The 72,089-nt window shown below is 33.2% G+C and overlaps 4 protein-coding genes across 8 annotated transcripts in view; 2 read left to right on the top strand and 2 right to left on the bottom strand.

Moving 5' to 3' along the window:
* LOC148624610 (amine oxidase [flavin-containing]-like) overlaps positions 1-11,022 on the top strand; it is a 17,358-nt gene extending 6,336 nt beyond the window's left edge. The window contains exons 6-15 of one of the 2 annotated variants that reach the window (XR_015919714.1): positions 132-273; positions 3,991-4,054; positions 4,286-4,374; positions 4,724-4,883; positions 6,847-6,943; positions 7,721-7,832; positions 8,298-8,395; positions 8,635-8,746; positions 8,961-9,033; positions 9,227-9,273. Coding sequence is in view for 1 of the 2 variants with exons in the window: in XM_088567352.1 (XP_088423478.1) it covers positions 132-273; positions 3,991-4,054; positions 4,286-4,374; positions 4,724-4,883; positions 6,847-6,943; positions 7,721-7,832; positions 8,298-8,395; positions 8,635-8,746; positions 9,227-9,289; positions 9,542-9,685 (1,081 nt within the window). In the remaining variant the exon portion in view is untranslated. Of the gene's footprint in view, positions 1-131; positions 274-3,990; positions 4,055-4,285; positions 4,375-4,723; positions 4,884-6,846; positions 6,944-7,720; positions 7,833-8,297; positions 8,396-8,634; positions 8,747-8,960; positions 9,034-9,226; positions 9,290-9,541 lie in introns of those variants that run through there. The other variant, XM_088567352.1, reaches the window with a different exon arrangement.
* Positions 11,023-21,138: 10,116 nt separating this feature from the next.
* On the bottom strand, positions 21,139-29,760 carry LOC148624609 (uncharacterized). The gene is made up of 2 exons (XM_088571166.1): positions 29,684-29,760; positions 21,139-22,835 (listed from the first exon to the last, which is right to left on the bottom strand). Exons 1-2 carry the CDS (start codon positions 29,718-29,720, stop codon positions 21,754-21,756), a joined length of 1,119 nt encoding a protein of 372 aa, XP_088427292.1. The 5' UTR covers positions 29,721-29,760; the 3' UTR covers positions 21,139-21,753.
* An 8,195-nt stretch (positions 29,761-37,955) lies between these two features.
* On the top strand, positions 37,956-54,916 carry LOC148624608 (uncharacterized). Of its 2 annotated transcripts, none has more exons than XM_088567350.1 (13): positions 37,956-38,047; positions 41,897-41,969; positions 42,251-42,342; positions 44,686-44,738; positions 45,041-45,099; positions 45,880-46,002; positions 47,223-47,322; positions 47,578-47,685; positions 48,418-48,524; positions 49,120-49,241; positions 50,497-50,669; positions 52,169-52,331; positions 52,728-54,916. In XM_088567350.1, the coding sequence occupies exons 1-13, from the start codon at positions 38,008-38,010 to the stop codon at positions 52,760-52,762; spliced, it is 1,248 nt and encodes a 415-aa protein (XP_088423476.1). In that variant the 5' UTR covers positions 37,956-38,007; the 3' UTR covers positions 52,763-54,916. The 2 variants fall into 2 exon arrangements, with proteins under 2 accessions (XP_088423476.1, XP_088423477.1); XM_088567351.1 differs by having other exon boundaries at positions 52,622-54,916.
* On the bottom strand, positions 54,388-64,613 carry LOC148624607 (uncharacterized). 3 transcript variants are annotated; one of them, XM_088567348.1, is made up of 5 exons: positions 64,487-64,565; positions 61,816-61,884; positions 57,619-58,607; positions 57,217-57,367; positions 55,176-56,794 (listed from the first exon to the last, which is right to left on the bottom strand). In XM_088567348.1, exons 3-5 carry the CDS (start codon positions 58,603-58,605, stop codon positions 55,404-55,406), a joined length of 2,529 nt encoding a protein of 842 aa, XP_088423474.1. In that variant the 5' UTR covers positions 58,606-58,607; positions 61,816-61,884; positions 64,487-64,565; the 3' UTR covers positions 55,176-55,403. The 3 variants fall into 3 exon arrangements, with proteins under 3 accessions (XP_088423473.1, XP_088423474.1, XP_088423475.1); XM_088567347.1 differs by lacking the exon at positions 61,816-61,884 and having other exon boundaries at positions 54,388-56,794; positions 64,487-64,613; XM_088567349.1 differs by lacking the exons at positions 61,816-61,884; positions 64,487-64,565 and adding an exon at positions 63,595-63,621.
* Positions 64,614-72,089: the final 7,476 nt, after the last annotated feature.

The raw sequence follows: 72,089 nt of genomic DNA, 5'->3' as shown, positions 1-72,089 counted from the left end.
GCCATATAAATATCTGCATGACCATGCTTAACACCGTTGAACGAGTCATATCAACCTGCATGACCAGTCTTCGTTGTGTCCTTTTGTAATATTCTGAACCTTCCACATATCAAACTTTATCTTACTTTCAGAGCGGCCAAGACGTTTGCTTCATGCTTCGTTCAAGTAAATGTAACCTCAGAACCATACGAGGTTAGTTTGTTGTGGCTACTGTGGTACATAAAATGTGCTGGTGGAACAATGCGAATCTACTCCACTACAAATGGCGGACAGGTAAAGTAGTGGTCGTCTATTATTTTACATCATTTTGTATGATAGGGTATTATAAAGTCATGCCCGTATTCTTAAAAGTAATATTTTTATAGGCTTTTTTTTTTTTTTTTTGGTGGGGGAAACGATTGAAGTTTATTATTGTCTAGTTTTGATATACAGTGCTTGATAATTGAATTAAGAACATGTAAAGCCTTTTTCTCACGGACGATCACATTCTCCCAAGTCAGGGTGTCAGGGTTTCGAGTCCACCTTCGCTCCCTTAAAACCCTGACATCACTCATTCCTATTTAGCTAGCCAATTCCGATTGCTTACTTCTCTGGGTAGGAAGCACCAATGAAAATTGATTTACCACATAACGCCAGTGGAAAGATAAACGATAACACGAGGTAATAGACGATCCGATAGTAGCTGATAGTTGTAAGATGTCACAAATGATTCAATATGAGCAAAAATGATAACTGTAGATTATGTTTAGAGTCTTTACCGAAAGTTATATCGAAGAGTTTCTAAGAGTTGGGAAATGCTCTCGGACTCATGTGGCCGTCGTGGGGTCTGGTAGTAGACTAGAGCGTCAACAGAGCAGCCAAGCCGTTAGTAGGACATACTGGGAATGCAGACCATGTCATTGTATTTACTAAAAGCTTTATAACTTTGAAAAGATTAAAGAAACCTTCAAGAACATACGTCAATTTCATAAAGTTAACTGGGATAACATCATAAAAGACATCCTAGAAATAAATTGGCATTCTAATGTCAAATAACCTTAGATATCAATTTTCATTGAAATCCCACAATGTTGACATTTTGCCTATTTTGGTGGTCATTTTGAAAAAAATGGCTGCTTTTTGACAAATTCTGAAGCCGCCATTGAATTCAGGATGTAATGTTTACCCTAGAAATCAAATTTCATTGAAATCCAACAATGTTGAAATTTTGCCGATTTTGGCGGCTATTTGGAAAATAAAATGGCGGCTTTCTGAAAAAAAAATTTTCCGCCTATGATGTCGACAAGTCAGAAACAGCATTTTGAGTTATTTTCGTACATCTAATGAGTTCCACTAATTTTATAGATTTTTTTCTTCATTTTTTCGAGTTTTGTTTTGGCGGCCATTTTGAAATCGGCATTGAAGCCGCCATTGAATTTAGAATGCAATGCTTACCCTAGAAATCAATTTTCATTGATATCCAACTATGTTGACATTTTGCCGATTTGGCGGCCATTTTGAAAACAATGGCGGCTTTTAGACAGAATCTGAAGCCGCTATTGAATTTAGAATGTCATGTTTACCTCTAAATATCAATTTTCATTGAAATCGAACAATGTTGAAATTTTGCGATATTGGCGGCCATTTTGAAAAAAAATGGCGGCATTCTAGAAAATTTCTTTTACGCCTATAATGTCAGCAAGTCTTGAACAGCGTTCTGAGTTATTTTCATACATCTAATAATTTTATATATATTTGTTTTTCATTTTTACGGGTTTTGTTTTGGCGGCCATTTTGAAATCGGCAGCCATTTTGAAATTCCAGAAGTAGCATGCACACCCCTGAGTATGCTTGAGTTTTTAGCAAAGTTTGGTATGAATCGAATGAGCGGTCTCCGAGAAATCACCAGGACATTTTGACGTGCAGAAGAAGAAGCATAATAATAATTAAAATTTACGTTTGCACGAAACGTGTAGAAGTCGCCTCCCGTTTCCTGATCAGTCTTTTGAAAAACATATCGACAATGGAACTGCTTATAGTTAATCAAAGCAGCGTAAAGGGCCTGGATATCAAATTTTATCGAATTCGAACAACTTTGAATTTTTTGTCGCGGTGGGGGCCATTTTTGAAAATGGCGGTCGACACTTAGTTTGAATTATCGATTGAGTCGCAGATTCTTAATCAGGGCGTCTTAAAGAACGTAGATATCAATTTTCATCAAAATCAGGCAACTTTGATTTTTCGAGCGCGGTGGCGGCCATTTGTTAGAGTTCTAGCGCGATACAAAAAGTCTGTGTAGTTTCGGCAAGCTCTGGCATAACGTATGAGTGGTGAGTCAATGTACTGGATTCGGTACAAGAATCCATACAAACAACGTTTCATTGCTAGATCTGCAAAATGTACCACCAAACTGTCAAAGAGGGTCTGCAGTCCTACAACTACAATTGTAACTCCAGTAGTGGTATTAATTCAATGTGGATCCTGACAAATTCGAAAGATCTTTTGGAGACAATCAGTTCAAGACTATTTTCTGAATATAATAGCATTAAAACCTATGATTTTTCAACACTCTATACTTGTATTCCCAATACTTAATCCCAAAAATCCCGACTTAAAAACATTATACATCGTTGTTTTTCCAAAAAAAGATGGTACACCTAGATGCAAATATATAGTTCTTGGTAGAGTTTCCTCATTTGCTTTTGTTACTTTGTATGTATGATTTTCGTTACTTTATGTTCTTTGTTGTGAATGTTTGTTTTCCAAATCTGGTCTTTGTCCCAGGATTACATTCTTTTGATTACCGCTATAACATTTGTTCCCTTCATTACTCTCCCATACTTTGTAAGAAATAATTCCAAATCATCTTCCAAATATGCAGAGGAAGATGTTTACGAAATGCTGGAATTTTCAATCAACAACATATTTGTCCAGTGACGTGGATGTGTTTTTCAACAAACGGTCGGCATTCCAGTAGGAACAAATTGTGCTCCTTTACTCGCTGACCTATTCCTTCACTTTTATGAGACTTTGTAGCTGAGCTGATCCGAAAGAAAAAGATATCTTATGGCTAGATCCTTTAATCTCAGTTTCCGCTATATAGATGACATGTTATCTTTAAACAATCCTAATTTCGGGGATTTGATACATCGCATCTACCCCCAAAGAACTTGAGATAAAGGATACTACAGACAGTGTGAAGTCAGCCTCATATCTTCACCTACACTTAGAAATCGATGGTAAAGGAAAACTATTGACCACACTTTTCAACAAACGTGATGACTTTTCATTCAGAATTGTCAACTTTTCTTTCATCTGTGGCAACATCCCTTCAGCACCTGCGTATGGAGTGTTTATATCACAACTCATACGGTATGCCAGAGCTTGCCGAAACTACGCAGACTTTTTGTATCGCGCTAGAACTCTGACAAATAGGCTTCTGGAACAGGGTTATGTTGTTATAAGATTGAAGTCATCACTTTAGAAGTTTTATGGTCGTCATCATGAACTCGTGGATCGTTATTGTGTATCCATCTGCACCATGAAAACTGATTTGTTCAACGGGTCATGGTTTTCCTTTCCTCGTTTGTCTACCCCAGACTTGACTTTTTATGAGCAACTCGGCGGGTGTCTCTAGAAAAGCAGAGGACACTTACTCTACCGGTGCACCTGGTCCATGCTCCCTGTTTTTAGTGAAGTCCGAGTTGCTCATTTGCTTTTGTTACTTTGTATGTATGATTTAAATTACTTTATGTTCTTGCATGTCTATTTTCCATGTCTGGTCTTTGTCCCTGGATTACATTCTTTTGATTACCGCTATAACCTTGATTACTATTATTATTAACGTTGATGAGTATATTTTTTCGTATTCAACTGGAAAAACCAAATTGTTCATCCGTGTAAAACCCCCTTTTTACGGCTTTGTACAATAATTTTTCTGCGATAAATTCATCAATACTAGATATTCAAATTCAATATAATTTATGTGTTGAGAATTTCCATGCATTTTAGGAGAGAAAGTTTGTTGGTGGATCACAGCAAATCAGTAAAAGAATGGCAGATAAAATAGGCAAAGGTAAGTTACATGTATTAAACTAATGTTAATTGCAATATACATATCAGTCCTGTGGTAGTTCCACTCATAAGGTACTCCTATAAGGAGAAACAAATCAATTTATACTCACATAATGTGCCAGTTTTTTTATGGTATTAGTAGTTCCTGTATTCAAATTTATTATTTGATTACAATTATGATAGAAAATTCCTAAGGTATATAAGATGCAGTACATTGTATCGACCATTGCAGAGAGAGTGCGATTAGGATGTCCTGTGTGTCAAATCAAACAAAATGGAAGTGATGTTACCGTCAGGGATATTCATGGAAATACATACATGGTAAGGAGACTAATCATGTGTGTTAGAATATGTATTTTTAAGCAGTAACGGTACACATCATTTGATCTGTGTTTTAAGTATCCATTTACCTCTCACGATACATTGCATTTCATTTAATGTTTGTTTATAAAGTTATTCGAGATCTTCCTCTTTATCGGGAGGACACGTCATTTTTTTTCTTGATTCTATAATGAATACGATCACACACTAACGAGCACTCAAAAATCAGAACTTGTATTGTTTTACGTTCAGATATAAATATTTTCTCAGTTGTGTTCATTAAAATGTAGATAAAAAATGAAACTTTGTGTTGAAATACATTTAATGAAGAAGTACTTTTTTTTCTAAGTCGAAGTATGTTATTATGGCTGCCCCAGTTCCACTACAAAATAGAATAGTATACGAACCTCCATTGCCAAGTCTTCGGAATCAGCTGAACCAACGTATACCCATGGGTTCTGTAATCAAAACATTTATGTATTACGATTCTCCGTTTTGGAGAAAGGATGGTAAGTAAACCACATGAAGCTACTTAAATTTTAAACAAAATTGTTTTTTGTTTGTTTTGTTTTTTGTTTTAACCCTTACAATAGAAAAGGATCAGACCTAAAGTACACATTTTCAAGTAAAATTTCAACGAAGACTTAGCGGTATGAAAAAAATAAACATTGCCACCAACATAAAAAATACAATTATTTTAAGTAATCAGGACCCATCTTAACAGAGGAAACAACCAGATGCACTGGAAGGGTAAGGGTTCCCTGCCTTTGCTGAACGAACTACTCATGTCATATTCTTGTATTAACGGCAGAAGGAATGTTTGACTAGAGAAGAACACATATCTGACAGATATACATCATATCAGTTGATTAGGTCCAAAATATTGAAAGTGGTCCATATCCAGAAACATGCAATTAAGACATGTAAATAAAATGTAAAAGTAACCAAGGGAACCAAGAATCTAGTTAAATTAAAAGAATGTAATCCAGGGACAAAGACCAGACACACACAACAAAGAGCATAAAATATCAAGAATAATACATACAAAGTAATAAAACCAAAAGTAATGAGCAACTCAGACTCCACTGAAAACTTGGAGCATGGACCAGGCACACCAGTGGGGTAAGCGTCCTTTGCGTTTCTAGAAACACCCACCGAGTTGCACACAACAAAGTCCAGGGTAGATGAAAAAGGAAAGGAAAACCATGACACGTTGAACAAACAAGCTTTTAGGTACAGATGAATACACCATAACGATCCACGAATTCATGATGACGACCATAACACTTCTGTAGCGATGACTTCAATATTGAATAGCAACATAACACTGTTATGAAGCAGAATTGTAAGAAGTAGCGCGATAAAAAAAGTCTGCGTAGTTATGGCAAGCTCTGGTATAACGTTAAAGTTGTGATATAAAAACTCAATACGCAGGTGCTGAAGGGATGTTTCCACATATGAAAGGAAAGTTGACAATACGGATTGAAAGGTAATAGCGTTGGTCGTATAGTTTGGTCAATAGTTTTCCTTTACCATCGATTTCTAAGTGTAGGTCAAGATATGAGGTTGCCTTCACAGTGTCTGTAGTATCATTTATCTCAAGTTCTTTAGGGTAGATGCGATGTATCAAATCCCCAAATCTAGGATTTTTTAACGGTAATACGTCATTTATATGTCGGAAACTGTGATTAAATGCCAACGCCAACATTAGATCCCTTTACGATTGTAGACTTACAACGGTTAACTTTATTTTTTATTAAGTATTTGTGGCATTCAATACTCGACTTCACTTAATCCTCACAATTAATTGTGGCCTCGTAACTCTGTTCTAAATTAACTATTTCATGCGTTCTAACTTTTTTGCGTAAATGGCGAATTGTTCAATCATGTGACATCGAATTTCATCTTTAACAGTGTCAAATCAGTCATAAATCTTGAACCAAGGGAATCGTTGGTTATCAGTGATGTGTGTACTGGTTTACCACCAGACATCTTTTCTGAAAAACATGTCTGCAGGTATTATTACTACCAATTGTTTGCTTATATCCAAATCCGCAAGATTTTTTCCCGTCAGACAAAGAACTGCAAAAAGATCAACGAATCTCATTTGTCAACAAATGTATCGGCTTGAAACAAATAAGGTGGAATTTTGGTAGTGATTTGTTTTTTTTTTAAATAAAGGTGAAGGTTGATTGTGTTTTCAATCAGGAAACACAGAACTATTGATAAGAACGACGTTTCTGGTGCGATAACAGAAAATCTCTGGTCATATCAATGAGTTCACACCGACGCCGGATATAGGTACATATCCACTTTTATGTACTTACTTTCATCAGAACTGTGGATGAAATATGTCATTTGCAGTTTTTGTTATTATAACTAAAACTTGTTTTAAAAGACTATCTAAAACAAGGTACAATAAATTTTCAGACGAAGCTAAGATAATCTTATATATACATTTTGTGCACTTAGGATATTGTGGGTCTTCTGCCATCGATGATGAAAACGCAATTATCGGTTTCACAATGGACAATGTTAATCCAGATGGATCCAGTCCTGCTTTAATGGGGTATACTTAATTTTAGAATCAGAATATTTTAAATACAATTTGTAACTAGAGTTGTTTGTAGAAGTACATTGGTGTCAAGTTTTCAAAAAGCAGTAAAAACATTCGCAAATCTTCCAGGTATACTTGTATTATGTCTCAAACTTCTTTCAGCAGGACGACTTGAATCTAGGAAACGTTTTCTATTCTTCATTGTTAGATACTGTAACTCTCAATTATGCTTTTGATATCCTTTCTGACAAGGTTTGTACTTAATTGCCAGTATATATAAAATTCAGACACTGTCAATGGTTAAATGATTCATGGCCTAGAAAAACCCGCCGAAAAAACAATGCTTTCTCAGTTTATGCTATAGTTTTACTTTACAATAATCCTTTCTGTTTTCAGATCTGCATTTTAAAAAATTATGCATTCATCTCCCACTGACATCAATAAAATCAAATCAAGAACAATAACTCTTGCAAAGTTCTTATTTCTTGTACATTTCTCAGAAACGTACCACCCAAACTAAGACTGGTAATGTGATCTGTGTTTTTTTTCTAAACAAGAAATAAAAGTGAGCTTGGTGGGTTTTTGACATGCATGAATCGCCAACAGTCTGGTTTTTATGAAGACTGATACTTAATTTAGAGGCAACGTTATCATCATATTTCAAAATATGGCACAAACGCTTGAACTTTAATGACAGAAATTCGATTATTGTGTTTTGTATTAAACTCTCTGGGAATATCATAGGAAATGAAAAGTTACATATTTATGATATTGACATATTCTTTTTAGCTTTATCTTGGCCGACAAAGCTAAAAAACTGTCAGTTTTAACAAAGGAAGAAAGAAAACGTCGAATAGGAGAGTTGTATGCCAAAGTGTTCAATTCGGAGAAAGCCAAACATGTAAGCATTCTAAACAATTAATTCAGTTGAGTTTGTCTTTTTGTCAGTTGTGTAGGTAGTTTGTTAGCTGTTTTCTTATGTAATGTGTTACTTGAGATAATCGTTGCATCAACGTCACTACTATGAGACATTGCCATTTTCCCGTCTTAATAAAAGAAATAGGTTCATAGGAGTAATCGAGGGAACCACGATCATAGCAACAATAAAAAAATGTAACCCAGGTACAAAGACCAAAACAGGAAAACAAACCACACAATAAAGAACATGAAATAACCAAATTATTACGTACAAAGCAACAAAAGTAAATGAGCATTTCGGACTCCACTAAAAAGGGAGGCAGTGGACCAGGTGCACCGGTAGGGTAAGCGTTCTCAAATAAATGGAATAGACTTAGTACCTCAATAACAGAATAATTACACAGATAAACGTTTTTTCTTTATTTACAAATTTGGTTCTTTTGTGAAGCCAACTCATTATGAGGAGTTAAATTGGCCAGCTGAACAGTGGTCGGGAGGATGTTACACAACCATGATGCCACCAGGGTTCTTAACCAAGTTCGGACAGTAAGTTATAGATTTTTCTACTTTGATTCACAGTAGGCTTTTTTAGGGTTAACTCTATACTTTTTGTTTTTTTCATGTGTTCAAAACCGAAACAAAAATGGACAAAATTACAAGATGTGCCACTCAAAATTAGTAGATGTGAAAATCCTATAGCCTTCTGAATGGTGTAAGTGTATAAATGACATGTTTAAGCTTTATGAAACAGACACACATACAGACTATTAAATCTGAATTTTCAGAGAATTAAGGAGACCAATTGGAAAAATGTTCTTTGCCGGTACAGAAACTGCCTCCGAATGGACTGGTTATATGGAAGGTGCTGTTCAGGCGGGAGAAAGAAGTGCAAGGGAGGTAATGCATTTATTAACATGTCTTGTACTGGCCCGATTATAAGAAAGAGAAAAAATGGATTATTTCACTTTTAAGTGAGTTACTATGAAATTATCAAAACGTTTATCATGATAACGAAACAGTAGTTTTGTGGAAGAGTTAGTTTTCTAACTCCTGTTGTGGAGGATGTAATGTCAACGGAGTGGAATTAATTTTATTTAAATATTTATTTTAGTAACTTTGATCCCACCTCCAACGAACTTGAATTGCGTAACAGTCATGATACCGCCCATACTTACAGCCTTCTGGTAATATTTTAATAGATATCTAGAATCGACGCCGTCATATTCTATAAAATTTTGTAGACGCAGTTGTAATATTTTCTAAATTGAAAGTTCAGTGAATCAACTTGTGCAAATGGGGGGGGGGGAGGGTGCCCGACTTGACATTACCCCGTGTTTCGTGATTAATAAATTAATCTACCCTATATTTAATATACAGGTACTGTGTTCCATGGAAAAAATATCTTCTTCGGAGATTTGGAAAGAGGAACTTGAAAATAAGGTAAATTTATGTGTGTGTCACATATAAATGTTATACCCTTTGGCAAAAAACTTCTTCCTTTTGTTACATGCAAAATTATGCTTCGAAAAAATATGTAAAATATTTACAAATGTATTTACAATGATATTTTAATTGGTGGTAGCAAATGTGTTATTAGCGCAAGTCCACTTTTTTTAAAACTTATTTTGCAAACGAATAGTCGTAAGAGAAGTTTTGGGATTTTATTATTGATATGATATTTGTATTTTTTAGACTGTAAAACCTCGTCCATTTCCAACAACGTTTATGAGTAGAAATCTACCTTCTGTATCTGGATTATTCGCCCTGTTAGGTACACTCGGCGTTTTATCCACGGGGATATCTACAACGTTGCTGTATATCAGAAATCAGCGCTAAAACCTTGACGAAAAACATCAATTTACTATACATGTATAAAGTATTTTCCAGATTGAAGGTGTTCTTGGTTAACGGAATAACTTTAAATGATATTGTGTTGTAACACTCAAAGACACCATCTTTGCTGTGATATTCCGTCAACCTTGCCATAGTTCATTAGAACAACACACTTGTTGTCTGACACCATTGTTAATCCAAGTTGAATAAAAAACATATAAGTAGCACTAAGGGATCCCCAGTAGTAACCAGGTTCATTGATAGTGTTTATAGTGAATTTCTGTCTGAATAAAAAAAGAATAACGTTGCAGACACCATATAGAAGTTTTACCGATATTTTCGGTAATACAAATGTATATCAGATTAGTCTAATTACAAATGCATAATTATATTATCAGATCTTTTTAAGAGGCCTTAGAATCATAAAAAAAATACTTAGATCTGGAATAAGCTTCTCAGATGTCAGAAACGCATTAATATACAGCATTGCAGTATAGAATGTTGATAAACTGTGCTTCTATATGAATTGTCAATAAATTGCTTTTTTGCCATGCATTTCAAAGTAGTACATAATATATGGCGGGTATGCCTTTCCTCATTATTTCAATTGCCATAAAACATTCATGTATTATAACCAGGTATTTTGTAGTTTAAATCTTACGTTTGATATCATAATTATCATTGGTAAAATGATGTGTTACTCTTGAATGTCATACTATTATATGTGTTTGTTTTTATTATGTTTTAAGCATCTTTCTAAATCGTTTAACTGTGGTGCCTTTATTTTCAAATAATTTTATTTCAGAATTAACATGGTGTCTGATTGGATAAAAAATTCGTTCATCATCTCATAGGCCAAATTTTGCAATGAATGTGGCGTCAACAAATTTTTTAATGATTTACTCATTTAATTTTGATATTTAAATTAAATGATAAGGAATGACTGTTATATTTTTTCGGTCTATTTGAAATAACTCGTGGTGAACAATTGAAAATAACCTCCTACGCATGTTATTTAGTGTGCACCACGTGATTAAGGTAATTTCTTCAAGGGCCGAAAAATATAACAGTCATTCGTGAAATAATTCAATTAGCACGTAGGAATGTACTACATCCACATTTTAAATTATTTGTTATCATAAAATTACCTTGTGAAATATGTGTGTACTACTAAAATCTATGAAAAAAATCTATGAAAACAGTTGTGAGTGGAGATTTTGTCGTCTTACCAAACATTGTATATGTTAAGAATGTAAATTTTTCATATGTAGTAGTTAACTGTTTGCACAATCAAAGTTTTTTGTACTTTTAATGTGAAAATAAATGTATGCCTCCAAGGATTTTCGAATTGGAATTCAAATTTAACCAGGGTTCGAACAGTGATCAAAAGAATAAATATCCATTGATAATAACTAGACAGGGAAAATAGACACACATAACAAAGAATATCAGCAAAATAAAAAAGCAAAGAAGTAAATGAGCAACCCGGACTTTAATTAAAAAAAGGATGAATTTGGATTGTTATTAAGTCACAAAATATTGATCAGCAAATATTTAGGGGAATTAAAACTTCACATTTATAATATTAGTAAATACAAGTGAATTTCAAAACATAATTGTAATTTAAATGGTTGATATTCAACACTTGGCGTCCGTCGTCGTCTTCGTTAACAAGTTTTCAAAACTCTTCTCCTCTCACACTACTTGATCAACTGGAACCAAACTTGGTATTAATGTTTCTTGGGGTATCCTGCATAGGACTAATGTGGGGATTTTATGATTCGTCTAAAAGCATCGCTTTTGTTACGTTACTAAAAATAAAACATAGGGTTCAGACAGTAGTTTATTCGCAAAAAGCGTTAGAATTCTTTCAATTGCTGAAATGATCCTAATTATAAGGCCTACAAAAGGCTCCGGGGATAAATGTTGTTAGACGACTCCTTGTAAGAGTTATTGGCCTTGAAAAGTTTGTCTTTGTTTTTTTTACAGTTTTCAGCCAATATCATGAAAAGTTTGATAGATAGAAAGAAACTTTCAATTACAGAAATGATCCTTCTGATAAGTCCTACTAAAGTCTTCTTAGTCAAAATTGTTGGACAACATCTTGTTAAATGTATTGTCCTTGGAAAACAAAATTTAACCAGTTGAAGGATTCAGGCTCCTGGGAGCATCTGATTTTCTGTATTCATATTTAGAACAAGAGGACATGATCCATCTTTTTATCTGCACTGGCGTTGGTCAGTTAGCCGTACATACAAAGCTTATATCATTCTTTAACTTACCGGTAGAACAAGTTAGTATGATCCATCCACTCGCATTGGTTAATAAGCCTACATAAACAAATATTACGAATCTGTCGTTACCCTACCTAGTTTCCTGCTTAAATAGGATACCGTTCGTCCTTATGCTATGATTGTGTATGTTTATTGTTTTGATAATATAAAATAAGAAATGATGTTCACAACATGCTCTTAACAAGTGGTGATCGATTGAATATTCATTTTGTATCTGTTTGTGGACTGGCACCACATGAATCGTACACAAGTTGTTTTGAAATTAACAATTGTCTAAATAAAAGTAAAATTTGACATATTGCTGACGTTTGGATTCGACAAGAGTTTAACACCAGTAATTTATCTGTTTCTGCTAATGCTACCAAGAAAAATGCTAAATGCTTCTAATGGCGACGTATATGACCCGATGATAGGAAGAAATCATATATTTCAGACAACAATATATCGTGATAAATAATAATGGACGGATTCCTCATAACAGAAATCAATACGAATCAACCTTTTACCATTTTAGGACACATGGGTCTGATATTAGACTGACAGCAAGTAATCGGAGTTTCTTGATTTAGAATAGCCTAAATAGTTTCGAGTTAGAGAGCAAACTGTATAATGGAATAAGAATCTTACGTAGTTTCGTATCTTCTTCACTAAAACAAGACCTTTACATGGCTCTTCGTGGCTCTTCATGCGAACACAAGATGACACAATTCATTGAACAGTCAACACTACCTGGATCAGTAATGTTTACAATGTAAACATTTTTCGAATACATGGCTTTTGGGATGTTTTTCGTACCCCACTTTGAGTCGGGAGGGTACATATTGAAAGGGGTGTTCTTTTTTTTTCTCTCCGCTGCGGATAGGGGTACCCTTTTCTTATCCTCTACTCAACCAATACCACTGAATGGAATTTAATTAAGCTTTCACCGAACTTTTCTATATTATATTCTAAATGTATACCACCTATTTAATATTTTGATCCAAATCATTTTGTAGATCAAAAGTTCGTGTTATCAAATGGGGGTGTGGGGGTATCAAGTAATTGATCTTTGCTCACAATTTACCTTTTTTCAATAAAATGGATTGTTACATTTTTATAAAGATTACAATTAAAACGTATTTACATATTCAACAACTCGGACCATAGACAAGTCATCCCAAGTCTACTAAGACTTGGGGGTCACCAAACTTATAATTTGTGACATATATCTCTGAGTCTCTAATTGATAACTTTGTCTCTTTTTATGTTCCACATACCTCATATTAAGTTTGTCGAAAAAGATTTGTTTTGGATTGCAAATATGCTAACCTTTACATATATGAGGATATGGTGAATGTGTCAAAGCGTCAACAATTCCACCGGGATGAAAAATGTTAGCTCAAGACAACCGATGGGTCATTAGTGAACGACAAAGAGTAATCAAGGGAACCAAGTTTATAGCGGTAATCAAAAGAATGCAATCCAGGGACAAAGACCAGACATGGAAAACAGACATACACAACAAAGATCATAAAGTAACTAAAATCATACTACAAAGTAACAAAAGTAAATGAGCAACTTGGACTCCACTAAAAACTGGGAGCATGGACCAGGTGCACCGGTAGGGTAAGCGTCCTCTGCTTTTCTACAAACACCCGTCGAGTTGCTCATAAAAAGTCAAGTCCGGGGTAGACAAGCGAGGAAAGGAAAACTTTGACCCGTTGAATAAATCAGTTTTTATGGTGCTGATGGATACACCATAACGATCCACGAGTTCATGATGACGACCATAAAACGTCTGTAGTAATGACTTCAATCTTGTAGCAACATAACCCTGTTCCAGAAGCCTATTTGTTAGAGTTCTAGCGCGATACAAGAAGTCTGCGTAGTTTCGGCAAGCTCTGGCATAACGTATGAGTTGTGATATGAACACTCCATGTGCAGGAGCCGAAGGGATGTTGCCACAGATGAAAGGAAAGTTGACAATTCTGAATGAAAAGTCATCACGTTTGTCGTAAAGTTTGGTCAATAGTTTTCCTTTACCATCGATTTCTAAGTGTAGGTCAAGATATGAGGCTGACAGTGTCTGTAGTATCCTTTATCTCAAGTTCTTTTGGGTAGATGTGATGTATCAAATCACCGAAATTAGGATTGTTTAAAGATAATACGTCATCTATATAGCGGAAACTGATATTGAAGGATCTAGCCAAACGATATTCTTTCTTTCTGATCAGATCAGCTATAAAGTCAGCCCCATAAGAGTAAAGGAATAGGTCAGCAAGTAAAGGAGCACAATTTGTTCCCATTGGAATGCCGACCGTTTGTTGAAAAACACGTCCACCACACTGGACAAATATGTTGTCGATTAAAAATTCCAGCATTTTGTAAACTTCTTCCTCTGTATATTTGGAAGATGATTTGGAATTATTTCTTACAAAGTATGAGGAATCTCTATATATTTGAACTATATATTTGTATCTAGGTGTACCATATTTTTTCGAAAAACAACGATGTATAATGTTTTTAAGTCGGGATTTTAACTGAGTATGGGGAATAGAAGTATACAGTGTTGAAAAATCATAGGTTTTAATGCTATTATATTCAGATAATAGTCTTGAACTGATTGTCTCCAAAAGATCTTTCGAATTTTTCAGGATCCACATTGAATTAATACCACTACGGGAGTAACAAGTGTTGTGGTAGGACTGCAGACCGTCTTTGACAGTTGTGAGTATAGAAGTTAAAAGTTTTGAAAGAGGTTTAGTGGTACATTTTGCAGATCCAGCTATGAAACGTTGTTTGTATGGGTTCTTGTGAAGTTTAGGAATCCAGTACATAGGCGGTAAATCACAATCATCGTCCTTGGTAGAGAGACCAAAAGAGGATAGCACAGATTTATGGTTTTCCACAATCTCTTCTTTGGAGAGAGTGGTAGCAGTGTAGGTCGTATCACTACTAAGAAACCCTTAAATCACTGGGCGCCTTGCAGCTGGCCCCGACACAATATTAAACAAATGTGCAGCGAAATAGTTGTTTCTATATACTCCAGCAACATAACATAAACTATTATTGAAAACGACGAAAAAATAAAACATACAAAGGCCAGCAATTTCTGACCACGGACAGGAGCAAAAAAAAAGGCGGCGGAGTACTAAATGGAATACAACTTGAGTACTAATTTGTTTACATGAAATTCAAAGGATAATAATAATTTGTGGTTGGTCGACATTGTTTCGTTTATCATTTTACTAAGAAAGTGCTAATTAATTTACATTGTTTGCTGATTAATTCATTAGATTTTTAATGAAAGTTAAATTATACGAATCAACAGAAATATTTTCTATTTGAATTAACCTCAATTCACATGATGCACAGTTGAAAAAAACATGCTATGCGAGTTTGCACAACACTCATGTTAGAATCGCAAGCGTTATCATATTTTGTGTTTTTTCTTCAAATTCTAGTGGTGAATAAGGTTAGTTTCTATATATCTATCTAGACTACGACTAGAGTAAAGGAGTTATTACAAATCGCTTCGTTTTTGCTGTCGTATTGATGTACATTCTCTGAATGACCGTAATTGTTGAGTATATTGAAGATGTTACTTCCGAAAAAAAAAGAGAAGGAAATATGTTTTGTTGTAAATCTTTCTATAGAGACATTGATTTCAACACCCTTTTTAACTCAGTGGCCCGTTAAAACAGAAAAAGGCTTTTACTTGTTATAGAAAATCTATAATATAAGATACCAAGTGACAAAACAGTTACTAGATACTCAGAATATTGTTTATCCACTGTACCGAACGGCTTAAACTATTCTACCATAAACAAATTCTTAGAATAAATCTCAATATTCATTATGAATTTCTCAGAAAAGAACGCATAAATTTGCATTTCTACGGAAGGGATATTAATTATGACCTCACGCAATAGAGGTTGAAATCCAGTATATGAGAAAACTTTGATTGTCAACCATAAGAATGGGTTAAGAACAATTCAACCTCCGCAAAATCCCACGTTGTTAATATATTGGCAAATAAATTATGTATCAAGGATATACGACAGTCAATAGAATAGAGATAATGGCAGAAATTGGACATTTATGCTTAGGAATTTTGTATTTTTGGTCTATAGATTTTATTTAAACAAATGATTACTTGTGTTTTACAGTCAGTTTTAAAAGCTTTTCAGACTTTGATGAAGCTGGTCTTAAAGCTATTTTGTTACCTCTCAGAAACGCACAAAGCCATGGTGTCGTCAAACAGTCCCGTTTTACTCGCTATTTAAATAGTATATAACAAACAAAATTTGTTTAGATAAATCACCATGAAATTTAGAAGCCGCAATTAGTTTCATTTTATACTCACCTCAGAAGTCAAATTCTCATTCATTACATATATACTCAATATTCTGAATCTTGTAGAGCTAGCCATCACCCATTTCTATTTAACTGATTATTTACAAAAATTGCTTAAACCAAAATCTTCACATTAACTATATAAATATACACGTATCAGTTTATGTAGAAATCAATGTAGTAATGAAACGAATGTAGTTATCATTTCAAGTGTGCAATAATCTAACTCTCATTTGTCGTACAAAACATATTCTGAATTAGTAAAATAACATTTGATAGAGGTAAATATTGTTCTACCTATGTGGTTCAATACGTAGTCTATCTATTGTTAACGATATATTGTTTTCTTTGATCCTTTTATCATAGTCTTATCATGGATTGCAATTGCAGATTCAGCCAATAACAACCTCTTGTTGACAACCTAAATTGCTTTGAAGCATAATATAAAATTTATGCAACTCTTTTCCCTGTTAATTATTACGTTTTTTTAAATGTTATATTGATTTGTTTTACCATTGGTTGTGCTTTCTGGTCCTTGACTTCCGGTGTAAAGAAGTCGTAGTTAATAATAAGCATTAGCTCTCGAATTATCTTTATGTTCAATTAAGAATCAAACAACTACCTTATTTGCTCGTCAGAGTATACAGAACTAACCACTTTTTCTTTAGAATTTTACTACCAATAAGAATTTTAAAAGAATTCAGTTAACATTACGGTTTAAACCCACGATATGAAATATGATTTTTACTCAACATGAAAACTGTCCGCATACATTTCCTTTCTCCTAAACATATAAACATTAAGAGATGTGGCAACTCACCGTTATTCATTTAATTTAACAAATATAAACAAAAAGCATGTGACATAAACTGACCAATAAAAACAATCGGAAAGACCGTTGTTCATCTTGATTTTAATCACCATTCAGAATATATTCGTTTAAGGGGGTGAACACGAGTATATTACTCAATTTACTTCCACCTTTAAGTCAACAAATTTAGAACATCTTTTAAGTAGATCAAAGAACAATAAAATCAACTCACGCTAATGAAAGGAAATAAGAACATGCAACATTTGCATCATTACACCTGAAACTTTATCTGTAATTGATTCATACCACATCTAGTTTAAATTATGTATCACATCCTTAAATAATACATATTCTAATCAATTTCCGACAGAATTGAATGATTATTTGTTTCTCCTTAAAGAGTATATATATTCCTCTTATTTCGGATCCGCCTGAATCTGAATCTAGTAGAATACAGCATGTTATATGGTTCTAAATGGCACAATCATGTATCTGTCCAGGTATAATACTGTTTTGTCATTATTTTTCCAGTCTGGTTCATCATTTTGTTCTAGGTGACGAATGAACGGATGAAATAGAACGATAATTTGGCTGCAATCTCCATTACGCTTTTGCTAGTGGTTTATATTAAAAAATAAAACAATGTATGTTCCAGTTTAAATTATTTAACTGCGTATTAATCTTTGTTAAGCAATGCGTCCTTAAACATTTATTCTTAGACAATGAAATACACACACACCTAGAACCGATGCGAGGTAGCAAATTTGCAATGCAAATTCGGCGAGATTCGAACCCCTTCTCTTCTCTGACATCTATGGCAACACCGCCTGCACTAAGTCCAACCCTCTAGACCACTCGGCCAACTTGGCTATAAAATTTAGCTTTCGTTAACCGAGTGATACTTTCTCGTAAGTAAATCTAGAGCACGAACATTAGCACATGATGTAACTGAACAGGACAACAATAGAGGATCTGTAATAGAATCCAAATACATCCACGCCAAGTATATAATACATTAGAAATTTCATGGGGTGAGGCAACTCTACCATCTTACTTGCTAGTACATTACTATGTAGATACATAGCATGCACGGTGAGGATCAACATAGTATGTGAATACAAGGATGCATACATATATATAATCAAGTCTGAACTACACCCCAACACTAGAATCGAGGTTATATATATACTTGTAGATGTCTTCATTTCAATAGCATACTCAGAGGATTCCTTTGTACATTTCGGAATTTAGAACTTTTTATTGGAATGGGCCTTCGAAGTTCGTGTATCTCTTTCGAGTATTTAATATATATATATATATACAACGTCTCAGAATGTGACGACTCTATTTGCTACACTGCTCCATCGGATCAAATTGATACAGGGAAGATATATAAACGTATAGAAAGGTCTGAAAAATTCCCAACGATGTTAGAACTGTCAAATTTGCGATGGAAATTTTTGGTCGTTCCCTCCGCTGGACTCGAACTCGTACTGCTGTGACATCTATGGCAACACCGCCTGCACAAAGTCCAGCGCTCTAGACCACTCAATTGAGTCGTCACATTCTGAGACGTTGTATAATATTGATTTGTTGTGACATGCATCATTAATTTGATCCTTTATCCTACATAATAACACCTAGATGAACTGTCCCGTACTACCATACATCGTGAACTAAGTTACAGCCCTAGATTAATCCTACGAGGAGGAATCACCCGGCCAGCGATAGCTATATTTTTTATATAGCCTAGCTGGCCGAGTGGTCTAGGGCGCTGGACTTAGTGCAGGCGGTGATGCCATAGATGTCACAACGGTACGAGTTCGAGTCCCGCGGAGGGAACGACAAAAATTTGCATCGCAAATTCTAACATCGTTGGGAATTTTTCAGACCCTTCTATTTATATATATATATTCATAAAACTAGTAGTAAGTTAGTAAACAATATAATAGTTCAGACCCCTCTATAAGTTTCTGTTATCTTCCCTGTATCAATTTGATCCGATGAAGCAGTGTAGCGAATAGAGTCGTCACATCTTGAGACGTATATATAAATAAATAGTGCATTTCCGATTTCCCTACGCTTTTAGTTAATATACGTGTCAAAACTATGAAATTGTGGCAGTCAATAATTTATTTGATTGATATTGAAATTATGTTAAATATTTTATTAAATTTGCTTTATTTGTGAATTGTAACATATTAGTGCCATGACGTGATTTGATAAAACATGTTCCCCTATAGATTAAAATATATATTTATTTCCCTATTGTCGGTAAAAGTTCATTTTTTTTCATTTACAGAATGATTTTGAAACGTGACAGCAATACGGTTCTTTATGCATACTCGTCCATTGTATATATACATATACAAGTTTAACGTACATCTAAGTGGAAGCGAGGCTGCGAATTTGCTATGCAATTCTTGGCCGCTCCGTCAGCGGGATTCAAACTCCTTCTCTGCTGACATCTATGGCAACTATCAATGGCTTTAACTTTGTCAAAATTTGAGAAACTTAGTTGATCTTGAAAATAAAAACTAAACAAATAAGCGATTTGTAGTAATGCGCAGAGGACAACAAGTATTGAACTATACATCATATATTACATATTTTTTTGTTGTTGATTCCATCTGGGTGGTATTTTTTCTATCCAAGACTTTTTCCCGTTCCTCTCGTTGTACAGTGGTTTGTTTTGTTCAATAATGAGGATCTTCTTGTATTAAAATCCTCGAGATTGTGGTCAGGGAGCTTGAAGGGCAGGATAAAGAGGAGAAAGGGTTCCTTTCTCAGGTCGTTCATTAAGCCTTTTGTGATATAGTTGCATTGATTCTCCCATTTACTGCAGACCACAGATTTGACTCTCAATGAGGTCTTGCAAGAAAACAAAAGAAGATCTTTTATATGTATATTATATTTGGTCGAGAAAATAATGATAAATTTATAAAATTAAGAAATGGTCCTTAAATCTGAGTTTGTAAATTTATGTTTCCTGAAGCTATAGTCTGATTTAATCGAGAGTGAAGGTTATAAAGAACAGTGATATAAAGGATATCGATATTTCAGATAGAACCACTATCAGAATTGTAATTCTTTGATAATAGTGTAATCGATAAGAAACTTTTCTTTGAGTGAAATTTAACCACGTTCATTCTTTTGAATTATATTTTTAGTATTTATGAAAATTCTAGAAGTACATAAAATTTTAATGTTTAATTTTATTAAAGTGAATATTTACTTTTTGAGCAAGTATGATACAATATGATTATTAAAAATTGTTAAAGGGATTGCGTTGTGTTGAACAGATTTAACAGCCAAAATAAGGATCTTGTACTCGCTGTAGTGAACGCCAGACCGTTCTCTTTATTTACTGTGTAGGACATGCCTTAACCCCTATTTCATTTGCTCATATTTCAGAAATTGTCATAGACCGTGTTATCATGATATTTTCTATTATTTTGGCGCTTAATGCATTTGTTCGATGCAAAACAAAATTAGAATTTTCTTGAAACTAAAGCAGGCACCCTAAAAGAAAGTACGCTTTCTATTTGATGATGTAAAATTTAAATACCCATTTCTTTAATAGGGGTGTTGTCCTATATTTCAAATTAATATAATCTTAATAATTATAGATATGTATACTGCTGTGCACACTTCGCATTTAGATATCAATAAGGGCTCATTAACATTCGGCAATTATGTACTAATTTACATGCCGGTATTCTTACTTAAATTCACCAAACTTTTCTGTTTGAATTCATAAATGGAGATCATTATATGTGATTGCACTGCTATCCGGGAGACATAATGCAAATGAATTACAATAAATCACACTTTTCTCAGAAAACGCGGCACGGATCAGTGTTATTTCTTGTATATATGTTTTATACGACACGATAAATTGGAAACCATAAAATATTTTTGTTGACAGAAAATTATATTTTGATGTTGATATAATTAAAATATTATTTATGACTATAGAGTACATAAAACATACTTTCTTCGTTGTTTAGCATACTAATTAACATACTAATTAACATACTAATTAACAAACTAATTAACATACTAATTAACAAACTAATTAACAAACTAATTAACAAACTGAACATTTTCCCTGGTATTGTTTACCATTTGCATAGATATTGAAAGTAACAAAACAGATTAACTCAATATTCTGATTTAAAGCGTAAACAAAGGAAAACGAATTAAATAGAACATCGCCAGCACAAATGTTGCATTATGTATACATTTTTTTCCAAGTTTCAAAGATAACCGACTTACTCGGATACTGCCTTATATATACAGAATGGTTTTCGTCGATTGAATTCTGCCCTAGGAATCACAATATTGAATTACAATCGAAGATGACTGTTTTTACTCTAGATTCTCATGCTTTTTGTGATGTTTGTTATCATTGGTATCTCTATTACTACAGTCGGGTTGTTAAACCTTTTTTTTTTTTTTGCCATACAAATGTGATCAAGATCGACCTGGACCGGTTTCAGAAAATATCTCAAATTGAGATTTTCCTTAAATCCTTCCTCAACTCAAATTTCAACCAATCAGATCGCTTGAAATGGAAGATTTGAGGAAAACTCAAGAATTTGAGGAAAATCTCATTTTGAGAATTTTTTTTATGAAATCGGGCCCTGATCCCTGTATGGGTTTAATGGTACATAATTTTTAACAAAATGAATTTGTCCTGGGTTTGTCCGAGCACCCTTTCTTTTTCTGTTTGACATTTTGCCAACCCTGGATTTAATTGTTATAGTAGATTTGGGATAGTCAATGTTAGTTATGGAATTGTCAGTTTGACAGCCTATATCAACCAGATTAATATGATTATCAAAAGACAATACATGTTCTGATGTTACCGACGTGAAGATGTGTCTATTATCTGGAGGTTCACTTTGTGTCGAAACAGATTTAGGAAATGGAGAATCTATTCTAGTTGATACAGTGCTAAGAGATGGGTAAGACTGTACACTAGTATCGGTATGAACTCTCGATTCCGATGTCGGAGAACGTTCTGCAATGTCTGTACTGTCGGCTAAAGGTGTCGACAGGTTAGAATGTACTTCTTCGTTTTCAACATCTATAAAGGTAACCCTCGATTCTATGCTACTCTGTGCTATGAGACTTTCTGACTGTAATGGTTTATCTGCAGGTCTATTCGGTGTAAGCACTCGAGGAATAGGACGATTATGCTGTAATGTCCCATTTTCAATATTTTCGGTATTATTGCTGTTTTCTGTTGTTTTATTTTTCCTATTTCGAATTCTGTCCTTTAGTTGTCGAATAGGCTGGTGTTCCCTTACGTAGTTCCGGCATTTATAACAGCAATATAAAACAGCACATCCTCCATAAATAAATACCATGCAAGGGAATACAATAAACATTGCAATGTTGTTAGGGTCATCTAAAAAACCACCTCCATTTGTTTCTCGTTTATGTCTCGATTGTTTTGTCTTCGGATGAGTATTCAATAGTTTTAGTACCTCGTCGAAGTAATGATATTTTGTATTATTCAATGTTGAACTCAAGGTTAAGTCAGATATGGTGTTTTCTTTCCTGTCATTAGGTTGTTCATAATGCATATAAACATGTGAAAAGTTATTGCGAGTTAAAACTTCCTTGAATTCATTGCGTTGTGTCCTATTTAGACCGTTGTGAAGTTGTTTCATACCGTAAGTTGTAGGTGAACATTGACCCAAACCTGAAAGAAAAGGCATATCATAATGTATACTTTGTTATTATTTTACGTGGAATAGATCGTATAACAATCTTTTAAGCAACAGTCACACTTGAATAGTTCAAAATATTTATAAATAACAGCAAAAGTATCTTATTTTGAGAATGAATGATTGTCATTGGATATTATGATATACACTCGTTTCTTTTTAATGTAAGTGTTGAATTGTAACATAATTTCACATTCCCATGAATTTATAGTGCGACATCGGAAAAAAAGATAACATAAACGGGCATTCCTTTTTTGCCCTTAGAGTAAGATATAGACATAATAATCACCATTTAATTAGAGTAAAGCGCATCGTCTGTGCAGCTGTCCTCTTTCATAACAATGATATCGAGAAAAATAAAGCTTTATAATGATATTTGATGAATCTGAGAGTTGACGTTTATAATGGGATATTGATGGTTGTATACTACAACTTCTTTTCTAATAACAAGTAAAACTGTGAAATTATTTCTGAAATGAGGGCCTGTATACGTGATGAGAAATTCCAAATAGTTATTACACAGTGTTTTGATTACGTAACGAATGTAATACAGGAAACCCGACAACATTTGATTACTGAAAAACAGGACCATTAATACAAATATTATTGATGTTTTTATCCAAAGATAAAAATGTCTAAGATTTGTATTCAGAAGTTGAATTATCGACTGATAGATTTTACTGCTGCGGACATTAATTGGATGATCTAATCAATTATTGAAATTACTGGTTTTCTCCTTTCATTCTGAATTTGCTAACACATTACTTGTAAATAAATTATATTGCTCTTGGAAGTAATACTTTTATTTATTTATTTTTGCTTTCAGTTAATGGTCTATACTCGGACTGATATAACTCTTACTTTTTAATGATCTGAATTTGAAATGAAATCGCTGCTTCAAAACAAAGGTCACAAGTTATAACCAGACGCTAACTTTAACTCAATCTTTATTTGCAGATGTCTTCATTTCAATAGCATACTCAGAGGATTCCTTTGTACATTTCTGAATTAAGAACTTGTTATCGGAATGGGCCTTCGAAGTTCGTGTATTTCTTTTGAATATTTAAATTCTTTTTAAATAATAGAATAAAATCAACCATATTATTGACCTGATACAAAAACCCCAAGAATTTCGTATTTCTAAAAATGATTACGACTATGGAAGCACAATAAGGATATGTATTATATTAACAAGGAGCGAATTGTTTAGGAAAAACGATAGAATTAGTATAGAGTCGATAACTAGATGACAGTTTTTACTAAAGTAGAGGTCTAAAGCGGAAGAAAGTTTTGCTCGATATTGTGGTCGTCTCAACTGCTAGTTTCTGCTCGTGTGAAACGTGGGGAAATAATTAGTATACAACATTTTCAAGTTAACGACGATTCACATTTCAAAACCAACTAGATTGATTCTGAAAATGTCATTGATTTAAAACCTGTGTTTATGGAAATAGTTTTCAGAAAGTTGAAAAGCATCGATAACATTGAACTTTTGTACATTGGAATAGATTATCTGTCAGTTAGAATCATAGTAAATGACACGTCATGAAACGCTTGTCTCAGACAGTAGGAGGGAAAATTCTCACGAATGTACTACAGAAATATTCAATGTCGTTTCTTACTACAACTCGTGAGTCCATACGTTCATTTGTGTTTCATTCTTGGGTATAGTTTTGTTATTGTATTCGTAAATAAGTGCATATGGTGTTGTCGTAGCAACACACGCTGCGTTTTACAGTTCGACAATGCATACCAATTATTACGACTTTAAAAAAAACTTTCTTTTTCTTAGGATAGTAATGAAAGCCAAAATGATGGATCATACGTAGCAATTCATTGACATACAAAGACTATTAATAAGTTTAATTCAAATATCAGGAAGTTCACATTAAGAACTAATCAGTCAGTGTCTTTTCAAACGTAATTTTTCTTTTTTAAGCTGTATTAGCTGTCATTTTCGTAAATTGTAGTTTCTTTTGAAATATACCATAACTTTGAATTATTTCTACTAAATAGGACTTTTCTTGTACAATTTCATTTGATATCCACAAATAAAATGATTAAATACATGAAACAGGTGTCTATATATCTATTGTCTTGCAAGACAAAAAATCGACCTGGATAAGTTCGTATGCATGTGACTTCTGGTGACCTTAATCCGCGCATGTGCTGTAAGGGGGTCGCTTCTTTAATAACAAATTTGATTGCAAAGAGAAAGTGGTTATTAAACGGCAAGGAAGACCGACGGACTCAATCCGTAAAACAAAACAGTTCGAATATAACGCAAAGATCCTTTTGCATTTTACCTATTGTGACATAATGTGGCTCAAATATGGTCATTATTTATTTGAAAACTAATCAAGATATAGATTAAATGAAATGAAAACAAGACACGTGCTTACCTGTGTATCCATTATTGTTATTTTTTTTGCCAAGGTTAAAGTATTTTAACCCTGGTAAATGTCCTGTCGGCAATCGTTGGAAGTAATGTCGAAAATAATTAGATCAGACCTATCGATATTCTCTGACTAAAAAACGTTGTTTTCACAATATTCTGTAGGTATTATCGACATTGACTGCTTCAATTGCATTAGTACAATTTACTTCATTGAATCAGCAAAATTCAGTAGAATCAAAACTGAACCAATTTGGCAGCTAATGCAGCTTTAATTAAATGTTAGTTAACTTTTAACGTCGTACAAAAATGAGATAAAGCGATCAATTTCATATCTACTGTGTCAGTGTCAATATGACTTGAAGAATTTCAATATGGCCTAGTTATTTACATTTTTGGTATAATTTTTCATACGGAAATTGACTATTTTCATGTCAAATAATTTCACATCAGTCGGCTTTAAATACAAAGACTATCTGCTGTTTTAAATTGTTGTAATCTGTTCGTTAATTGTACAATTAATCTGGTCTAGATATTATAAAATATAATCTATATTGATTCGTCTTTTTAGTAATTCAATAGGTTCTCTTGCTAAATAAATAAATCTCTTTTCGCTTTACATTCAACAAAAATCCATTGAAAAGTTTACATTAAAAGCAGTTAAGATCTAACTGTTGAGACCAATCAGAAGAACAAACCCTTAAGTTAAAGGAAACACTCAAAGCAATGCCAGCGATTAAAAAATCATAATTATTAAAAAAGTCGATGTTATGCTTTGGAGTTGTGAAATGTGACGAGTTAGTCTGCTTTATTATGATACCAATGGGTATTCCTGAGACATATTTAATATCTATGAAATATGTTCTTTAAAAAAACGCTGTGTGACAAAAGTAGAGAAGGTAGTCTGGTTGAAAGAGACCCACCCTTTTGCCATGCAAAAAATAATAAAGCACTTGTGAAAATTTGTTGAAACAAGATTTGTATCCGTAGATACCGATCTAAATTATAAACATAATCAACTGTGTGAGAGTTGAAAAAATAGAAATGAACATGCGTTACATCAATGTCACAATTTAATTGTATCAAAACCTTATCTAATAAATATATGTGTCTTTATTCTGAGCTGAATGCAATATCCCGATCATTTCCCTTTAATATGACGTATATTTTTAGGCTAGACAACTAATGATGTCAATGTATCAAATAACCACACACACACACACACACCAACATTGTCTAATCAATTTTCGCTATTATTACTTGTATTATTCATTTCTGTGTCGTTTTCTAAATGTATCATATAAAACATTTGTTTACGTATCTAATTAATCCTAAAAGTGAATCCATTTATTCTTGTAAAATCATATGTTGGACAAATTCGTTTGCAAATTATAATATGACATGCATCAAAGCTCTTTAGAATACAGCAATGGTAAAAAAGGTGATAAACATTTGACCAACTTCATAGACTGTGTCTTTACGAAAACGTGAAGAAACTGGTCCTGATAGAATCGAAATAAATCACAGAAACTCCATCTTATCAATGTTTTACCACGGACTGGCCTTTATGTCGTTATTTAACCAATCGCTATCGCTCGCTCGGGGTAAAACAATGCGACATAAATGGCCAGCCCGTGGTAAAACAATGATAAAATGGAGTACCGTGATTTATATCTTAATCGACATGAATCAATTTGAACAACAACTTGCCTATTCATCTACCTGTCTAACACCAAAAGCTGTGGAATAAATTTCCAAGACTTGTACGATAATAATGTCAACATTGTGATCAATTGACATCAGAAATATGGTATTCACTTTTTCAAAATAAAGTACTTAAAAGCGATACGAGTATATACAAATTTGTAAGTAAAGGACGAGTCAATATTTATTGAGGAGTCGGTGCAGGTGTGTGTCCTATCTATTATAAATTTGAATTTAAACATGAATTAGAGCATGGATACAATACAGTTTATTGTTTGTAAAATAAAAAAGTTCGGTTTTGAATAAAAACATTTAGAAAACTGATACATTTTTTCATTCAAACATACAAAATGTATGTAATAGAAAAGTTTGTTTCCTATCAATTGTGTGTCCTCAGGCTCATGCATTCTGCATCGGTCCACATCCCCAAATAAATATTAACCGGTCCCTAATATAAAACGAATTAGGATAAAAACAAAGTTTTGTATTGTTATGTTATGGATTTTGATCATGTTGGAAACGTCTAATTAATTGTATGTCTTAACGTTACCTTCATTTTAATTATGTCGGATTTGCCAGAGGACCCACTAATTATTGTTAACAGAGGTCCGGCAAACTTTTTTTCGGAAGATACACATAAAGTCAGTGTTATTTCTTACCAACGTGTTTATGAGAAATTAAAAACCACAAAAATATTTTGGTTGACAAAGAACATATTTTGACGTTTCATAAGGGAACTCCCATTTAATTTTTATTGGGGAAAAGGGGGCAGCTAGAATGAAATTGGAAAAAAGCAGACTGAAATTTTCACGATAATTGAAAAGTTGGGACAGCCCAAAAGAGAAAAAAGTAAAAGGTGGGTATGTTGTCCTAATACATTTTGTTTTTAATTAAAAGCAGGACCTATGTCTTCTTAACATAAAAAGGCAGGAAATTAAGAACATTTCATTCTACCCTCCACCACCACCACCACCATCATCCCCACCGCACACCGTCCCCCTAAACAAAACAATTTCAATTTCCAATATTTTAAAATGGGTATTAAAAGATTTCAAAACATGCTGGTTATATAAACTTTTACATTTTGTTAAGTTTGCGTTTCAAAGTGTTCATCTAGACCATGAAGGCGGTCAGTTTCAAAACATTAACAAATTAGAATATTTATGTTTACTTAAGTTCATGTTGCCATTACATATTCCTGGTAGTTGGGTCAACAGATTTGTTCTACAGTACAGTGTAAATACTAAATCTGAAACAATGTTAAGGAAATCCATTCATGTTGATGCTCATCGGGAACGATTGTTAATTATATTTGGAGTATTGATACATGTACGCGTGTGTAAGTACAAAATGATCAATATCTGCAATTCAAGTGGCAGGAGTATTTGACCCTAAAAACACAGTGGTGATCCAAAGATTTACTTTAAAGGGGCTAATTTCTCTTCAGGGAAAAAGGTAAAAGGAAAATAAGAATTAAATTTCCTTTACAATACTAAGTAGTTCTTCTGAATGATCACTTATGGAATACATTCCCTTTTGAGTGGTCTTAAGAATTATAACAATTCTTAAAAATCCAATTGCATAAGGGGCGGGCAATTCCCCATCGGATCCGCCTTTGCAGGGATGTTGAGATGTCTAGTACATAAAAGAATTCAATGATCAAGCAACAAATTTATGTCTCTTCTGCATTTTGTATAGGTAACTAGGATCGCTTGGTTTTCTGTCAAGTATCTGCCTCATCAATATTTCAGCGGTATGATACGTAGTCAAGCAGAAAAGGTTTACTTCGACTGCGAAAAAGGTTTCTCACTCCATGTTTTTTTTTCCTCCTAAGATCGTTCCCTAAGTACTGTGAGATCGGTATTAAAAATACAAGTAATCAACAATTTCAATGTTGACAAGACAATTATATGGCATCACATCACAATTTAAAGAGAGGTCCCGTTTAAAATAGATTAGGGGGTGACCATTGGATTTCGGGGAGCTGGCAGTATTTTTACCCAAAAAAAAAAAAAAAACAACAAAACATTAGCCCTCCCTTGAATACTCCGAATGAAATAATCATTCCCTTGTAGCCAGTGTCCTACAATATCCTTCACTGTGTAAAAAGTCTGTTCCGAAGTATTTTTGGAGTATGTGTATTTTAACTTTATTCATTAATTCAATTTTGTACTAAATTTGATTTGCTGTTATTTTTTTCGGGGGCTAGATTGGAAAGTAGTTATAATCAAATGCTATTTTGTCAATACCTGTCAGGAGTACTTAAATACTAGTAATCGGCAAGTCAGGCAATAACACACAATGACAGGTACAGTTGGGGGAACCATCATGCCAACTGAGAGGTAATCGTTTCACGATAAAACTCCTTGCATAAGTTTCTTATTGTGTAAGTCGATGTAAGCTATGATTATAACTATGGAAGGATAATGATTAACATACTATTGTTTTAAATAGTTAAAAACACAAAGGTTTCACCGCGAATAAATAAAGGATTTTTAAAATAAATTTTATACATATTTCATATTTTCTAGATATTCTGGAAATTAAAATGATGAAAATCAAAAAACAATAACAAACTATAAAAAAAGCAAAAACAATAATAGATGAAAACAAAGCAAACACGAAATCGAATCACCTCTACCTTTTTAACTGAAAACTAGTAACACAAAATATCTGAGAAAAAAACCTTATAATTTCATGTAAGAATATTTAATGCCACCTTACCGAAATAAACAGACAAAATCCAAGCAAACTGCAGCATATTTCATTTAAAGGAAGCAATCCAGCGTTATCATCTGTCGTTATCGCGGACCGATAAACATTAACTAGCTACGATGAAGGTGTATATCGATTCTAGGCTACCTACTCTGATTAGTTGTTTTGAAATAATTGATATTTGCTTTGAAGTTGCATTATCTTTACTATACATGGTGAAACAATAATTACTAATTTGATGTCAAGATGATAAATCTTGTAACTATAATTACTGCCTTTCGATAAAGTTTAAACAAGCGTGCGGGGGGCTCTATCGTGTTCATCATAGAATATTTTGACGTTAAAAACCTATTCTTAAGTTTATAGTCAAATATTTATGTTTACAAATGCAATATTTTTTTCAATCTCTGTTTTCTTTTTTTACATTTTGATATGATTGAAATGTAAGTAGACTGCTATTGTTTGGATTGACATTATATCATTGTCGGGCAAAAAGGGTCATCCCAAGATTTGATTGATTTTTAAATTATTATTAACAAATTGAAAGTGAGAGAAAATATTCTTTGTGTTGGGTGAAAGAAACCAACTTTACTTATCTAAAAAATTACGACAAAGTTTAGCCGACTTTCGAAGACTGGCAGGACATTTACAAACATAGAGAACGAAAATTTGCTGTTTTAATCAATTCTGTTCCTCTGGTAATCACAGAAAAATGGATTTATATTTGACAATACAGAAAGTTATGCTTAACTATAGGGGAGGGGAGTAAAATTCAATCTATTATATCATATTATATCCGCTTTCTACTGGAAAAGTTCGGCCAGTCAAGGTTTTGAATTTATTTCTAAATATTTAAAAAAAAAACATATACATCGAAACAAAGAAAAATGTATGAATGAGGTTTAAGGATAGATTAGGGATTTTCGACAGACAGAAAGTCCATTTTAGAAATTCGCTGTTAACTTAGCGTATCCCTGTAAATACAATCTTTAAAAAAAGATAGCCGACGCAGTAAAATTTTGTTCTTTTTTACTTCTAAGTTTTTATATTTCTTTCAAAATTTTCGATACACTTTTTCCGAACGCCATTAAGTTAGAAGTATGTGGCCAATCGGGAAACAGAATTACGATCAGGTGACTTCCGTTTCCATAGAAGAGCATCCTTAAGGTCAAAGGGTAAAAAGCGAAACCATACGACTGTGTTGGAAAAACGACACAAATCGCGTAAGCATTGGATTCTTTCTTCAAAACAGTTATGAAAATAGTTGACACCCGAATAAAACATTTTGAAGAACACTTTACAACTAATAAAAAACATAAAGCCGTTTTTTCTTATTAAAACGCAAGATGAATTAACTGGAGAAGATTTTTTTTATTCCTGATGATAAAGATGCATATAATTCTGCTGTTATTTGACGTGAATTTTATATTATAATTATACAAGAAGAAATTATGGATTCATCTACGTTCCAACTGACTAAATTTCCAGAAAATAAAATTGTGAACAAACACAAACTCGTCTTTACTTCTTTACAAGGAGACCCGTAGCATGAAAGTTCCTACTATATATATACTGGCTTCCCAAACTCACCTTACAAATTTATATTTCCTCTTCAAGTCATTGATCAACAACCAGACTTTCTATTTTACTTACTGGTGCGCTCGGTACCCTAAAAAGTATAATTATAATTTCTTTTAACAAAGCTTATGTGGAACAGTGGAATAAACTATATTTTTTAGAATGAACACAATACAATTTAAATTTGTAAAACGCTCATTTGCAAATCTTGCACCGCTTTTAATTTAGTCATCTTTGGTCATGTAGGTAAGCAATGTGATCAGATTTACATGGGATTTCATTAAATGTTTATCTTTTGTTAGTATATATGATCGTGTCCTAATATAATAGAGTCATTGCAATATCAAGTTACCATATTTTTTGTTGTGATTTTACCTTCTTATTAAGCCATTCCCTCGTCCCTGTTGGCTCTTGTATCTCCGTTAAGAGAAAATGTCACAGTACTATTAGGTTTTTAAAACAATGTTGTTATATTTTATGCGAGCCAGTTTGAAATATTTCTAGTTATGACGCAGAATCCCAAATTGAAATTAGTATGTTGAGCAGCGAGGTATTACAGATGATTGTAAAATAAAGGAAAGTAAAATTTCAGATATAAGAGAGTGTCTTGCAAATAAATCCTTAAGACAAACGAAATGCTTGACATACATGTCTTTATTGTCTAAAATGAATAAAAAAATGATAACTGAAAACAATTACTAATGATTTTTGCAGTGTGATATATTTGATCATGAAATGTTTGAAGACAGAAATTAATGAATTTGTCTCTTTAATTAAATAACACTATAACAATAAAGTTGAAAACGATAGCACTTTCCGTATATCCGTCACGCCCTTCATTTAGTGCGTTATAAAGCTAGGACATCGTTGCTTCTAGCTTATAATTGAGGTGATAATTCGACTTTCTTTGTGGATATAAACCACTAAAATCCCCCCAAAAAATCTTTCGTAACACAGTTTAAGCTAATCATTTGCATCATATTGGTGACGCTGACCATCAGCTGACTATTTCTATACTTGGTTTAATTTTTGTTTTCTACTAACTTATATACTCAATACCGTTAGACCCGGTTTGCACTCATATGTGGTATTTATAATCCAGGACGCCCTTGGCTATCATTTTGGGTCTTTTACGGAAAGCATCGAAGCGTTTACCCAGTCCCTGGGCATAGTCATACCCGTGAATGTGGGTCATGGTGTATTCAGGGAAATTATAGTAGTCATGTGACCACGTTCATTCATTCATTCATTAAATGCATTACTAGGTGATTTAATTCCGATCCGTGACCTAGTGATCCAATTTGTGATCTGCACAGCATACAGCATTTGCTGAATCTTTGACCCAGCAAACTACTTTTCGGGATAAAATCAACACTTTAAAGTGCATGTAAGACTGATAGGTAAGTCAACTTATTGGTGCATGCCAGTCAATTAATGAGAAATCTCCAAGGCCGAAAAAAAAAACCATAAAATTATGTTTCCGATCACCATTCTGAACTTTTGTAGGGTCGGTAGAAACGGATTTATTTTTATTTAAAACTTTCCAATTAAATAAGTCATTACGGTAACACCAAACTCAGAATACAATGAAAACCGAATATGCAAAGACTAAACAACTATTAATTTTAGACTTGGTCCATGGCCAAATCTCTTTTGGGGTTCGGCGCTTGAGATATTATTTGGTTTGATGGCGGTGGTAAAAAAAATATCGCAAGTGCTGAAATCCAAAAGGGATTATCCACGACCAAGAGCACACTCACGTCATGTGTGTTTACAATCGATTCTAAATAGAAACAACCGGTATTTCTAACTCTGTTTTCCCATCCAGGATAGAAAAAAAAACATCTTTGGCTTTATTTTCTTCTTATTTCTGATAAACAATTGGCAGACTTTAATTTTTTTTTTCAATATCACAAATAAAAAGTTTTGGGTAGGGGGTCTGAAGAAGGGTCGGTATGTGACCGGGAACATTTTTTTCGGCCTAAACGGGTGGTCTATTTTTTAAATCCAGCAGTGCTAGAGGTTGTCTGGCCAGCCATTTTCTGACTTGGATTGTGGTATGGAGATACCTCTTACATTGTAGTAGTAATCTATATATCTGCGGATAATATGAAATTTGGGTTTTTTGTTTTCAAAAGTGGTTCTGAAATCGATTTTTTCAAATTGTTAAATATTTTTCCAATGGAAAAATGCTCATAAAGCAGTCCAGGGGGTAGGTATAGATTCTTCAAATAGGATTTTATTAAAAACACAAGTTGAATATTGTCCATATTTCTTCACATTTTGCTGGAGAAATAACTTGGGTACCAAAGTTAAATAGGACATTCCTTTTACATATCTTTTAACATTTCGTGTTCCATACACGTACGTGTATACCATGTATATGAACTTTTCGATGTTTTGTTGCAAAACACATGGCATTGAGGATTCTGTTAAGATGGGGTAGTCCAATTAGCTGCCCATTACTGTAACATGAAGTTTTTCGGGGACTCTACATTATACATATAGAAGTTATGTGCACATAAAAGTACTGTGTACATGTAAGTACATTCCCGAGGAGCTAGCTTCAACGATTTTTTAGTTTTTCAAATATTTGTATATGTCAGACCGTATGTACTCACAACTCTTAATATGCCATTTTTATATGACTTCGTGCAAATAAAGTAAAGTTTGTACATGTACATAAAAATATAATTTTTCACCTAATTTTCAAACATTGTACATGTAAATATTGCTCTTTTTTAAGATGTTTTCCACATAAAATCTTTTTTAATACTTAAAGTTTACTTATCATTTTTGTTAAATTTCCGATTAAAGAAAACCGTCACATTATGACTTTATGTACATGTTATTGTGTGTAAATAAATTATGAACTGTATAGGTACGATGGGTCCGTCAAGTCTACATTTGTTGAATTAAGTATGTTTTATACATGTACAGAAGAACATTAAGGGTAAACCGGTTAACTGGATTTTGAAATCAAAACACTTAAATATATGCATGAACACGAACAAAATCTGAACTTGACAAACCATTGATTTTGTTTCAGGTTTCTATGTTATATGTATTACTAAGATTCTCCCTCAGCATTATGTCTCCATTGAGAATGGTATAATAATATCAGAAAAAAAAAACTTCTGAAATTTTCAGATGCACGTATTGGATATACCCTATGGATGGTATCGTGTGGCCAGATAAGAAGACTGCTAGTATGTGTACAGTGGAGTGTTAGTATTGTAAATGCCTGGTTGTAGTTATGTTAGAAGTAAATTTTGTTAATTTATATATTTTATAGCACTGCTGTAATGTGGTCAAAGTGTACTTGATGGATTAAGAAAGATTTTAGTGCTGAAAGGTCGAATTATTGAGGAAGTTTGTTTTTTGTACTATAACTCAACAACACTTTTAGCGATGTTAATTTAACTTTAATGAATTGTATATTTATACATATACATATATATATATGTAATCTCTCTTTAATGGCTTACATTTTAATGTAATTCCATTTTTATGTTTTGGAGTTGTGGGATTTTTTGCAGAACAAAAGGGGGCACTTTGTAGAATTTCATGAGGCTTTGGGGTATTTTGTTCAGAAATTGTTATCTTTTTTAAGATACTAAGATTTTATAACATCTATTAAAAAAAAATGATAAAACAAAATGAAACTAAAACATATTTCCTTTATTATTGTTTTGAAACATAATTAACAAAAGATGAAGGCCAAATTAGCAACCTATTTCCATTCATAATCTTTTAGGCGATGCATAGAAAACGATTGTGCATTCAAATCCAATTGGAATGTTTATAATTAGCTTAACGGAAATGACCGACTTTGTAACGTAATTCGCTTACAGCAGTGTAATATATAACAGAATTGGAAGGTTAAACACGAAAAACTGGTAATTGCAATATTTTGGCAAGTAATATAAAAAATCATATCTGTTAAGTTCGTCATTTTTATATACGCCACATGAAGAAATATAGAAGTGTTTAGTGGCAGGTAAGGAAATGATAATGGTACAAATGGTTCGATCAATTGTTTACCATATTATAACAAATATTTCTGGTATACTTTATAAACATAAGATGTTTGATCAACGAGTAATCTTCTAGCAGAAATAATTAATAATATCAAAATTAAAATGTAACGTAATTCACAGAAACAACTTTTCACTGATATTGTAACGTCATTTGAAAGAGTAATCAAGCTAGGGAACCAAGATTCTAGCGGGAATCAAAAGAATGTAATCCAGGGACAAAAGACCAGACACGGAAAACAGACAAACAAGACGAAGAACATGAAGTAACTAAGATAATACATACAAAGTAACAAAAGTAAATGCGCAACTCGGACTCCACTAAAAACTGGGAGCATGGACCAGGTGTACCGGTAGGGTAAGCGTCCTCTGCTATTCTAGAAACATCCGCCGAGCTGCTCATAAAATGTCAATTTCAGGGTAGACGAAAGGATGGGAAAACTATGATACGTTGAACAAATCAGTTTTCATGGTGCAGATGGATACACCATAACGATCCATGAGTGCATGAGGACTTATGTAGTGATAACTTCAATTTTGTAGCAACATAACCCTGTTCCAGAATTAAGCCTAACTTTAAGAAGTCTGGTGCGATACAAAGTATACGTAGTAACGACAAGCTCTGGCTTAACGTATGAGTTGTGATGTGAAAACTCCATACGCAGGTGCTGAAGGGATGTTGCCACAGATAAACGAAAAGTTATTACGTTTGTCGTAAAGTTTGGTCAATAGTTTTCGTTTACCGTCGATCTCTACGTGTAGGTCAAGATATGAGGCTGACTTTACAATTTCTGTGGTATCCTTTATCTCAGGTTCTTTGGGGTAGATGCGATGTATCAAATCCCCGAAACTAGGATTGTTTAAAGATAATACGCCATCTATATAGCTAGGAAATTGAAATTGATCGTTGGTATATCCTTAAAGGTGCATTATAAAATATTTCATTGTAGTGATGCTTGATTTCAATACATATTCCTTGTTTTCAAGTGATCCGAATAAACAAAACAAAAAAAATAATAATTTATCTATATCAGTTCACGAAGAAGCTTACATATGTTTTTGTGCTTACTTAAATTCTTGCAATGATTAAATCGTTTTTGAATGACTTTTGCTTTTTGAAAGATATTTCTGTCTTTGTTTAGCATTAATTTAATGTTTCTCACGTCACAACTTCCTTTCTAAAGATGCCCGTATGATAGGCGATGTCACTGATAATGATTTATAGAGGACCAGTTTTTTATCCGTTTAAAAGAAATTACCGTAACGTAATTCACTGTAACGGAATTCATGGACTTGTACTTCACCAAGGATGTGAAAAAATATGTAGCACCTGCAAAATCTGTTTAAGAGTCATTTATGACTGACATTGGTGTGTGTATAGTTAAGAATAAGGAAAGTCTGCTACTACCATTAACATATGCAAGAGACACCGTAACGTAATTCACAATTAAATGCACATTTGGAAAAAAGATAAAAATCGTGTAGTTTTTCGATAAAAACATTATCCTTTACGTGTGAATCATTCATTTTCTTATTGTTTATTATTTTATTGTATTTTTTTTCCTCACATGGAGTTACCATATTTGTCAGTTAAATTTTCGTTACAGCTTCAGGAAAATTGTAACGTAATTCACCGTGTTTCATTGGACATCCGTATTTCGTGGAGAAAAAAATTAAATCGTTTTCGATGTAAAAATAACTGTTAAATTGTGTTTTCTAGCCATTTTCCCCCTAGAAAACTTCATTTGGAGTATTTTACATTTTTCTATGTATTTTTTAGGAGAACCCTAATTTGTGACATAGGGTTTTGTCTATTGAGTCTTAGATATTTATCGTTTTTGTTCAGTGAATCGGATCAATGCTCCATAAAACTATGTTTTTACAATCTGGCATAACCCGGATAGAAAAGTGAATACAAAGCTATATCAGGAAATAGCTTTTTGTCTTTGAAAATAGCTTGTGACTACGAAAATTGGCTTTGGTGCAATTCAACTGAACTTGAGTGTCAAACAATGCCTTGTATTTGATATGTTATCTGTTCATGAATAAGCTTATTAAATCTATGATATTAGTTGAAAGTGTAATTTTTGGAAGTGGCTTTACACTTGTATATATCTGTTTATCATAACTATTAAAGTAGTCTACCATTATTGTGTATTGTACAATTGAAAATAAATGTCAGAAAATAACTGTTTCTTTTTAACTAGTGTACTTAGCATTAAAGACTGATTTTACGAACAAATTTAAAAAAAAATGTCTAAATGTCGACACCTTTATCAGTAACAAAGACTTGCAAATTTAGAAGAAAAGAAAAACAACAACAAAAATATTATTGGTTACTTTAGTTTGATACATTGAAACAGAATAAACAGAAAAAAAAAATACAATGTAGAACTTACACTTGACTTTTGCTTTGTTGTCACAATAACAATCCCATGGGAGCAAAACTCCTTCAATATTGTTTACCAAAAAATTAAAAAGAATATTTAGTCATTTAAAAGCAATTTTGTTTATTCTTTAGAAATCATTTTAGATTTTTTTCTAAATCCATTCTGTTAAAAAAAACGAGAAGATATCGATAAATGCCCGTTCTCTTTTTAGACCAAATCACCAATTTCCCGTAAAATATTCGCAACAGTTATTTCCCTTTTTAATATCCCACAATTCAAAGCGCATTACACCATCTTGGTTCATTTTGGATACCGTACACAATCCAAAATGAAGCTGAAAAGATTTCTGTTACGATACTACCCTCCAGGTTAACACTTACATTAAATGACACTGATGCGCATAATAATAGTAAATGCTATGCTGCAATGAAATGATGTGGGCACAAATATTATGCCTCTATGAACTAAGTTTATATTATTCTTAATTTCTCACACATGTTGCAGGTTTCCACATGAGTTTATATGTTATCAAATCACTACCTGTAAATAGTACGCTTAAAAATTATATGTTTCCGATCCTTATTTTAGGACATGTTGAACTGAATCTGCCTTCTATAGTTTTTTTTTTCCTGAATATTAACTCGTCAGTGAAGACCAAAAATTCGAGACTTTTTGTACTGTTATGTTATTATAGGATTGAACAGCTATTTTCTATCGTTCATGCCTGTATGAATGGATCTCGGAGTTCCCAAACTCAATGAACAGCTGAAGGCCGTTCATGTAATGTTTGGGAGTGGAAAGATCCGTTCATACATGCATGAACGACCGAAAATAGGTGTTCAATCCTTATAATTCTATCTGGCAGTCAAAGTTACCATATGACAGCCTCAGTCAGTTATATTGGTACACTGTGTTTATGTTTACGCTTCAATACACACATATTCCTTTGCACACGTATGGGAGCGTGGATGAATATTTACACATAATTGGCTGCACAATCAATGACAGTGAAGACGGCATATACGAAGTATTAGATGGCATTGAAAAATACGAGATGTAAACAATTCAGCAGGAATATAATTATTAAGAAAATACAAGAAGGAAGAAGGAAAATTACAAGAAGGTGTTTTCAAGGGTTCAGGCAGACTCAGTTATAAGTTTCTTTCCCCGAGCTGAAAATGACTTTCTGTAAACAAACATGACCGCTAAAAAAATAAGAATAGTTTATTACATGCACATTGATTTTAGCCTAAAATCAATGTGCATGTAATAAACTATTCTTATGGCTATATTATGCCGTTCAGTTCGTTGCCACACACTTTCGAACTACACGACCGCCATATTGGTTTCATGTTGACTGGCGTTCATGCATGTAAGAACGATCTGGCGAAGTTCATGCATGTACATGTGTGAACTTTCGGGCAAAGACGTTCTCCGCCAATCAAAAACGGCTATAAGCATGAAGAATCTCGTGATTAGAATTATAGTATACTTAACTTATTACTTATACCTTGTTATCCACACTAAAATCATGAAATTGAACTGCTTTAGTTAACCTTAACTGTAAAATAAAAAAATCTCTGCATGTTTTGCATTGAAGAAGTCTAGTAGCCATGGACTACTGAGCAAATGCTAACTTTTGGGTAAAATAGAAAATATTAAATTAAAATATGGTCTGGACTACCAGCTTGTATGTCCTGATCTGTACACCTGAATTAATATTAAATTTTGAACTCAGAATGTAGACAGAAGAAGCTCTTGATGTTTATGGGACATGAAACCACAATTAATCAGACTAACTTAGAAACTGTATCACTCGGGTGTTCCATTCATTGTAATACCAGGGCTCAAACTTCTTGAGAAAAACAGGGAGGTGCGACTTCTCTTTCAGAGAGACACTAGGAAGAAGTGGGGATGAACAGGGAGATGCACATCTTTTACTAATGCTTTTTAAAATTATATGTGATATTTGTAACTTACATGCACACAATATAAGCCAGCTTTTCCATATATTCATTTTCTTTTATTGAGATAAATGTTACTTTCCTTTTAGCTACATATATAAGTTAACTAAATATTTTGGACAAAATGAAGTCAGCCTGACTGAAAGATTGACAGTATCATATATTCATGAAATTGAATTTCTAATCTATACCTCTTCCCCTTACCAAATTTATTACAGCAAAATAAATATATGATTGAGCAAAGCAAAGCTTCTTGCAATGCAGTGACATTCTGTTGGAATTTTCATTTTGTTCTGTTTTTTTTCCTAATCCCACTTAATCCATAATGATTTCTTGTTCAAAATAATCCAGTCTCTTCATATAAGTTGATCAAGAGTATCAATAATCATGTTAAAAATTTATTACTGACCATGGCTCAAGCTACTTGAGAAAAACAGGGAGAAGTGACTTCTCTTTCAGAGAGACATTAGGGAGAAGTGAATGTGTACGTGCATGATTTACTAATGCTTTTTAAAATCATGTGTTATATGTTTCTTACATGCACACAATATAGGCAAGCATTTTCATATATTCATTTTCTTTTATTGAGGTAAATGTTACTTTTTCTTCAAGCTACATACATGTATGTAAGTAAGAAATATTTTGGATAACATGAAATCAGCCTGCTGACTGAATGATTGACTGTATCATATATTCATGAAATTGAATTTCTAATCTATACCTCTACCCCTTACCAAATTTATTACAGCAAAATTAGTATGTGACGGAGCAAAGCAAATCTTCTTGTATTGTCCTATTGATTTTGTCTTTTTGAGCAGCACTGGAATAGAAAGTTTCAGGCAGTGACATTCTGTTGGAATTTCCATTTAGTTCTGTTTTTCCCCCTGATCCCACTTCATCCATAATGATTTTTTTGTTCAAAATATCCAGTCTCTTGATATTAGTTGACCAAGAGTATCAGTAATCATGTTAAAAATTTATTACTGACTAATCAAGACTGAAACTTTATTGACACATATTGTAGCGATCGGTACAAACTCATCTCAAGCTTAAGAAGTGTTCCGATGAAATGGAGAATTAAATTTTCTGTTATGAAACATGAAGATCAAAAGAAACCCTTTGGGTTTTCTACTGAATTATCAATTGAGAAAAATTTAACCTATGTCCAAAGAACCCGCTCGACAAATTTGCACGTTTCGTAACGAAATGTGAACTGTATAACATGAATTACCGTAAGCTGAAGTGAAGAATGTTCATTCCGTATCTTGTCTTAAATATTTGAAACAAAAAGCCGTTTACAATACTTGCTTGTAACCGATAATTTAATAGGTTTCGAAAATATTTACAATTTATTTTCTCGAATGAGCGCCATTTTTGTTTGAATTGTTACCTGATGAGAGATAACTCTGGTCCAAATACCACTAAAAGATGGAGAACAGTACTCATCATGGGCGATGTCTGAAAGTGACAGGGCGACTTCACTTCATTTTTGGTGTCGTCTGAAGGTGAAGTGAGTGTCTCCAGGGAGACAATTTTGCCCGAATCGCTCAGAAGCGTGAGCCCTGAATACACGTGTAACACATACGTACATGTATAATTTATAAATGAGTTCTACTATTTGAATGAATCAAAAGCCAACCTACATGTATATTGGTATTGAAAGATGGGTTCTGAGTCCGAATAAAGTTTCCAAATTGGGGGACGTGTCTTCAGTATTCCTGTGTGCTGATGCTTCTGTAAGCTAGCACAGTAAAGATCAGGCTAGCATGTAGAACTAGTGCAAAGCAGGGTCTGTTTAATAAGCCAAATGTTGTTTTCCTTAAATGCATGAAATATTTGCCATAGGACGTAAAACCACAATCAATCAATAAGACAAACTTTAGAAAACGTATCACCCTTGTGTCTCATTATTGTACTACTTGTACATTACGAAAGATACAAATGTAAGTATAATTTATGGCTGAGTTCTACTTTTTGAATCAACCAAAAGCCAACCTATGTTTGTACATATAAATTGATATTGACAAAGAAACCTGTTTATTTCAAATAAAATAAAAAAAAATATTCATTACTGTCAGTCTTTCACATACTTTTATACCTTGGTTCTTGAAATCATTGATTTTATACTTGAGAGAACCTACATGCAAATTAATACATAAATTATGAATTTAGAAAGAGGAATGTAGAAAAAAAAATAATGTACGAATTGTAGGTTCAAGAACAGTCTTGATTCATATTTCTTTCTGATTACAGGTATTATATTAGAGTATGAACAGGGTGGGAGTCTGAAGACCAAATCCATTGACCTGTTAGATTTAAAACCAGAGTAAGTAAAATCCTTTCTTTAATAGAACATAAAAGACCAATTACAAAACATGTATTTTGGGTAACAAATTTGTAGAGAAAAAAATCAGTGACCATAGAACACACGTTTAAATAAGTATGGTTTTGCCAACCAAGGAAAAAAAACTCTGTAATCATGTACAAATGAAATTAAATTTATATAACTTTAGTATTAATTTTGTAAATTAAACTACTGTAAATATGATATAATTTTTAAAAGATGTAAGCTCCTTACTGCTATAGCTGTACAATTTTACATTTCAGAACTGATATTGATGCTGTTGTGGATGAAATATCTAGAAAAGAACCTCTAATAACAGCCTCAAAAGCAGACCAAGTTAGAAAGCTAATACAAAGTATGGAATTTTTTTACTTAACTACTGTTTACGAATAATGCTTTCAGTTAAGTGAAATGGGATGCAAAAAGAAATAGAAATTCCTTCTTGAACATACATTGTACAGGAATATTCTGTAAAAAAAATAGGGGCCCAATAAATTTTAAATACCGGTAAAAGCATTAATAAGCTATTGCAGTACCTGGGTACTGTAAATTTATTCTGTCCAACTTAATGATGTAGAAAGAAACAAACCTGGTGTCCACTTACTGGGTACTGTGGTTTCATTTTAATTCATGTGGTACATACACCAATTTTCATGGGTAGTGTGGAAACACAAAATAAAGTATTCAACAACTGTAAATCCCCATAGATGAATGGTTATTCAGATCGACTTCGATTTAAAATGTTAAATTTTTGTATGGTTAAATTGACTTGGAGGTAGAAGCCATACCAAGCAGTCAATATCCTGTCACCTTATAATTGTACAATCAAACAGCAAATCAGTTGTTTATTAGCCCTCAATAGCCTTGAGGTGGTTTATTACAATAAATAAATCGTAAGAGTGATGTTCTGTATTCTAGGTGTTTTCTGTCTTTTCTTTAATTAAAATAATATAGTCATTATATTATGTTCCTTAAGATCACTCCATGAAGAGAAATGAATCAGAGAGGGACTAGATTAATTGTGTTAACTTTTCTTTCATAGAGGTTGTCATGATGTTTAGTTACATGTAACTTAGGGTTGTATTTCTTTCCTTTACCATTTCAGTTTTTTCTTTCACAAGAATTTTGACTAATTGGAACTTTTCCTCTTAATAGGGGAAATGAAAATAGGAGTTTTAATTCCCCAACAGATGTATCACATATGTAACTTTATTCCAAATAAGAATACTGTTGAATGAAGGAACACCTATGTCAGTTGTAAAACAAGAGTTCATGGCCATGTACACAAAAAACGTCATTTTAAATCTCATGCAAAAAATACCTTTGCTTTAGTTGTAGTTTTGCCCGCATTGCAGACACGTTTTTAAATCCAACAAAATTTCTTTAATCCTCTAACGGCGAAAATTGATACCCTCGAAAATAAATGAAGCAACAGTAGTTGATTACACTGGAAATAAATATTTACATTTGGTTCATTAGTTATTCTCGTTAGTACCTGGCTGTAATGTGTGCAGACATAACACGCTAAATTTATAACCAGAAACTTCATTTTAGAGTTAGAGTCGAAATTAGGATGTACATGCAGATATGACTACACTTGTTTGTAGATTTAGCCAGGATTTTCAACCCATTAGTCACTTTTGCGTAAGACTAAATCTCAATACTGTTTTTTCTTTTCGCGTCGCAAATTTATCAGCATGCATGTATATACATATACTTATAACAACTATATTATAAATAATAACATGTTCATTGTAAGTTGCTGCTCGCCAACCAGTATATGTTTTTGAGTGCGCTAGTAACATCTGACTTGTGTGTTTTATTGGCTTAAGTCACTCCTTGCTCAAATTCTGGCTTCATGGATTTGGTCTGGACTGCCCGTTTATGATCAGCAGTGTTGATGTGCTTCTGTATATTATCTTTTAGGAATGCGTTGCTTCCCATAGAAAATGTATTGGTAAGTCCAGCATCTTGGCAGTCATGGCAGTACATCGCCCCATCTTTGTAGTATATGCATAGAAATATCTTTGACCACTCTGGTTTAAATTTTGACATTAATAGTCGATCACTGCGACTCTTTGTAGTAGTTGACTTATTTTTAGACTTTTGACCTTTAGGTACTTTGTCATGTGACGACGAACTAAAATAGTTCGTAATGGCGGACATAGTTGCGATTCGAACTGTGATTGAAAAATCCAAACATCTTTCCATTTTAAATATACATACGATGACACTTTGAGTACTTTGAGAACGTGTCACAGCGCTCAACAAACAAATCATTACCGTTAATTAATATGTTTGTTGGGATAGTTAGCCTCAACCAGGTGATCAAGCAAGGTGTGATCAAAGGTGATGCAATCAAAACATTGGTCATGATTGTTTATTGTAAAACCCTAATTGGCTTGGGAATGGTAATAAAGTTGTCAATTATGGGGTCATGGGAACATCAGAGGCTTTTTTACCGATATTTTTTTTGGGGGGGAGCGAAATATCAAGTGACGAATCGTGCACAAGAAAAATTCGCCACTTTCGAAAATCATTCGTCAATGGCGAAAATGGCGAGCGCTAGCTTAATCACTGTAGTAAGTGTTAAATGGTAGTTGTTCTCAATGTTCCAGAAAAGTGTTGGTTCATAGCTTGTGTTTTTATAGCATTTTCCATGAGATTGATGATTTCATATTTTGCATTTTCTTTACAGGGCTTCAAGAAAAAATAGCACAGAAGGATGATCACCATTTTTACTTATTCAAGGTATGTTTGTAAGACTTTATAATTGAAGATAGACCTCAATTTATTGCTCAGAAACAGGATAACAAATCTTGAAAGCTAGGGGAAAATTCTTGTTGACTAAGGTAGATTATTTTTCAAAATCTTTCCTTATTTCATGATAAAAATTGTTTTGGTTCATACTATCAGTCATATTGATAAAAGATTAAGAATCTCCTTAGGTATATTATCATGAAAAAACACAGCTGTAAACATTGTGTCATAGTTTTATTAAATGTTTTGTTGCTTTACTGTTGTTTATATTGTATTTGAACATTTTGTTGTAGGTGCTGAGAGCTCATATCTTACCATTGACAAATGTTGGATTTAACAAATCAGGTTCAAGGTACACTTATATGATGATTAATTTGGAATAACCAAAATATAACTCTCGGAAAGAACGATTTTAACAATTGAATGAAACTTGGTCCATACACTTATGTAGACTCCTACATTTCCAAAATTAGTGATGATACTTTGATAATTTCCTACAAGCAATTAATTATTCTTTTATATTCAATTGATTTTATCAGTGTAATTATGGTTATATTAGATGACCTTTGGTTATTTGTAAATGGCAAATTAATATCCTGAATTGCCATAATGTCAAATTATTATATTTATATTTAATTTTTGCATAACTTGCCATAAATGACGCAAAAATTATGCCCCATTTACCTGTTAAATATATTAACTATTTTAATTTTTTTACAACATAAGACAAAAGCCAGTGTCCAAAATTGAAAAAATGGTTTAGTCAAGAATGAATCCCAAAAAATAAGTGAATAATATCAATAATCAGTGCAAATATTTATACAGTGAAATTTGGACACTTATTGACTTTTCCTTTTTATCAGGATTGAGAATATGCTGAACTCTCTTAAAAGTATTCCATAAAATAACACTATAACAAGGTATTGAAGCTTTTGATTGGACTTCACAGATTTCTGAATCATGTGAGATGGTATAGCAAGTTCTTGACAGGAAATTGATGTTAGAAAGATTTACTGGTGGGGCTGTAAATGTTATTTCATGTCAAATAATCAATACCAGGAGAAAAAAATGCTACTCATAAAAATGACTAGCTTTATACAACAGTCTTAGAAATGATATTTTTTAATTACAGTTTTATTACTGGTAGTTATGATAGAACATGTAAAGTTTGGGACACAGCATCAGGGGAGGAGCTGCATACATTAGAAGGACACAAAAATGTTGTCTATGCTATTGCATTCAATAATCCATATGGGTGAGTTATTTGACAGGTATACCCTACTGTTGTCATCAATCTTGATTACAAGTAATCATGTACTGGTTCTGCTGACATCCTAATTTGTACTTGATTAATCACACGTGCTAACCACAACAATATAGTATTTTATCTGTAATTTGTACAAAATTCCTTTGATGTGTACTTGCTGATAATGCTTGGATCGGCAAACTGTATTGATATAAGAAATTTTCAGGTCAGTTTGCAAAAGCATGCGCCAAGTATTAGGGTAGAGATCCCCTTTTTGAGGAGGCCCATGAATAACATACGACTATGACACAGTGACCGTCAAATTTGTACATGCAACTGTTACGGTAAACAATATTACGTAAATAGATATAAAAGGAAATATGGTACATGTATAACAATATCACAAATATCTTTAACATTTATCTTGAAATGGTAAAATAAATCATTGTGGTATACTTTTCTTAAGCCACAATGAAGATTTGCTGCATTCTTACATGTACATGTAAATCTGCTCTCGCTGTGAAGAAAACTGTGACGCTCTTATGAGTTATGTATATGTAGCTGATGATGTTTATTGTCCTTTGTACTAGTATATTTAGGAGTAGCTTTATTTTCAAGAGAACTTGCAAAATTGTAACTCGCCATTGTAGAATTTATATGATCCTTAAAATAATCTTGATAATAATGTACAACAGATGTAAACAAATTAATTTTGTGACTTGCCAACCTTCACCTGTTACATAGCTTCATCAACTGACACACATGCAAAATTTAAATAATGCTTTTGGGTAATATCTTCAACATATTTCAGATAAGGAGCATCATTTTCTTTTATGAATAGCAACCTACCGATAAAAGTGATCAATGACATTTTGCTGATATGAATCGTGATAAAATCATTATCAAAAACAAAATGCCATTTATTCCTATAATATTGTAATGTATTAACTAACTTATGACAGTGCTTCAGTGCAAAAACACTGTTTATGGATTTGAAATGTGTTCTGTGGTCTACATTATTGATATAAAACTTAAAAATATTTTGTCAAGGTATTCTGTATCAGTCAAAAACCAGAAGTGTGACTGATGATGGACCTGAGGGTCACTATAGTTTCACTGGCTTGTCATCTAAGGGTATAATCAAAGCAATCACACACTTCCTGCTTAAAGCTCACATGTTTTACTTTGACTTATATTGGTATTGAGTTTTGCTATACTGTTTGTTGTAGTGATAAAATAGCTACAGGTTCTTTTGATAAGACTTGCAAGTTGTGGAGTTCCGAGACAGGGAAATGTTACCATACCTTCAGGGGTCACACTGCTGAAATAGTAAGTTTAATATGTAATAGCTGAAAAATTTTGAGAATATATTCTTTACAGGAAACTTGTAATTTTTTTAATTCTTTAGAAGTGATTTAAAATGTGATCTAAATGATAATCATGATGTTCTGTTTTTTACTAATCATTGATAATTGAGATTTGATATGTTTTTGTTTAAATTTCTTTTATGGTACAGTGAAAGTTATTGTGGTCACTAAGTATATTGTTTAGCCTTATTAAAACCTATACCTTCCATTTATCTAGGTTTGTCTTAGCTTCAATCCACAGAGTTCTGTAGTTGCTACTGGTAGTATGGACACAACAGCTAAGCTTTGGGATGTTCAAACTGGTAGTGAATTAGTATCACTTAGTGTAAGTACAAGCTTGTCCAGGTCTGTCACATTTTCTCTCCCCTGGTGTTATTTAGCATTGACAACTATTATTCTATTTTAATATTATACTGTTAAGGTACTTTAATTCGTGGATACCAATTTTCTTAGATCAGGAAAAAAACACAACTTTATGGGTTCTTGATTTTGTCGTTTTGAAGTTTACAATATACACATCAATGTTAATCCCTTATTCATTGGGAATCAAATTTTATTGGTTTGGTCTACCCATGAAATCATGAAAAATAGTACACATTTATTTATGCTGCTAATGAAGCAATTGAATTACTACCTGTCTTGAATTGAGTGTGATAAAAACTTTACAAATAAAAGTAACCAATATACCTTTATGTGTAAAATATTACTAGATAAGTGGTTCATATTTTATAATTAAGAAGAATTTTAGCAGTGTTTTCTCTAGAAAATTCAAATAGCATCACATTTGTAACAATATCTACAGAAAAATCAATTCAGATAGCATCACATTACCATGATACTAAAAAAACCCTGAGGAGAACACTTTTCAGAACACACACATTTTTTTCTGAAAGATGTCATTCATATTTTTAAGGATTTCGTTGTGCAAAAAAGTTTGTGTTTTACCACTTTGATATTCATGACTTACTGTTAAAAACTAGATGTTACTTACTTCAAGGTTTATGAAAATAAACTTCTCTAGATTCATAAAATGTCAACAGATTTAATTTTATTTCAGGGTCATTCAGCAGAAATAATTTCATTGTCATTTAATTCTACTGGTACCCAGTTGATAACTGGTTCCTTTGATCATACTGTGTCTGTTTGGGATGTCAGATCAGGAAAGTAAGTAATTATGTATAAAAATAGATTTTCATTGAAATTTAGTATTTTTTTGGCAAGTTATTTGAGTTTCATAGTTCACTCTTTAGACTGTTCAATCATTTCATAGATATCAATCTATTAAAATATCACCGTGGTGATCTCGGGATAGCATGTTCACCTCAAATGACGTGAGTCACACCAATGACTTTAAAATTGGTAGTTACAACTTTTTTGCTAGGACAATATTTATCTGATAGAGTGATGACTGGTTGGCTCAGAGTCAGAATAATGTGTAAGAGTGGGCTTGTATTCCTACATACAGGCTGATACTTCTGTGAGCTAACACAATAAAACTTCAGTTCAGGGAGTCAGTATGAAGCAGGGTTGGTCATATGTTCTTGCCTTGAAATGCATGAAATATTTGCTATAGAAAGTTAAAACATTAATTGATCAATCAATGGATATCAAGAACACATTTCAATGTGAACAGAAAAGTGTAGTTATTTCAGCATATTTTCCTTTGACATTGTAATTTATTCTTATTTAGATTGTATTAATAGTATTATAATTGTTTGTTATTATATTATGTAATTTTTTTGTGTGTTTATTTTTTCAGACGTATTCACACGCTTATTGGCCACAAGGCAGAGATCAGTAGTGCTCAGTTTAACTGGGATTGTTCACTTATAGCAACAGGATCTATGGATAAAACATGTAAAATATGGGATACTCCATCAGGTATAATGATCTCTTCATCCATTTAAGATATGAAGGTCATTCTGGTTTCTGAACTTGATATTTCACAGGAAAAAAAGAAGTTTTTAAGTATTACCTTAGCGAAAGTGAATGTACTTTGTTAATATAAAAATTACATGGCTCTTAGTCCATCCATTAGTTACCAGTTTTAACGCATAAATTTTAAATTGACTTAATGCATTGTGATGATAATTGATTGAGGGTTTTGTGACAAGAAAAACTTTTTGATGTTGAGGTCATTCCAGTCATTGTCACCATTTTTATAAGTAGATTATTGTGACGTGGTGACTCATTTTGATTACGTTTCTTTCAATGCTTTTTTTTTTTTTTTAAATGATTGCATTGCATTCTCTTGGATTGAACATAGAACTTTGATATCTGTTTTTACTCCTGGCCCCGTGCAGGTCTGGATGTCGAAAGAATAGGCCTGCAGCAGCGCTAACCTAGCCGGGGGCTACGGCACTCTGCCCACAGAGCAACTGGGTTGTGTGCCCCAGGTGGTGTAATGGGGCACCCCTGGCGTGTTACATGCTGGGGTTGTCAGGCTATAATACGGAAAACCTGACCGCAAACCATAGTGGTGCACCGTGTTGGGAAAGATGCTACGTTTCTCGCACTTTAAGGAACCCTACTGTGGTATTCTTCCGGATTAGGAACCATAGGGCTCCACCGCAGGAGGCTAAATTGCCCGAGCCTAACCACCTCTCCCTATTTCCAGTGGCAATCAAATTTTGTCAACCCCATTATCCTTGTGTCCCATCCCATTTTTCATTTTATCATCATTTCCTGTTCATTTATCGTCCACTTCATGTTCATCGCCTGAATATAGCTGAAATATTGCTGCTCGGGCGTTAAACCCCAACAATAAATCAATCAATCATGTTTTTACTCCTGTCTGACATGAAATTGTCATTTGTGAATCACCAGCAAGCAATGTTTAGGGGAACATTTACAAGGTAACTGTGTTGTATTTACCATAAAGATTTGGAGGCATGAGTTATTGATTTGGACGATGGCAAATTTAGTTGTGAAACATCAGTGCTAGTGAAATATTTGCCACCATCAAATCTAGATTGACAATGACAAATTTTTAATGGTAATATAACTAATATCATTGTAATGCAATATTGCAGTTTGTTTGTTAAAACCATATAAGTGAAATTAAAATTGTATAGAAAGATTAGTAAGCATATGAAGATATACATAAAGAAAGATAGTTATTGTTTTTAATCTATAGGTAGATGTATAGGAACATTACGAGGACATGATGATGAGGTATTAGATGTAGCATTTGATTACACTGGTCAAATGCTACTTACAGCATCAGCTGATGGTACTGCTAGGTGTTACAATGCTGTCACACATCAGTGTATGTCACGCTTTGAAGGCCATGAAGGAGAAATATCAAAGGTAAATGTCAGCATCAAAGTAAAGTTATCAAAAACAGTAGACTATTTCAGTTGCACTGCCACTTGTTCATAATATATGTATATTGCTATTTTAATGATGAAAATGAAGTTCTGGATTCAAAACTGAGTATTTCTAAATTTTGTGTAATAGAGATATACACATATAGAATAATATTTACTTTCAATTTTGATACTAACAATATCATGTGGAAATCTTGATGACTGCATGAGTGTGAAAATAACTGTTATTCTGTTTATTGGTAATCCAACTATTGCATTTTTAGCTCACCTGGCCAAAGCCATGTGAGCTATTGCCATCACTTGGCATCTGTTGTCGTCCGTCATCGTTGTTAACAATTATACAAAACTCTTCTCCTCTGAAACTACTTGACTAATTAGAACCAAACTTGATATGAATGTTCCTTGGGGTATCCTGCTTAGAACTAATGTGGGGATTTTTTATTCTCGTCGAAAAACACGGCCGCTGTTACTAAAAATAGAACATAGGGGTCAGATAGTAGTTTTTCACATATATCTCCTAAACCGTTAGGTTTAGCTGAATTCTGACATGATGAGATCTATCTCTGGTCAAATTTTGGTTTTAATCTGTTAAGCCATGTTGGAGTTATTGCCCTTTTTTCAATGATTTTTGCTGTTTTTTAAATTTTTTTAAAATTCTTTCAGTAGCTGAAATGATCCATATTATTAGGACTACAGAGGTCTTCAGACTCCTTGTAATAAGAGTTATTGCCCTTGAAAGGGAAACATGACTTTTTTTTAATAGTTTTCAGTAAATATCTTGAAAACTATGATAGGTTAAAAGAAATTTCAATTGTTGGAGAGATCTTGTGATAGTCCTACCAAAGACTTCTTGAGTCAAAATTGTTGGACAACTTCTTCTTTAATTTATTGCCTTTAAGGCAAAATTCAACAAGGTGAGCGATTCAGGCACCTGGGAGCCTCTTGTTAATTATTTTAGTGTACATTTAGTTATTGGACTACTTCTGTTACAAAAAAATCTAGTAGTAAAGCTGCACACTGTTGCTGTGTGACATCATTTTCATTTAAAATGAAGTTTTTGATGAATATTTTTGAATATATAATTTACAAAAGATAGTGAAATAAATGTCAACAAGATTTACCTATAAACAAATTGTTTTAAGCCAATGTTATTGTATAGTACTCTCTGTTTATCTGTCACTAAGGTGATGTGGTATTGTTGACATCTGCAGACATTTGGTTAACAGACAATAACTTGAGTATTAGTGAATGGATTATTTTTTTTTTAATTTTCACATTCTACAAAAGGAAAGAAATAAGTGTTTAGGAATTAGGGTCATGCAGGAGGCAATAATACAAGCATGTTCTTGTTTTCGTATTAACTGCTTATTTTAGGCTTGAGCTGTTAAGTGAAGTGCTCATATCAATATTTAAACTTATGTAAGCAATTTGTGGGATTCAGAAAAAGATGCAGTGGGTAATCATTGTTTAATTTTACAGATAACATTTAATCCTCAAGGAACATCAGTATTAACTGCCAGTTCAGATAAAACTGCTCGACTTTGGGACCCTGAAACAGGATCTTGTAAACAGATCTTAGAAGGACATACAGATGAAATTTTTAGTTGTGCATTCAATTATGAAGGGAATACAATTATAACAGGTAAAATTTCCTTAGATGTTACAGATTATTGTTTGTTTTTGTGCAAGTCAGCTGTTGCATATGTGGTGAAAAAGAGAATAAAAAGTTAATAAAATAATCAATGCAGAACCTTTTCAAAATGTTAGATGCTGCTTTTCAATTTAAACTTGTAGTATATGTCTGTAATTCTAAGACCTTTTCACCTGCTTTTAGCTTGCACTATTCCTAATTTAACACTGTTGTGGTGTTGAGTGATTCACAAAGCCTCTTCGCTAAACTCTAGCAGTAATTACCAATATTGAATACTGTAGGAAGTAAAGATAATACCTGTAGAATATGGAGCTAACAGAGGTCAATAGGTCTGCTGATGTCAAAGTTCACTATGCTTATTGTGAGTTTTATGGTCTCGTTCAACAGGTAGCAAAGACAACACATGTCGGATATGGAGATGATGACTGCCAGACAGTAGAGAGAGACATTAATATAATTGTGTTCACGCCTTCTAAAGGAGTCAGTTTACATGATGTACTGTCTAGATTGATGTATGTGTGGTGTTGCTTAGCAACCAAATTTTTAATCATGATAGATGGCATTATGATCATAGGCTTCAAACTAGATTTCATTTACTTCAGTGATTCTGTATAATAAATTTGTAAAAAGCTTTCTTTCGATAACAACTACCCAAATATTTATTTCTGAGGATGTATCAACCTTTGATTATTGTGGGGTATCTTGAAATTTCATTTTGTTAGGAATTAAAATTTATTTTCTATCAAGACTTTGAACATGTGGAACCACAAGTAAATTGATTTGTTAGAAACTGCTAATATTGAAAAAAATGTACAATAAACAGTTTTTTTTTTGTTTTAAAGAAAATTCTTAATGTTCTCATTGAACTCAAAGTTTCAAAGTTTGTTTGTTTGTTTTTTTTTTGTTTTTTTTTGTTATGAAGATTTTTTGTAATGAAGAAGTTCTTGTGTTTTCAGTCATGTCTTGTCGGTAGCTTAGATCAATTTTTGCTGCAATATATTATTAATTGTAAATTATCTGAAGTTTTTAACAAATCAATGTTCGTAAATTGCATTTAATCCATCTTAGTGTAATGTGAAACATTAAAAAGTTAAAAATGTTAGTATTAATTGCCACACTATTTTTTAAGACCATGTTCTCAAGGTTAAAGGAACTGATGATGTGTGTCTCCCTTCATAAAAAGTTAATTAACTATATTGATGTAGGTGTTTGATGGAGCTTTTTTGTGATACAAAGCAAATTTCAATTTGAATTGAAAGAAAATATTTTTAACTTGTGACATTTGTCATGTAATGTTTGTTTTGAATGTTTTTTTTTTTATGTTTCGTTTTCTTCTGAAATTGATTTATTTTGCTGTGTTAATATATATTGTTGATAAGGACATGGATATTTGCTGTATTCTTGTAAATTTTGAGTTGTGTTAGGATTCATTGTTGAAATCAAGACATGTTGTTATTTGTAAGTTGTACATAGGAATTCTTAATTAACACTGGAGAGTAATAATTTACCAGCAGAATGTTATATTTGTAAGTTAAAATGATTTCTAATACTCTCCCAGGGAAATGGAGAAATTCTGTAATCTGTTACTGCATTGATATAGTAACACTAACATCTGTCTGTAAAATCTTTTGAACACTCTTCAATAACCATTCTTCAGTGGAATGTGACTTAACTTCAAACAAATTTATTCTTTTTTTTTAAGATCTTGGAATTTTGTTGACTTTCAGGTTCATAGATCAAAGGTCCAGGTCCTGAAAGTCATGTACTTGTGTCAGATAATGTTAAGGTATAAATCTGAACCTAATTTACAGCCAAATTTCTTGTCTAAAATTCTTTCAAAGGTTATTGTTTCTACCAAATATTTATTCATTTGCAATTTGCAAAAATTACATTTTTGTCTCTTATACTTTTTAATTAAATCCAGTGTTCAGTGATTTTGAAACTTTTGTCTTAAGTATGTTTTTTTTTATGCTACTGATTTAAGTTTTTTTAATAGTTTTATGCATGTACTGGATAAGGTTAACTTACACAATTTTGATGTACGGGGTATTTTTATTTTGAATTTTAGTTTTAAGATCTGGCTAAGTCCGTCCATTTAGTGTATTGAGTAGAAATCCTTTTCAAATCATCCGTCCAACATATTGTTCAAACGTTTATTTCAGTTCCAACAATTTTCACATTCCAATGTATATTTATTTTTTATATGAATATTTATTTTACAAATGCACATTAACAGGTAATATTTATTTATTTATTTCTACCAATGTTATCTAACAAGTTATTGCAGTTACTGTAATTATATGTCAAGTTACATTAGAAGTGAATTTATGGTTTATACATGTAATACAGTACCAGTTTGTATTTACACTTATAAAGTGCTTTTGATTGATGTATTACCAATTGTAAAATTCATTTTTAAATTTTAAAAGATTTTGGTGTTTAAAACTTTATTGATTATCTTCAAAAATTAAACATTCCAAAAAGTACAAACTGTAAAATCGATGTATGTGATATTAAATTCTTTCTATCATGATTCTGAATTAGGAAAAACTTAATAAAGGATTTTGTCCTGCTGAGTAGTTGTATGTGATATTTCATTAACAACTGGTATGACTCTTTTAGCATTTTATAGATAAGAAGTTAAGTCATGAAGTCGTGGAAATCTTACAACTCGACATGTACACCAAACTCTGTGTCAATGTCAGGAGCATTCAAGTTATAAATAGAACTACAAGTTTATTGCCACCTACAGATGTTAAGATAATAACTTCTCACTAATTCAAATGATGACATTGTTTACATTATTAAGTCAGCCATGATTCTGTCACCAAAATATTTGTTTTGTTTTTGAAAAATCCAATGAGCCATATTTTGTAACAATTAATGCTATGAAACGAAGAGGATGGAATTACTATTTGATTTTTTGTTGGGAATAATAAAATTCATCATAATTAAGCCTAAACATCCCTATGTGCTGATGTTTGGTTAGTTTCTAAAACGGAAATATATATTGTTGAAAATAAGACTTGACGTCTGTATATTGAGAATATAACAGTAATTGATTCAGTCCTTCGTATTAAGGAATTCAGCTGCTATAACATGACCTGCTGTTGTTGTCATCCATAACAATTGTTCATCTTCCTGACTATCAACAGCTAAGCCATTTATACCCCATATTGTTGATCCTTCTAGTAGGAATACTTTGATTATTTTCCCTTCATGGTTTGTAACATGAATTTTGACATCTCCATCATTTCTACTTTCACTACTGATGATATTGTCCTGTTGATCAATGATAATCCTCTTGCCTTCCCAAGCTCCATCCCCTGGATTATAATATTTACATGTATCACTTTCAACATCGACGTGGACCAGTGTTTGAGGTCCTGATAGGTAAATTTTACCTTCAGAGTTTTGTGTTATGTAGAGGAGATCTTCTTTCATTAGAAGCTGATTGTAGTCAATGTTAATTTCCTTCAAAACCATTCTTTCTGGAGAAAATATGGTAACTTTAGCTTTTATTTTCTCTCCATGACCAAGCAAAACAAGTAATTGATTGAGAGGATTAATGTGTAAACTCCTGGCTATTAAAGGGGCCATATTTTCAAACTCACACAATGTTATACTCCCACTGCTTTTATTTACATCGTCATAGTAAGCAGTTAATATCTTGCTATCAGTCCCTGCACAACAGTAGAGATCGCCATTTTTATCACATTGTGTATGAAAGATCGTGAATTTTAATTTTTCGGAAGCTAAAACTCTTCCTTGTCTGTTTGCCACTATTAGTTTGTAAGTCATTGTTGTCAGCCAGATTTTACCATCAGGTCGAATAGATACTGTATAAATTGATGGAACTCTGTCAGTGGTACATTCGACTTTAAATTTTCGTCTTATCTTTAATTTATCAAGATAAAATGCTTTCTCCTTTTCCACTGAACAAAGTCTAGTATCTTCTTTTAAGTCTCCAAATTCGAAGTTGTTGGCCTTTCCGCAATTAAAGATTAGGGAGGTAGGGAAATTTAATGTAATATCGGTAGATATGGAGATTAGAGCTGGCATTGAATCCTGAATAAATTGGTCTGCCATTTCTCGGTCATCCCCGATGGTGTCAATCATTTTTCTGTAATTTGACAACTTTTTCCCGGATGTTATCTTCAATTTTTCTATTGCCCCTTTTTGAGTTTCTAAGGTTTCAATGGCATCCCTCTCCTTCACTTCCAGTTCCTCAATAAACTCTCTCTCTCTTTCCATTATAGCAACTTGGAGAGATCGTGATCGGTGTTGAATTGCCTGCTTTACATCAAACGCCTTACGTTGATAATTGGTTTTGTATTGCTGTATTTCATCAATTCTATCACCAAGAGATTGAACTTCGTTCTCTTTGTCTAGGAGTTTGACTTCGAAATCGTCAATCAAATCTCTATGCATTTTATCATTACCGTGATCAGTTTCTGAAAAAAATGCACCTGGTTATTAAAATACAAACCAGTAAGTATATATTTATTGTAAGGAATATTGTAGCATTAAAAAGATGACTGCTCATTAGGCACAGACCATTTTCTTCTCGAGGGGACCTTGGATTTTATGTTGAGTTGTAATGGGGGAAATTTGGAGTATTTTTTTTTCTAAAAAATAATCCCAGCATCCCCACCCTTTCAGTATAAAAATGGTCGGTGCCTTAAGAAATGAAGCATAAAAATTTATGGCATTTTAATGCCCCGAACAAATCTGTACATATAACAAAATTAATGTTCTATATACTCCAGTCAAAAATTTGACACTTAGTAAAGCAATATCATTCCATGATTCGAACGAAATGAATGGTTTTTTTTTTGCGATTGTCACCTTAATTATTCAGTGTTTAGTAACTCACGTATAGCAATTGAAGTTATTTCTACAGATTCCTTGGTCCTTAGATTGAGTAATAAATCCAGTTTTTCGTTCAAAGTCTCCAAAGTACTTTCAACACCGATCTGGTTATCTTTGATGTTTTCAGTGGTCGCCTTCAGATGACCTAAAATTTCCTACAAGTATTCCACTTAGTTAGCTAATACTTTTCTAAACAAAATTTTCAATCATGTTTATACTTAAGTCAAGTGACTTTAGTTTGACAAAATAAAATCCATTACAAAACTAACATTTCCTGTTATTTGTAAAGGTTAACATTGTTTAATCTTCTACAGTTTTACAATTTTTCTATTAACTAGCAGTGAAGATCAAGTAACCTCAATACCACAGACTATTAGAAAAAAAAGAAAACAAAAAATAAAGATACCTCTTTCATTTCTGAATTATCCCTTATTTCTTTGAGCATAAATGTATGGTATTGTTTATGCGTGCTTTCCTCTAGAGGTCCTGATTTGATAAAGTCTATTTCCTCGGCAATAATTTGTTTGACGTCTCCTCTACATGGAGCACTTAAAGCCATAATGCAGCTTTTTATTTTTGACCAATTTTCATTAAACAGATTGTTTTCTATTTTGACATCTAATGCATGACCATACGTAACGTTTCTGTACTCAGCTAATTCGTCAAGTGTTCTACGCAAAGGCGAAAATATTTTAAGAACTGTGATTGCGGTCTGTCTGTCCAAGTGATCCCAGATAATTCCTTGGACTGCCTTTAAAGAACAAACATTGCCAACACAGCCGCATATCGGACATGTGTTGCTAAGCTGTGTCACGCCATACAGAGTTGCCCATTGTTTGTCTGTAATCATTTGTTTCATATGACAACTAGTAGGTCCTCCAGAAAGGCACTGACAGCATTTCTCCTGAGGTTTCCAGGCGTGGTACACATCATGTCTATTATTATTTAGAAAGCTTTCAAAGGACTGACTCTGCAACAAATCATTAACAAATACCTTTTCACAGGTGTTAATCAGAAGGCATTTTGTAAGGGTAAAGTCCAAACTTGTTGTAGTTAACGATGCCTTAGTTGTGATTTGGCAACAACAGAATCCGGAGTAGTTACAGCTGGACTGTCCTCCTTGGGGCTTTGTAGGGTTTACACCATAAAGTATGTCAAACTGACATAAATTTAAAATTCTTTTCCTCGACAAATGTTTATTGTTTGTACATCTACAACATTTGACAGAATTGTAATACAGATGATACAGTTCATGCTGATACTGGCTTAAAAGCTGTTGTAGCGTTAAATTCTCTGTTTGAAGGAAATGGTTTAGAAGTTCCTTCAGACACTTAGTCCCAAGTTTCAAAATCAAAGTGATTATTCTGTAGAAATTTTCTCTCTCGTGTTCCATGACTGTAAAATAAAACACAACAAATAATAAAAATTATGACGATTTATCGATTTCACAAGACTCGAATATCACGAACACTATACAAAGGTACATATATTAGTGCCAAGAATATTCTTTTTAGCGCCACAAGCAATTGGATTTTTCTAAAGCGTCATCATTGCAAAATGTAACCCGACAGACGAATATATGCAGGTATGACGTTTTTTTTTTGCGGTCGTTTAATTGTATGGGAAGTCATCTTTCGTAGACACTCGTTTTTCTTGCGAATAACTGAATATTATTTAACTGATCTTTTGACAATTTTACAGAAGGTTCTAAACTACTAAAGAAAGGTATGTACATTAACATTGATTTTTGGATGTTGTGGCTCTAATCGTTTTTGGAATTAGATACCAAATCTCAAGTAAAAGCGTTTGGGTCATGTTTTGGAAATTTGACGTATTTTAATTATCCTACTGCTGACCCTTCTGTACTTTTGCCGATATTTTGGATCTAAATGATATACTGCAATAATAAACCAAAATGGTCAGATTCGAATTGATTATTGGGTTATGACCTGAACTGTTAATGAATAAGAGGCTGAAAAGGAAGGCTCCTCATTTCTGAAAGGGGATCATGTTTTTTCATGGAGCTATAATAGAGGGGGACCATTTTTTATGTAGAGAATGAAAAAGGAGATCATTTTTATGAAGAACATTATATAGGACAAGTACTTGGTGAAGGAATTTTAGTTAAAGTCATGATTGAAAAACAGGAACGATAGATGAGTGATGAAAATGAAGAAGATGAGGATGATAATGATCCGGCAAAGGTGTTAACTAGTAGTCTTTGTGAGAGTAATGCAAATTCAGTAATACATGTATGTAAAAAAACATGTGTACCCCAAAAGTCTACACAATTTTATTTTTGTTATTAAATTGCTTTTAAAGTCTATATGATGAATGTAGAATTAATCATTAAAATCTGTCTGGCCTTAGGAGATGCAATGAAAATCAAACAGTTTCTACTGTATTTTAAAAGTGTCGTTTACAGAGCTAATTTCCATTAATTTTTAATTCTACAGTATAATCTAAATCATTTTTATCTTCTAAGAACAAGGATTAAATGAAAAGCCACGTGTTAATTTCTGTTGATTATAACATTTCAAACAAAATATCGAAAATGAAAATTCGTAGGTTTTCAAAACATGAATCACATTTTGCATGATTATTATCTGGAGTGCATTATTCATTTAGGAACAGAACTATATGAATTTCAGACTTCAAATCTTGTTTTTGACAGCTGTAGATTTATTCTAAAATATGTTTGCATTTTGGTTGTTAATGTTATATAGACGTTATAAAATCATGTGTTCCCAAGTTTGACTTGTGCTTGTGTGTCATATACATATAAAAATGCATTTAGCAATGTTTCAGTGCTAAATTTAATGTATTATTAAAACTATGAATAAAAACAATTCATTAAGGAATGTCCTAGATATTAGCTTTAGCTGAACCTTAAGTATATATAGTCTTGTAAAGAATATCTACAAAATTAGGGGTATCTTTTTAAAATTTTTAAATGACAAGAGGAGGGATCATTTTTCTTAATCCGCAGGGTGATACATTTTCTGTGTTCACTGGTCTGAGATTAGGAGCCCCCCGCCCCCGTCAGTAAGTCCCTTATGTACATACATTTTGTATTACTTTAACCTGTTTTCAGTCAATGTTTGGTGTAACTTGAAGTTAATGCATTATTCAGTTTATTTTCAATGCAATGAAGCCGACTTATAAAATACCCACGTGTAAATTTGCATTTGTGATTTGATAAAAAAAAATCATATAATTAAGTTTACAGACGTAAACAGTAACGTACGTTATTTAAGGTGCTATAATCTGATGAAGGTGCACTGTTTTGTTTGTTTGTTTGTTGGGGTTTAACGCCCGAGCAGCAATATTTCAGCTATATTCAGGCGATGAACATGACATGGATGATAAAATGAACATGAAATGATGATGAAATAAAAAATGGGAGGGGACACAAGGATAATGGGGTCGACAAATTTTGATTGCCACTGAAAATAGGGAGAGGTGGGTATGGTCGGGCAATTTAGCCTCCTGTGGCGGAGCCCTATGGTTCCTACTCCGGAAGAATACCATAATTGGGTTCTTTAATGTGCGAGGAACGTTTGCGGTCAGGCTTTCCGTATTATAACCTGACAACCCCAGCATGCAACACGCCAGGGGTACCCAATTCCACCACCTGGGACACACATCCAGTTGCTCAGTGGGCAGAGCGCCCTATCCCCCGGCTAGGGTTCTGAGCACTATTTAGTCGCCTTTTACGACAAGCTTAGCGCTGAAGCATGAAGGTACACTGAATGGGTTTTACAACGAGGTGACAAATGCTTTAAGTTCATTGTGTAATGAACTGGCTCAACTCGTACCATTTAGCGCTTCTTTGAATGACAATCGAATTTGCCGAAGATAGGATTTAAATCAAACGCCTTGCATTCAGAACAAGTATAAAGAGAAGTCTATCGTTCTCGACGAAGGCTACTTTTTTATAAAGTGCTACTTAAAAAGTCGAGATACTAGTTAAAATGGTTGAGATGCTAGTTAAAAAAGTCGAGATGCTAGTTAAAAAGGTCGAGATGCTAGTTAAAAAGTAAACATTTTGAAGGGACGTATTATGGATCCGTCCGTCCGTCGTAAACATGTCACACAGTAATTTGAGAACATCGAAATTATTTGAAACTTAACAGCATTTCTTATTACTGTCACACGGTTTGTATATTTTTGGTGAAAATTTTATTTCACCTGTCCGAGTTATGGGATTAAGAAACTAGAAAAAAGGTGGTGGTGGGGTTACATGTCGCACCTTCTCTCAAAGTATTCATTACAATTGCTTCAAATTTTACACGCTTGTCAAATATATTTATCTTAGGCTCTGTATCCTTCTTGGTAACAGTTATATATTTCATTTCAGAGTAATTGACTTTTTTCACAAAAAAGGGGGTTGTTTTTCACGTCGCACCCAAAGATATGTAAATAACTACAGGTCTATGTCGCAGCGTATCTCAAAAACTATTCTTCACAATTGTTTCAAACTTTACCCACTTGTTAATAATATTGATCTAAAGGTCTCATTACCTTTTACAGGAAATTGAACTTTTCAGTAAAAAGAAGGGCGTTTTCTTCACATCAAGCACTAACTTGAAAAACTACTGACCTGAATCACTTCAAACTTTATTCATCTACAACGACTATAATGGTACCAAGTTCGATCTACATAACATTTCTGTGCAAATAATAAATTTTCTTTTCAAATAATTACTTTAATACATGCATTTTAAAGGGAAGGGGATCATTTTAATATTTTCATAACGGACGCGTTTGATGCGATTGCGCAGCTGTTCATTTTTTTGTTTACCCTAGGTGACTTTTGCAACAAAATAACTCAGGTTATATGTACTTGTTTGCTTGCATAAGACACGAGGAGGTTTTTGATATAGGGTATATACATGTACCTATCACACATGAGCACATATTGTATTATTAAGGTCTTTCCGATTTCAAGAAGAAGACCTTCTTGTATTTCTTCTGATTATTATTATTCTTTTTTTTTCGCCCAATTTGCCCGTTTCTGATTAAATTGTATCACAAGATGTTGATCGTCTTTTGCAATCTGAGATAAGACTTTAGAATTAATCCTGAGACGTTATCTTTTGTCGGTCCAGAGTTATCTGCCCCGTAGTGGAAAAGAACTAATTTTGTAAAAAATTCTTAAACATTTAAGATACACACAAACCGAAAGCTACATATTGCCCAGAAATAGATGGCAGTACCACTTGACAAGGATTCGGAAAATTTGTTTCCATTATAACGTGATTTCGCGACCTAAAATGAAATGATTCAGTTGGTCACTTAACTTAAAAACCGCAAGTCGTACAATAAAATAATAATGAAAAGTCACATTGTTCCAACATTGTTGTGCTATCTGACACAACAGGGCAATTTACTCACACTTGTATTCAATATTCATATACTTACGTAGTGAATGAAATGTATGGTTTTAAAGTTTACAATCTGAGTTTTATTTTGACCACTTCTGAACAATACATACCAAAGTAATCCATTTACAATGCATAATTCCAGGTACAGTGTATTTTAAAGTGGTAATTAGGTCATTTTCTCCTGGATACTGTATAATGACCCCCTTCGATATTTTTCTGTTTATAATTTAAACACACACACACACACACACACATATATGTATATATATATAAACGTTTCCTAGCCTAGCTGGCCGAGTGGTCTAGGGCGCTGGACTTTGTGAAGGCGGTGTTGCCATAGATGTCACAGCGGTAGGAATTCGAGTCCCGCGGAGGGAACGACCAAAAATTTGCCTCGCGAATTTGACAGTTCTAACATCGTTGGCAACTTTTCATTTATATAATTTAAATTGAATATTTCGGATAACTGATATCCTTCTTCAGCATAAAACTCATAAAACTATATGAGCATAAAACCCACAAAGTTCAAGATCAAAACAGATTCAGAAGCTGAATCGCGTACGCTGTGGGTGATTGTAAACTGCAACTGATAAGGAGCCTGAATGAAAATAACAAAGGGGGTCCTTTATCAAAATTAAAATTAAAAATTAACTGTGGAAAACAATTTAAAAAAAGAGTCCAAATATAGTAGTACGGCGTATTGATGTATAGCATGCAGCGCTGTACCAGCCTTAGACCAAGACCTAAAAATGAACTATTTTTTCTCGTTTATTCCATCTGGAGAAGTTGTTTGTAATTTCTTCATCCAAAAGCTTTCCCGAGATACTCTTTTACATTTTGACCAGTTTTTATTATGTTCTATGATCGCAACAACAATGTTGTGGAGATCCTTCTGGGTGAGCCACATTATGTCACAATAGGTAAATTTCAAAATGATCTTTGCGTTATATTCGAACTTTTTTCTTTTACTGCTTGAGTCCGTTGGTCTTCCTTACCGTTGAATAATCACTTTCGCTTTGCAATCATATTTGTTATTAAAGAGGCGACCCTTACAGCACATGCGCGGATTAAGGTCACAAGAAGTCACATGCATACGGATTTAACTAGGTCGGTTTTTTTTTTGTCTTGCAAGACAATAAATATGTAGACACCTATTTCATGTATTTAATGCATTTTATTTGTGGATATCAAATGACGTATACAGGAAAAGTACAATTTAGTAGAAATAATTCAAAGTTAAGGTATACTTCAACAGAAATAAAAAATTACGAAAATGACAGCTAATGCAGCTTAATAGGTAAAATTCCCCCCTCAATTACTGTAGTACACAATTCAAATGCCTTTTACCCCATAGCGAATCCCAACCATCTTATTATCTACAGCATGATTTATCATACCTTATAAATATACTCATGTAAATAATTGCATATTCTTCTTTTTTGACAAATGCGGTATTGTTATTGGATCATGTATGTTTGTATTAACATTCAAATGTTATTGTGTCCCTAGCTGGCCAATGAACTTTGAACTTTGTTTTGTTTGTTGTTTGTTTTTAGCATGATACATGGTATTGGAAGTACAAGTATTTTTTTCTAGTCCTATTTACAGATTTTATGACATAAAATTACAGACGAAAATGGCACTTCTGTTGAAATTAATTCAAAACGCATCTCGATTTCTACAACTCGTGTCTCGCCTATAAGTAAAATACGTTCTAAACTGACAAACACCGAAATGGTCAATAATATTAAAGTATTTTTATAATACATGTGTAATAAACAAATCCTGATAAAATTAAAGCCAGAACACATGTTTAAAAATTGTCATGTTCTAATTAGTAATATATGCTTAAAAGCAAACAAAAAAATCAACGGATAGGATACGTACCGTACGTGTATACACCAATTTCAAACAAATTATCAGTTACACAATATATATAATATATACGAGCACACACCATGTATAGGTGTACACACACTTGGAAGGAAATCCACGTGATCTACATATTAACTTTTGAAGTGGTTGTCACGATGATGCTTTCCACTTTTAAACACCCGTCTTTCCGACGAATTATGATATACCGGTGCTCATCCGTTTGCTACATTTTTTATGATACTCTATTGATGTAAGCACCCATTTAGCTGACATAAAGTTCCATATCTCAAAAATTAAAACTCGGGAATTCTAGCTTAACCAATTAAACACGGGACAATTCTTCGTTTTCGCACTATAACAGAAACGCTGCAGTGTCTACACTTTTTCGATGAATTGTTTAATAAAATTGATGTAAGCTCCCTCGATCTCGATTTAAAAAAATCTGATTCCTATATGTAGAGTTAATTATGGGACTTAATTGATAAAAAGGGGGAGAATATTTTCCGTTTTTAATTATAACTCAAAAGTGGTTGCACTATTTTATATAACTTTGGGAAATAATTCTCTATTCATGTGAGCTCCCTTATAATTGTAATGAATTGATGATTTTCCGCTTTCAAGTTATGGAACTTTTTTCATAATAATGGTTAAGCCTGCCTCCTTGACCATTTTGAAACTGTAGCTCTAGAGTTTAGACCACGTACATACACAAGACACTAAAGTGTTTTTTCTTGTGACCATGTAAAAACTATTTTAATATTGTGCTCTTTTAATCAGGTTTGTTAATATAACTGTTTATATATTGTTTGTTTGACTATATCCTGCGTTTATGACTTGTATTCTAGGTGATCCAATATCCAAAGCGTCTGTTTGTTATAAATGTATGTAACCTCTCGTCGTATCAAGAAACTGATACTGAGCAAGAGAAACCTGCATATTTGATTTAAACTAGGTATCAGAGTTGAGTCTGCTGCTAACGAAAACTAAGTGCATATTTATTCACAAACTAAATCAAAATTGTATTTGGCCCTTGGGAATCGAAAACTCAGTAAAGGCATATATCACTCCAGGCCCCTGCCGACAAAACACTGACAATAGTAGAGTCAAACCTCATGGACAGGACACTTCGCCAATTAACCGAAATTGTAATGTAAGTTCCTCCAGTAGGAAATGAAGCGTGTCCACATCCAACACTCAAACCAATAGTACACCTACTGACTCTTGACCAATATTCTTCAAGTAATTGATTTGTGATTTTATCATTCTCCGTTTGCTCGAAATTAAGTTCTGAAGAACGTGTTTCTAAAATCAACAATGTCATTGAGAGATTTACGTAGAGGACTGAATATGGTTAAAATGGTATTTTTGAGGATTTTGTCCATCTGATTCCAATTGACTTTTTTTTACAGCTTTAGTCGAACATCCATTTCCATGACTTCCACAATCCGGACATTTTTCACTCGGGTTTGTGACATCATAAAGAGATTTCCATTCTTCATCGGTAATCATGTCCTAGAAGACCAGTGAGAAGTAAGCCTGTGGTGCATTCACAACATTTCGCTTCCGGCTGCCACAAGTGATATATGTCATGTCTGTTCTTATTTAGAAATTATTCGAGTGCCATATTGTAATAGATCGTCGAGAAATAAATTTTTACAGCTGTTTAATAAGAGTCCAACCCCAAGAGTAAAGTCTAAGTCATCTGTCTTATTTCTTCCTGAGTTTTGATCTTATCTTTTCTGCATCCACAATTTGATATTGGTTTCACATTATATAGAGTTTCTAGCTGACTTAATTGAAGATATCTCTTTCTTGATAAAAACAAAGTTCTCCCATGACAGTTGCAGCATTGTTCTGAGTCGTAGCAAAGATGGCATATTTCGTGAAAAGACATACTTAGTAGAAACGGTAATTGTATTTCAATGCTTAATCCTAATTTCAGGTAATTCTGTAGAAGTTCCTTAGTGCATAAGCTACTGACGTTTAATATCATGGTAATTATTTAATAAAAGTTCTCTACTGCGTGCTCGATAACTGTCCAATGTCTAATTTAAGTTTTATTTGATCTGTAATGAAAAGTATTAGGATGTCATTTGCTTCTGAAACAAAATACCATGCATTTTTTTTTTTTTGATTTGGTAATCCAATTTAAATTGTTTGCTACTTCATTATCACATTGAAGTCACATCACGTAGAATAAAACATACCTATGTGAAGACTTGTTAAATGTAGCATAACTCTAAGCAGGAGTCATAAGTAATAGTCCGCCTAATAAATGACAATTCAAGGTAAAAACCAGAAAGTTAGAAGCCACCGGAATGGTCCTGGCTTAGTACAGAAATTTTAGATGGAAACGGATAGTAATTTGGCGATTTGAATTTTAGAAGGGAACCTTTTGATACACATGAATGCAATACACAATTCTCAATATACTTCTTTTTTTTAAGCATAATATGAAATATGGGTTTTGGAAACATCCTTTCAGGTGAAATTAGAGATTTTTTTCCCAAAAAATGCACATCCAATGCAAATGCATATTTCATGGTAAAATACACGTAAACTCCAACCTTGACCTTGCGTTGAGGTCTTCCCAATTTTGAATTGATAGAAATATTGTAAGGAAGATTGCGAGGACCTCTGCAAGATGTCATATGTACAGGTCAGAAAATTTTCGAATGGAATATGTTTTTCCATATATATCCATGATAAATCAGATTTTTACACTTTTTATGAGAAAATAAAGTAATGCATTATGAAGTATGCAATGTATGAAAACATTCCAGTTTCGTTTATAATTTGTCATATATAAGTATATATTGACACTCATAATGTGTGGATGTGTGCGTCCAAGACTTTGAAAGAATCTTCAGTGCGTTTTTCTTATTTAAATATACAGTGTTTTAAGAAAGACGGTTAGGTCGAAAACACAGATTCATTTTTTTCGTATCAGAATTTCTCTCTGTCTGTTGAAATCGGAGGAATTTAACATGCTGAACCGACTTCAACTGCATTATATTGTTCACCTAACCTTTTCTTTATTTTACAATATGAGGAAGGTGAAATCTTAATTTTTCCTTTCATCTGTGGCAACATCCCTTCAGCACCTGCGTATGGAGTGTTCACAACTCATACGTTATGCCAGAGCTTGCCGAAACTACGCAGACTTTTTGTATCGCGCTAGAATTCTAACAAATAGGCCTCTGGAACGGGTTATGTTGCTAAAAGGTTAAAGTCATCACTACAGAAATTTTATGGTCGTCAACATGAACTCGTGGATCGTTACGATGTATGACAAGTGATTTATCAAACGTGTCATAGTTTTACTTTCTTCTTTCGTCTACCTCGGACTTGACTTTTTATGAGCAAATGAGCAACTCGGCGGGTCTTTCTAGAAAAGAAGAGGACGCTTACCCTACAGGTGCACCTGGTTCATGCTGCCAGTTTTTAGTGGAGTCCGAGTTGCTCATTTGCTTTTGTTACGTTGTATGTATGATTTTAGTTACTTTTTGTTCTTTGTTGTGTATATCTGTTTTCCATGTCTGGTCTTTGTCCCTGGATTACATTGTTTTGATTACCGTTATAACATTGGTTCCTTTGATTACCCGTTCATTACTTCTTTATTTTTGTGCTGTTGGGCTTCCACATTTTTCCAAAACAAAACTGTAGTTCTTACATTATTTGTCATAATGTATATTTCCTTTCAACAATTCATCTTAAAGGCCAAAATGTGTTTCTCATTGGATTTCAACTGCAATTTTAATCAAGAGCATCCGTCAACGGTACAAAATTAATATAATGTATGATTGTGGTTATATTAGACTTTGTTTGCTTCATTTATTTTTCTTTACATATACTACAAGTATGGTAGAAAGAGTAATCAAGGAAACTACGATTCTAGTGGAAATCAAAAACATAATCCAGGGACAATGTCAGACACACAACAACAACATGAAATAACCAAACTAGTGCTTACAAAGCAACATAAGTAAATGAGCAACTCGGACTCCACTAAAAACTGAAAGCATGGACCAAGTGCACCTGTAGGGTAAACGTCCTATGCTTTGGTAGAAACACCCGCCGAGTGCTCATAAAAAAGTCAAGTTCGGGGTAGACGAAAGAGGAAAGGAAAACTATGACACGTTGAACAAATCGGTTCTCATGGTCCAGGTGTATACAACGTAACGATCTACGAGTTCATGATAACGACCATAAAACTTCTGTAGTTATATGTTGTATGACTTCAATCTTGTAGCAACATAACCTGGTTTCAGAAGTTTGATTGCAAGTCTATGTATGAAATTATTGATTGATTGATTGATTGATTGATTGATTGTTGGGGTTTAACGCCCGAGCAGCAATATTTCAGCTATATCCAGGCGATGAACATGAAATGGAGGATAAAATGAGCATGAAATTATGATGAAATGAAAAATAGGATTGGGGACACAAGAATAATGGGGTCGACAAATTTTTATTGCCACTGGAAATAGGGAGAGTTGGGTAGAGTCGGACAATTAAGCCTCCTGTGGCAGAAATGGAAAAAATACCACAGAAGCGTTCTTTAACATGCGAGGAACGTGGCATCTTTTTCAACACGTTAAACCACTATGGTGTGCGGTCAAGTTTTCCGTATTATGGATTGACTACCCCATCATGTAATGTCTGAGTTACCCCACCTGGGGCACACAACCCAGTTGCTCTTTGGGCAGAGCGTTAACTACTGTTAAGTTTAATAGAGTGCAAAGCACTCGTAGAAAGAAAACCGATTTTATTTTATAGACCAAAAATTCAAGTAAAATAATTTAAGAAAACAGTAAAGACGTACTTAATATGTCCAGCTGGTCATTATTAAAGCTGTCATATGTTCATAAGTTATTTCCGGTCATTGTTGTTGATTCGTTATGTTACCTTTCTTTTCCGGGGCTCTGCTCATGATCAGATGCGTGATCAAGTCAAGTCCTGAATTGACGAAAAAGGTGAGAAAAACTATGACACGATGAACAAATCAGTTTTTGTGGTGCAGATAGATCCACGAGTTCATGATGGCGACCATAAAACTTCTGTAGTGATGACTTCAATCTTGCAGCAACATAACCCTTTTACAGAAGCCTAACTGTAAGAGTCCTAGCGCGATACAAAAAGTCTGCGTAATTACGGCAAGTTCTGGCATAACGTATGATTTGTGACATGAAAACTCCATACGCAGGTGCTGAAAGGATGTTGCCATAGATGCAAGGAAAGTTGACAATTCTGAAAGAAAAGTCATCACGTTTGTCGTTAAGTTTGGTCAAGTTTTCCTTTACCATCGATCTCTAAGTGTATGGCAAGATATGATGCTGCCCTCACAGTGTCTGTAGTATCCTTAATCTCAAGTTCCTTGGGGTAGATACGATGCACCAAATCCCCGAAACTAGAATTGTTTAGCGATAGTATGTTATCTATATAGCGTAAACTGAGATTAAAGGACCTAGCCAAACGATGTTCTTTCTTTCGGATCAGATCAGCTGTAAGTTCGTTCTTCATACTGCTTTGTTTGTAACTTAGTACACATTGTATGGTAGTACGGGACAGTTCATCTGGGTGTAATTATGTAGGGTAGAGGATCAAATTAATGATACATGTCACAATAAATCATTATTATACAACGTCTCAGAATGTGACGACTCTATTCGCTACACTGCTCCATCGGATCAAATTGATACAGGGAAGATGAGGTAAACATACAGAAGGGTCTGAAAAATTCCCAAGTAGGTCAATGAGTGCCAATGCTACATCAGTTTGCAAAGACCCCGATGTAGCAAAAACATTGTCTACTATACATGGCAGACAAAACTTAAACAGCATTGTTTTGTCTTCAAAACGAGTTACATCCAATGTTTATTATCAGAGGTAGATGTAGAAAACAATAGTACTCAGGTGCTGGTGTATGGGATTTTTGTAAAATCCTGACTATGAAAAACAAATAAAATATAAAAAAAATGTGATGGAAAGACAAGGAGATAACATTATAGCCACAATACTAATGATTACTATGGCAAAAAGAAGATAAAAAGTGCCAATAAAACTGTAGACTAGTTATCATTTCATATTTGAATATGTTATGTGTGTGACGTCGAGTGATGAGGAATGTATCAGGTTACAGACCACCAATTCAACCAATGAGCATTTGGAACGTACGCAAAAATAGTCCTACGCAGAAATTACCCCTGTTCTTCATAGTGCTGTGAAAAAAGTTCTCATCTTATTTAAAAAATTTAAACAGTTTCTGAAAGGAAAAACATTTCTGTACATTTTATAGGTGCATTTTGCTTCTTGTGATGTGAAGCCTAATCTCCATAATGATTTTTAAATATACCCCTATCTTGTGAAAACACTGGGATTTCCCATGCTATTTATAGACCCTTCACTTCCGGTGACCAGTACTGCACTGCAAGTCTGCTAACCCCACATGCCATTCTGAGGATTGTGAGCTGACATATGTAGAATCATGCTGATATATAGTCCTCTGCAGGTTAAAGTTAAGGTAAAGTCCAGAGAAGCCATTGAATATTGTGAAATTAGCATAGAAGCCTATGGAAAGTGGAATTAGTGGTTTTTAGCCTTAAGAAGAAGCCATGGCAAAATGAAAAGTTTCTTGAAATAGCTTTAAACTACTTGAAGATCTTGTTAACTTTGCCATGAGAGGAATACACTACAAAAATCCTTCAAAATATGCATTTTTTTAAGTTATAGGTCCAAATTATGGAAAATTGGTCTTTTTGGCTGATTTTTATGTCCTATCTTGTAAAAAGTGTAGAAAATTTAGTAAAAATATCAAATATTAAACTTTGAGGGCTATATTTACCTAAGTATGGTGGTAATAAGCACTTGAAATCAAGTTTTGTGTAGATTTGAGCAAAAATTAGGTTAGAAATGAGGAAAAACTCACTTTCATTACTGCGGTTAAGGCCATATCAGCATTCCCCTATGGCAACATGGAAAATCCATTATTGAGTACTTTGTTTGCTTTAGGTGCCCTTTACTGGTCATGTTTTAATGTGAAAACACTGTATTTACAAATTTAAAGCCAAATATATCACCTTTTGTGAAAATTTAAAGATTTAGGATTTTTGACATGTGATCAAGAAAAAGGGGGAGGCATGTCAGAAATAATTTTTTAAAAATAGACCAATTTCTCAGAAAATGATTACTTTTAAAACTATTTCTTCATTAATATTGTTAAAAAACAAGTTGTGATTGATATTTTTTATTTGAAAAGTCAGAAAAAGTTCTTTGCAAATACTTAATGCATTTAAGTATGGTAGAATATTGTCACTTTTTTTGCTTGCACAACTTGGTTACCCTATATTTAAAAATCAAATATTTAAAAAAGTGCTTGTCACATTTCACTGAAACTTTGCAAATGCATTCAGTATGTGTGTAGGAAGATACCTGTATAGTTATTTATTTTTTCTAAGACAAAAAGTGACTCTTTAGAAGAAGCCATGGCAAAATGAAAAGTTTCTTGAAATAGCTTTAAACTACTTGAAGATCTTGTTAACTTTGCCATGAGAGGAATACACTACAAAAATCCTTCAAAATATGCATTTTTTTAAGTTATAGGTCCAAATTATGG

This window comes from Perna viridis, chromosome 2 (genome assembly GCF_037379345.1).
Source record: "Perna viridis isolate PV_CMFRI_1.1 ecotype Kerala chromosome 2, ASM3737934v1, whole genome shotgun sequence".
NCBI lineage: Eukaryota > Metazoa > Mollusca > Bivalvia > Mytilida > Mytilidae > Perna > Perna viridis.
This window is presented reverse-complemented; position numbering and strand designations above follow the sequence as displayed.

Excerpts from the sequence above, each read along its gene's own strand:
- LOC148624609 (XM_088571166.1), bottom strand. The coding sequence starts at position 29,720 with ATGCTGCAGTTTGCTTGGATTTTGTCTGTTTATTTCG. Across the intron at positions 22,836-29,683 it reads GATTTTGTCTGTTTATTTCG|GTTTGGGTCAATGTTCACCT; the intron begins GTAAGGTGGCAT and ends CTTTTCTTTCAG.
- LOC148624608 (XM_088567350.1), top strand. The coding sequence starts at position 38,008 with ATGAAGCTGAAAAGATTTCTGTTACGATACTACCCTCCAG. Across the intron at positions 42,343-44,685 it reads AGTTAGAAAGCTAATACAAA|GGCTTCAAGAAAAAATAGCA; the intron begins GTATGGAATTTT and ends TTTTCTTTACAG. Across the intron at positions 52,332-52,727 it reads AGGGAATACAATTATAACAG|GTAGCAAAGACAACACATGT; the intron begins GTAAAATTTCCT and ends CTCGTTCAACAG.
- LOC148624607 (XM_088567347.1), bottom strand. The coding sequence starts at position 64,559 with ATGGTGTGTGCTCGTATATATTATATATATTGTGTAACTGATAATTTG. Across the intron at positions 57,368-57,618 it reads ATAATTCAGAAATGAAAGAG|GAAATTTTAGGTCATCTGAA; the intron begins GTATCTTTATTT and ends GAATACTTGTAG. Across the intron at positions 56,795-57,216 it reads AATAACTTCAATTGCTATAC|AAACTGATCACGGTAATGAT; the intron begins GTGAGTTACTAA and ends CATTTTTTTCAG.